The 67,394-nt window shown below is 51.1% G+C and overlaps 15 protein-coding genes across 15 annotated transcripts in view; 9 read left to right on the forward strand and 6 right to left on the reverse strand.

Moving 5' to 3' along the window:
* Positions 1 to 2,467: 2,467 nt before the first annotated feature.
* MIND_01352000 (uncharacterized protein) lies at positions 2,468 to 4,196 on the forward strand (the record flags this gene model as incomplete). Its single annotated transcript, XM_037369952.1, has 2 exons — positions 2,468 to 2,713; positions 2,766 to 4,196. The coding sequence occupies exons 1-2, from the start codon at positions 2,486 to 2,488 to the stop codon at positions 4,194 to 4,196; spliced, it is 1,659 nt and encodes a 552-aa protein (XP_037213508.1). The 5' UTR covers positions 2,468 to 2,485.
* A 7,486-nt stretch (positions 4,197 to 11,682) lies between these two features.
* On the reverse strand, positions 11,683 to 12,949 carry MIND_01352100 (uncharacterized protein; the record flags this gene model as incomplete). The annotated part of the gene is made up of 5 exons (XM_037369953.1): positions 12,667 to 12,949; positions 12,569 to 12,612; positions 11,931 to 12,520; positions 11,811 to 11,873; positions 11,683 to 11,755 (listed from the first exon to the last, which is right to left on the reverse strand). Exons 1-5 carry the CDS (start codon positions 12,911 to 12,913, stop codon positions 11,683 to 11,685), a joined length of 1,017 nt encoding a protein of 338 aa, XP_037213509.1. The 5' UTR covers positions 12,914 to 12,949.
* A 6,586-nt stretch (positions 12,950 to 19,535) lies between these two features.
* On the reverse strand, positions 19,536 to 20,499 carry MIND_01352200 (uncharacterized protein; the record flags this gene model as incomplete). Its single annotated transcript, XM_037369954.1, has 2 exons — positions 19,536 to 20,216; positions 20,278 to 20,499. The coding sequence occupies 2 exons, from the start codon at positions 20,497 to 20,499 to the stop codon at positions 19,536 to 19,538; spliced, it is 903 nt and encodes a 300-aa protein (XP_037213510.1).
* A 405-nt stretch (positions 20,500 to 20,904) lies between these two features.
* MIND_01352300 (uncharacterized protein) lies at positions 20,905 to 22,008 on the forward strand (the record flags this gene model as incomplete). Its single annotated transcript, XM_037369955.1, has 5 exons — positions 20,905 to 21,085; positions 21,142 to 21,185; positions 21,236 to 21,762; positions 21,818 to 21,880; positions 21,936 to 22,008. The coding sequence occupies 5 exons, from the start codon at positions 20,905 to 20,907 to the stop codon at positions 22,006 to 22,008; spliced, it is 888 nt and encodes a 295-aa protein (XP_037213511.1).
* A 13,166-nt stretch (positions 22,009 to 35,174) lies between these two features.
* Positions 35,175 to 36,768, forward strand: MIND_01352500 (MOSC domain-containing protein; the record flags this gene model as incomplete). Its single annotated transcript, XM_037369956.1, has 8 exons — positions 35,175 to 35,282; positions 35,339 to 35,350; positions 35,412 to 35,493; positions 35,554 to 35,567; positions 35,614 to 35,742; positions 35,793 to 36,458; positions 36,511 to 36,620; positions 36,672 to 36,768. 8 exons carry the CDS (start codon positions 35,175 to 35,177, stop codon positions 36,766 to 36,768), a joined length of 1,218 nt encoding a protein of 405 aa, XP_037213512.1.
* Positions 36,769 to 38,116: 1,348 nt separating this feature from the next.
* MIND_01352600 (F-box domain-containing protein) lies at positions 38,117 to 38,957 on the forward strand (the record flags this gene model as incomplete). Its single annotated transcript, XM_037369957.1, has 3 exons — positions 38,117 to 38,297; positions 38,353 to 38,827; positions 38,885 to 38,957. The coding sequence occupies 3 exons, from the start codon at positions 38,117 to 38,119 to the stop codon at positions 38,955 to 38,957; spliced, it is 729 nt and encodes a 242-aa protein (XP_037213513.1).
* Positions 38,958 to 52,269: 13,312 nt separating this feature from the next.
* On the reverse strand, positions 52,270 to 52,841 carry MIND_01352700 (uncharacterized protein; the record flags this gene model as incomplete). Its single annotated transcript, XM_037369958.1, has 3 exons — positions 52,270 to 52,439; positions 52,495 to 52,600; positions 52,653 to 52,841. The coding sequence occupies 3 exons, from the start codon at positions 52,839 to 52,841 to the stop codon at positions 52,270 to 52,272; spliced, it is 465 nt and encodes a 154-aa protein (XP_037213514.1).
* Positions 52,842 to 54,831: 1,990 nt separating this feature from the next.
* MIND_01352800 (uncharacterized protein) lies at positions 54,832 to 55,684 on the forward strand (the record flags this gene model as incomplete). The annotated part of the gene is made up of 3 exons (XM_037369959.1): positions 54,832 to 55,287; positions 55,340 to 55,466; positions 55,515 to 55,684. The coding sequence occupies 3 exons, from the start codon at positions 54,832 to 54,834 to the stop codon at positions 55,682 to 55,684; spliced, it is 753 nt and encodes a 250-aa protein (XP_037213515.1).
* Positions 55,685 to 56,125: 441 nt separating this feature from the next.
* Positions 56,126 to 58,049, forward strand: MIND_01352900 (uncharacterized protein). The gene is made up of 9 exons (XM_037369960.1): positions 56,126 to 56,734; positions 56,783 to 56,911; positions 56,961 to 57,139; positions 57,187 to 57,506; positions 57,549 to 57,592; positions 57,634 to 57,694; positions 57,749 to 57,795; positions 57,844 to 57,904; positions 57,948 to 58,049. Exons 1-9 carry the CDS (start codon positions 56,162 to 56,164, stop codon positions 57,980 to 57,982), a joined length of 1,449 nt encoding a protein of 482 aa, XP_037213516.1. The 5' UTR covers positions 56,126 to 56,161; the 3' UTR covers positions 57,983 to 58,049.
* Positions 58,050 to 58,685: 636 nt separating this feature from the next.
* Positions 58,686 to 60,693, forward strand: MIND_01353000 (Amidase domain-containing protein; the record flags this gene model as incomplete). Its single annotated transcript, XM_037369961.1, has 6 exons — positions 58,686 to 58,723; positions 58,778 to 59,115; positions 59,176 to 59,672; positions 59,746 to 59,912; positions 59,962 to 60,023; positions 60,077 to 60,693. The coding sequence occupies 6 exons, from the start codon at positions 58,686 to 58,688 to the stop codon at positions 60,691 to 60,693; spliced, it is 1,719 nt and encodes a 572-aa protein (XP_037213517.1).
* Positions 60,694 to 60,995: 302 nt separating this feature from the next.
* On the reverse strand, positions 60,996 to 61,531 carry MIND_01353100 (Transcription initiation factor IIA subunit 2; the record flags this gene model as incomplete). The annotated part of the gene is made up of 4 exons (XM_037369962.1): positions 60,996 to 61,082; positions 61,138 to 61,314; positions 61,351 to 61,438; positions 61,494 to 61,531. The coding sequence occupies 4 exons, from the start codon at positions 61,529 to 61,531 to the stop codon at positions 60,996 to 60,998; spliced, it is 390 nt and encodes a 129-aa protein (XP_037213518.1).
* Positions 61,532 to 62,025: 494 nt separating this feature from the next.
* MIND_01353200 (uncharacterized protein) lies at positions 62,026 to 63,733 on the forward strand (the record flags this gene model as incomplete). The annotated part of the gene is made up of 12 exons (XM_037369963.1): positions 62,026 to 62,066; positions 62,118 to 62,152; positions 62,202 to 62,394; positions 62,475 to 62,536; positions 62,586 to 62,683; positions 62,735 to 62,820; positions 62,871 to 62,904; positions 62,957 to 63,053; positions 63,099 to 63,114; positions 63,165 to 63,216; positions 63,268 to 63,305; positions 63,358 to 63,733. 12 exons carry the CDS (start codon positions 62,026 to 62,028, stop codon positions 63,731 to 63,733), a joined length of 1,128 nt encoding a protein of 375 aa, XP_037213519.1.
* Positions 63,734 to 63,783: 50 nt separating this feature from the next.
* On the reverse strand, positions 63,784 to 64,313 carry MIND_01353300 (4HBT domain-containing protein; the record flags this gene model as incomplete). Its single annotated transcript, XM_037369964.1, has 2 exons — positions 63,784 to 64,106; positions 64,154 to 64,313. The coding sequence occupies 2 exons, from the start codon at positions 64,311 to 64,313 to the stop codon at positions 63,784 to 63,786; spliced, it is 483 nt and encodes a 160-aa protein (XP_037213520.1).
* A 994-nt stretch (positions 64,314 to 65,307) lies between these two features.
* Positions 65,308 to 66,800, reverse strand: MIND_01353400 (uncharacterized protein; the record flags this gene model as incomplete). The annotated part of the gene is made up of 2 exons (XM_037369965.1): positions 65,308 to 66,738; positions 66,798 to 66,800. 2 exons carry the CDS (start codon positions 66,798 to 66,800, stop codon positions 65,308 to 65,310), a joined length of 1,434 nt encoding a protein of 477 aa, XP_037213521.1.
* Positions 66,801 to 67,168: 368 nt separating this feature from the next.
* Positions 67,169 to 67,394, forward strand: part of MIND_01353500 (uncharacterized protein) — a gene marked incomplete at both ends in the record, with an annotated part of 1,423 nt that continues 1,197 nt past the window's right edge. Inside the window, one exon of the mRNA XM_037369966.1 lies at positions 67,169 to 67,394. This exon is cut by the window's right edge and continues 597 nt beyond it. Coding sequence (XP_037213522.1) covers positions 67,169 to 67,394 — 226 coding nt within the window.

Here is a 67,394-nt window from a genome sequence, read left to right on the forward strand (position 1 = left end):
TGACTACACTGGAAGAACTCCTCTGCAACATGCCTTAAGGCATCATAAGATCAGCGCAGCACATATACTATTAAAGGCAGGTGCAGATCCTAATATCATAGATAAACGTGGCAGTAGTGCTCTTTGTGAAGCTGTTCGCGAGAGGCTTACAGAGATGATCAGACTATTGCTTGATGCAGGTGCACATCCAGACTGTGGTGCTCCACTAGTAATTGCTTCAAACATGGGTTATGTCAAAGCTGTAGAAATACTATTAGCTGCTGGTGCAAACCCAAACATCACAGGTGTTACAAACACCAGTTCCCTTTATGAAGCTTCATCAAGAGGACGTACAGATGTGATTGAAGTATTGCTTAATGCTGGAGCAAACTATAATGCTGTTACTAGAAAGGGTTGTTCTGCTCTCTGGGCTGCATCAATGAATGGTCACCTTAATGCTGTAAAAATGTTGCTAGGTGCTGGTGCAGACCCAAACATCATAAACAATAACATGGAAAGTCCTCTTTATGAAGCTTTAGTGAAAGACCATATAGATATTATTTGGGCATTGCTTAATGCAGGTGCTATTAATGAGTTTGAACCTAAAGTTCTTCCCCCTTAAAATATCTTTACCAAACAATCAAATCCAAGTTGTGCCAATATTTCACACAGATTGAAATATTTTGTTTCTTATATAAAGATGAATGTATTTGACTCGCTTTAATATATGATTTTACATAAAAGAAACAGTATATTTTATTGAAACAGATTAAATTCTTTTTTGTCCTTATTCCAAAGACAGAAAAGGTTCACCTCTCTTATAAGAGCAAATCTAAAGGCCTGAGATCAGGTCTTAGCAGGGGAGGATTTAAAGCATGAACATTGGTAAGCAAATACAAATGGAGCTGACCTAGCGGGAGAAGGTCCAAAGAGAGAGAAAAAACTCTAAGGGTCTGTATACTAGGTAGCTGACTATATACTGCTTGTCTATAGCTGCCGCTGTGAGGGTATAGAAGGCCCGGGCAGCATTGTAAGCAAGATCCTAGGGCTACCATTAGGAGGGCGTTGACGGATCTGTGATGGCATGGGCAAGAAAAGGGGGGGGTTGTACGCTAAACAGAGACAGACTAAAAACATCTCCAGGGGCTGAAGGAGAGGTTCCCCTGACATCTCTCTGAAAATAAAAGATGGGTGATCTTTCTGGACACACAACCATCATTGATTCTGATGAGATCAATGATGGCAATGATAATGGTGATATGTGAGATATGTCCTTCTTGCTTGGGACACCCCTGCAGAAGTGCACAGGTAGGACCATGAATTACGTATGGCTACCATTCCTAAAGGCCATCATTGCACTCTTCAGGCTCTCCAGCAAAGCGGTGCAAGACAACAGCAACTTCTAAGCCAGAGAAGAAGGATAGCTGGATCTGGGAAAGTATTGCATATCACATCATTCAAGGCTGAAAGTAAGTAGTAGTTTAATCTATATATTGTTCCACCTCTGATGTACCTAAAGGCATCTGTGTTCAATGGTTCTTAGCCAAGTCTGAGGCATTTCATTCAATGGATTGAGCAGTATGAGTGTAAGCACATAATCACATTGAGCTATGGCACACAATTTACGGTTTTTGCTATGATGCTTAAATGTGGAAAAGATGGGCAGAGTATTCATCTGCTCAACCAGGTGCTGCTATTTTTGCAAGCACCCAAGCAGCAATGTTTAAGCGGCTGGGTAATCACGTGGAGACTATATTCTGAAACCCAACCTCTAGAGCAACCAAACTCCAGAGCAAACATCTACTGGACTGATGTCATATCAATTGAAGATCCTTATCTCTCAGATTGAACATAGTTGAGACTTGGAGAGATTATTTATATGGATGGATAAACTGGTATGCTTGCTCAACTTAGGCTTCTGATGATCTAATTATATCTTCAGGGCATCTAGCAGACATACTGGTCTTGGTAAATCATGATTGTCCTCTTGAGGTTGAAACCTAGGGTAGCAAATCTTAAGATGTCATATATTGACTCTTAAATCACAAAATTATATATTATATAATATTATTTGTTTATTATTCATTTTAAACAAAAAAGCTTAAGTTTAGACCTTAAGATCATGGCAGCTTAAGATAGGAGAGTGGCTAGGCCAAGCATATCTTAAGATAAGCTAAGCCAGTTTATGCCTAAAGGAGCAATGGGTGAGTGGCCGCAGTGTTGCTTTGGGGGGAGGTGCCCAAAGAAGATTAACCAGAGGATACTTATACATAAAACATGTTATTCCGAGCATTTGCTAAGGTTATCTCCGCCACACGTTGGAAAAAGCATGTTGGAATCCAAGTTTTGCTTGGACAATTGCTGCCTTCTCTCTTCATCGGCACATACTTATAAGCGTGCCAAGTCCAGGGTCGAACGAGTCCGGAGCCGGCCAGATCGCTATCTCGCCATCTACGCGAGCGCCGACAGACACCGCCTCGCAGCTTACGTCTTGCTTCCTGCACCCATGGCTCCGTCCGCGGCCGCGAGCCCGCCCCCGCGCTGGTTCACCACGCGCGGGACCGCGAAGCTCCCGCCCTTCCCCGACACGTGGCCCGCGGCTCTGTTGCGCCTCGCGCGGCTCGGGGCTGCGGCCGGAACCGGGCCCGGGGAGGCCGGAACTGACGAGGGGCGGGGAACGGATGGCAGCAGAGAAGCCTTTGTTGGTATAGTGGAAGTTTTGGAGGCTGTCGAAGTGCGCCGCACTCCCTCCCCATTCCGCCGTCCGCTGATCCGGCATTCTGCAGACGATTGCCAATGGAGACGCGCGCACTGCGTTTAAACCGCTGGGCGAAGCGCTCCTCCGCGCCGCACAGGCCCTGCAGGACTCGCTCTCAGCCGGCCCGGAGGTCGCCGAGTTCGTGGAGCTGCTCGACGCAGTGCTGCTCACCGTGCGCGCCGCACAGACCGCCCCGCGCCCGCCACGTGAGCTCCGGAGGGCGTTTCGTCGGCGGTCGGCGGCTGAGGGGCTGGCACCAGTGTGCAGGGACTATAAGATGAGGGTGGACGAGTTCGAGCGGCGGTGGGTGGAGGCCGGAAACAGGCCGACGGATCAGGAGGAGGGGAAGACAGCCGGCCTAGGGGATGAGGCCGAATACGGAGACGAAGAGCTCGACCCACTCGCGGCACAAACCGCCGCCGCACGTGCCCTCGAAGCCTCCAGCGACCCCGCTGGCGCTCTTCCACTATACACCGCCGTCCTCGCTGCCCACCGCGCCACACACGGCCCGGACAACCCGGCCACGCTCCTCGCGGCGGAGGACGCCGCCCGGGCGCACCGCGCGCTGGGCGAGCACGCCGCGGCGAGCACACTCGAGCAGGATGTGCTGGACCGGCGGGCGGCGGCACTCGGGCCGGATCACATGGACACGCTCAGGGCGGCGGAGGCGCTCGCCCGGACACGCGCTGCACAGGGGGATTTCCACGAGACCGAGCGGCTTGAGGCAGACGTTCTAGAAAGGCGGACAAGGTTACTCGGTGCTGAACACGCGGATACCCTGAGGGCGGCGGGCAACCGCGCGTCCACGCTGCACGCACTGGGCCGGTTCGCGGAGGCGCTGGTGGTCGAGGAGGACGTCTTATCTCAGCAGACGCGGCGCATCGGGCCGGACGCGACCGACACGCTGGTTGCGGCGGCCAACCTCGCGAGCACGTTGCGCGCGCTCGGCCGGCTCGTTGAGGCGCGCTACCTCGAGGAGGACGTCCTCCGGCGGCAGCGGCGCCGGCTCGGCCCGGACGCCGACGAGGTGCTCCGCGCAATGGGCAACCTGGGCAGCACGTGTTCCGTCCTGGGCGACTATGCGCGGGCGAAAGAACTGGAAGAGGCGGTGCTACAACGGCGGACAGAGACGCTCGGGCCGGACCACCCCGACACGCTGCTCGCGGCGGGCAACCTGGCCGCCACCCTCCACAATCTGCGGCGCTTCGCCGAGGCGCAGCGGCTCGAGGCAGAGGTCCTGCAGAAGCGCACGAAGCTGCTCGGCGACGAGCACCCGCTCAGTGTGCTCGCCGCGGCCAACCTGTCCGCGACCCTCGTGCAGCTCGGCCGCTGCGACGAAGCGCAGGCGCTTGCGGAGGGGGTGTTGGAGAAGCGAGCGAGGTTGTTAGGTGCAAACCACCCCCAGACGGAGGCGGCGCGGGTGGCGCTCAGGAAGACGATCAGGGAGGTGCTGTGGTAGCATATTTCTTTTTTTATTGACTATGGACTGTAATCTACATGTTGTAAAGTGCCAATTTGGAATCTTAATAACTCTTGCCGCACCACTGGCAAGGAAGGGGTCGTAAAATGATTAATCCTATATCACTGGTGACTGGATACACCACCAAAGCAATCTTGCTCTGTAGACTGACACCGTCATCCTTCTTATGGTTCAATCCAAAGGGTGCGCATATGTGTTGATCTATCCGGACAGAAAATATTTTGCATCATGTTTAAGTAGTTTGATTTTTTCAAGAATACCGGCATGAGTGGACCTACTATACACCCACAAAGCCCTGTCCCATCCTCACACTTTTGGGAAATTGGTGGTATGATCTGGTATCATAATATTGTATGTAATGCCACCAAGTGGAATAGTAAAGATATTGATAGTTTTGGTTTAGTCAATTTATAAACTATCAGCACCTGACATATGCATATGTATACTCAGGAGCATTACAAGAGCAATATTTAATACCAAGGGTGATTATGTACTGTTTTGATCAATTCAGGATGTCATGGTCATATCCAATTTTTGTAAACACTGGCAATATTTCTTTCTTAATTTTTTAAGATTTTTAGGTGACTTTTGATTTCATCAATAGTAGTGATCCAGCCAAAATAAATAAAATAGTATGTTATGGTTGTCTAATATTGAGAAAGATCTGTTGAGCCTATGGCTTAGTAGACCCACTGTGTAGTAGTAATGTCCCACCTATGTTCCTAGAAAAGCATCTAGACACAGAATTGATAGTGTCATCCCTCTTCTGATATTGACGCATTTTCAATCAATTTAGCAGGACTATGACCCGTGACCATTTGGCTGAAATGTTCAACTTGGCCTGTAGCTAAATTCTGTGTGACATATTACCTGATTAGGGAATTCCAGTGTGCCACAGAAAATTTAAGAATCTGCACACTTTGAGACCGAAAAAATCAGGTCACAGCCAAAATAATTCAGCCAAAAAATCCAATATGACCATGACCAGCAGAATTGAATGAAATGGGCCAGTACTTGTGAAGTGCAGCCACTGCAATAAGGTGCAGATAGTGCTAGCCATTATTCTATTATGATTTATTATTATGCCCTACTATATTATTATCATTATATAGTGCTTGGTGGCCAAAACCAATATTATAATATTCCATATTATGTTATTGTTATTATGATGGCTTTAGTATAATATAGAATTCTGGTAACTTGGATTACAGCCCCCAAAAGCTTGATACAAAACCAGCTTGTATACTAACTAGTACTAATAAGTACTATTTCTTTTTGTAACCTAGTATTTATGTACTGTTGGCAATAATACTAACAGTTGAGGAAGACTTATATATCCAATCAATAACTAGGGCATACTTAGCTTGAACAAACAACACACTTTTCACACACCCTGAATATTGTAATGTGGTCACATTTCCAAAACAAAGGCAATTCACTGCAGATATGTCACGGATAAGACCCGGCCTGTCCACTCTGGTGCTGGTGTCGGGCCACCGCGGGCCCGTAACATGCAGCATGTGATGACAGGGAACATGCGCCCCAGTAGGAGGAACACACATATGGGAAGCACGTGACTGAGAACGACACGTCGAGCTGTTGCTGAGCCCAACTCGACACCAGGGGACTGGGGAGGAGTGCTAGGAGGTTAGGAGTAGCGCCTGGCCCGCAAGGGATGTACGATCGTCCCCTCTGCGGCCAGGAATGGGGGCGAGGAGGAGCAGGAGAGGCCAGGGCGTCCGATCACCCCCTTTGCGGGCCCGCGTATATAATGCGCGACACTGTACCATGTACTCTATCGCTTAGATCGTCTGAAGGACTACCTTTCTCCATGCAAGGAGGTGCCAACAACTCATCAGGCCTGACACGATGTTGAGCAGCCAACGCGGCTGAGCACGGAGATCGCGTCAAGTCAGCAATATGACATCAGCACGCCGCAGCATCACGCGCATCAAACGCGTTCACGCGCTCGACGGCGACGCGTCGCCGGCCCACTGACTCATCGGGCGCGGCCCTGGAACTCGATCTGACTTGCCCTCGGAGTCATTTCATTTCATTTCTAGTATATAAAGCCCTGTATTTTATAGTTCAACAAGTTTTTAGCACCCTCGCTTTATGATCTAAGTGTCCGCCGTCCTCGTATATGTCTTCCCGCGCCCTCATCATTGCACTCGTGTCCCTTGCCGCCCTCGCCTCTACTGCACACTCATACAACACATCCATCCCTGCCCCTTCCCTTTGTCCTGGGTATGGTCTGACCCTCGCACATACTTACAGTTGTTGGACACTGGGAGTTGTGATGCTGATCCTTTTGGGGTTAGCTCGCGCTCTAGAGCTCGTTTGCAGCGCATCAACGACCCGATTCAAACCTTCGACCACCAACATTGATGAGGGACTGAGTTAACGGGCCCTTTCAGTTTCAATCTACCCCGCTCGCTCTGCTTGCAGGCCCGACAATCCGTCTGTTCCGGGCACGTGTTCTTAGGAGAAGTCCTTGCATGGCCCGACCTGCAGTCTGACAAGATATGTGTTTGAACACAACTAACAGGGGGATTTTAATAAGCTACTATTCTAGACCATTACACAATGTTGCTGCTGAACCATAGGCTGAAAACCAAGGATGAAAATAAAGTTTATTGAGACAGAATCATACATCATAATATATTATATGAAAATTATAATATAATATTTCACATTATTATTATTATATTATATTATGCCGCTGATATGATTATATTATCATTACATATCTGGCATGGTAATGTCATAATAGGCCAGCACTAGGTGCAGGAGCTCACAGTGGGCATATTCAAGCTGCTTAGTGTAGGCCACCTGCAGACAAAAGCAGTACGTGTACATAGCATTAAGGAAAATAATGATACTTATAGGATGGCAAAATGAACATGCTTTTAAAACCATTATTTCTGCATTATTCCTCACTAATACCATTGTAACTAAATGGCAAAACCATGTTAACATCTCAGAAGACTGAACAAATAAACACCAAGCACTCATAATCCTAAATACACCAATGCCTGGGGTAGAGCACGGGTCAGGGGCAACCCGCATAGTTTCAGGATAGGGTCTGTCAGGGTCAGAGTATACCAATTTCTCGGCCAATTCCGGACTCTTTCAGGGTCAACCTGCAGGCTCCAATAAGCTGTTGTGATTTCAACATTTCCTATCCAAACATGATTTTTGTGAGGTTTTAAGAGACAAAAAATCATATGTGACATATGTGACATATGTGACATATGACATATGAGTAAACTGTATTAAGTATGTCTAAACTCTTGAGGAATAGGCTATGTATGCTATGTCTGAGCCAATGTCACATAGCAAAATGTATGCTATATCGAAATTATTGTTCCAAATATACCTTCTGCTTCCATGTCTGCAACCCGTGGGTAAACCCAGACCCGGTTGGACCTATACCCGGAAGGGTTAGGGTAAGTCAGGGTCCAGGTCAGCCTTGTTAGTAGGAGAATAATTTACCATCACAATAACCGATGACATAGCAATACTATGTGTTTACTAGGCAAGAGCTATTGCACTAAACATAACTTTCCCAGCCTTAAAACACACTGATTATCACATGGTTTTATATTCCAAATTAAACCAATTGTCAGTCAATATAACTACTATCTCCATAAATTTAGATAGCAAGGTCCTCAAGTAATGTCTCCCTATACCAATAGTTAAATCCTGCCATACTTGCTCTGATTACCACTTCCATCATTATCCAGATCAGGAACAGTGCCCATCTCAATATCCCCATCCTTTGCCCCAGTTCCTGTGCTACCCTTCAGCCCCACTTGGAATTTATTGCTATTGTACCCTGTCATTGAGCTCCCCAGAGTGCTAAGATGATGACTAGCACGTAGGGTAGAGATATGGGAGCCCATGCTAGAGACACCTGCATGGTCAGTGATAATTGTTGTGCGCTTGGAATGGGCAAGGACAATAACAATAGTTGGATATATGCCCACAATAATGCTTGAGCAGTAGTCAAACATGAGCATCAGGATAGAGAGTGCTCTGTGTGATTCAACTAGATTCTCAACACTGGGTGTATCCCCAATGGTTTGGATGAACTATTGGAGTTGGTCAAGAGCCACAGTAGGAATGGAGAATACATACAAAGAACAAGAAGTAAAAGAAGCCAGTTTCAACCAAGACAAGAAAGATCTGTTCAACTCTGGTTTTTCTTGCTGATTTTCCATCACCATGCAAAGGTGCCATCCTTTGGTGGTGGCGCCTGTAAATGTTCAGATACTAAACATAGATAGATAGATAGAGCATTAAGCCAGACTCACCATGCGGTGATTCCAATAAGAATAGTTGCAGCAGCAGTAGTGAAAGCCGGGAGAATATATGTAATCAAATGGGCCTTCCTGCAGAGTGGTGGGTTTGTAAAACTGCCAAAGACAATGTCTGAGCCAGTGGCATTTGCCGTACAATAGGTGAGCATAATTGTAGCAACTGGGCATGGTAAGTTAAACATTTTGTAGCAGATTATCTTACTAAGAGTGCCAAAGAGACATATTCCTGGAATCACAATCATCCAAGGCTTCATATAAGCCTTCAACATCCAGACACGGTGAACAATGATGGCATCACCAATCAAAGCCTGTCATAAGATGTAAATAAATAAGACCTAGAAGAAATGTAATAGATTTTGCTCACCATCCAACCATAAATTGCTGCCTGCCATGTTGCCACTTTACTCTGAAAGTCATATACAGCATCAAGTTTGTCCTCCAAAGCTGCTTCAGGTTGCTTGATCAACACAAATTTTGCCTCCCAGATAAAGCTGGTCAGATCCATAGCCCAAAGAATGATTGCCAGCATGAACAAGATAGTAAGGACAGCCATGGTGTAGACATAGGTCCGAACATGTCTTGCGTGATGGCCTCTGTCATTTTGGGAAATATTCAGAATTGAAAAGTGGATTTGAAACAGATTCACACACAAGAGAATAGTAGCTGCCTTGTAAACCACGGCAGAATATATTGCTGCCATAAGAGAAAATAGATCAGATTTATTACTAATCATAAAGCTTGGTTGATTATGCTACTCACCCAGCATGAATGTCTCATTTGTGATTGCAATAAATTCTTGGTACCAGTCCCTGCCAACACCCTGAAGGGTCTCTGCCTCGTCTGGTGTCATTTGAATTTGCTGAGTAGGGGGAAGATTAGATGCAGTGAAACTGACACAAATCGTCACCCGTGCATCCCCATTCGCATGTCTTTATATTGTAGCACAGTCTGCTTTTATTAAACCTCTGCTATTACAATCGATATCATGATCATGATTATTGTCAATGTTGGGATACAAGTAGCCGTTGGACATGTACATAAAGACAGAGAAGAGGTACTATTTCTGAGAGTCTGGGAAACTCTTGGCCTCTTAAACCGTATGGCAATTATTATAGTTCAAGTTGGAACATGGAGAGTTGTCAATCAAGAGCATTGGATTATTATGGTGCATATCCCTGGCAGTCCTAGACTAATGTTGAGGTAAATTTCAACAAACAAAAAACAGCATTCTGGTTGGTGGTGGTCGTACCGGTATATCTTTTGTGTTATCTCTGTTGCGGAGAAACAATCCTGAACAGCAGCCATCCCATGTTGAAGAACCATGGAGGACTTCAACAGCAGGTCGTCGATGACAAGCATGGTTTCCGAGCCGCACTAGGATGCACTTTTGCGAGTTGGGAACGGAGAACGCGTGCCGGGCCGGGCGGCGGCGCTCCGCCGGACTGTACGATGGTCGGAGGTGAGGTGCTATTGTGGGTTGATCACACGGAGAATTGGCACGGTGTCGCATTGGAAGACGGCGTTGCGATGTCTTTCGATAAGATGAGTGTTGGGAGTTCTTCCAGATCCCGCGATGACGCTGCATCGGAACCGAGCTGCCAGTGATCACTCGCAAAGACTGATGCAAATGCAAGTAAACAGAAAGCGGAATGCTCTGTATCGGGATTCAACGAGAGCTTGACACCAGAAATCGACCGAGAACGTGAGCCCGGGCCGCCCAGATGTCGAATATAACAGCCAATGAGCGCCAAACAAGAAGTCGAGCCAACTTCGCTGAGGCTTGACGCGCCACTGGGCAGTTGTTGCCAACGTCGCTGGCAGGGGAACCTTCGCGTCGGGATCGTTTCGAGTTGAGATCGTTATCCACAGCCAATAAGTAGCCTGTGAGCGTGCAAAGCGAAGTCGGGTTTTGCAGGGTTTGGCGCCACAGACGTGAGTGTGGATAAGAAACGAGATATCTTTGGAATCGAGGGAAAACCACGTCCCGGTACCGGTTCCCATGATAACTTGAACGAGACGCGATATTGATGATCCTGGTCCTCCGAGTCCCTCAGGCTTCCGAACAGCCTCCAACAGTTCACGGACCATAACCAGATTATCTCCGCCTTCCAATAGTTCCACCTCCTTAACTAAAGAGCCCCACCTCGAATCCCTTTCCGGGAGCCGTTGAGCGGCAACAGTAGTGAAGACCTGTTTGACCGACTCGGAGTCGGCGAGACCAGCCGTTCACGGCAACTTCACGTAGAAACGCTCCGACCTAGCTGGTGCTTGGTATCGTCTTCCAGTACCAGTCTCGCAGAGCTTTATGACTCGGAGTTGCCACATAGCTTCCAGATCCTCTTGCGAGTGAGAATGAACGACATGTCCGCGCGGGCAAGGGTATCGGAGTCCGTCCGAACTAGCTGGCGAGACGTACCAGTCTCATTTAAAATTTTCACCTGCTAGTACATAGTAGTACTAATGAGCGCGTGAGCAGAACATGCAAGAAGACGCACATCGGCATAGTCAAGTCCGAGTCAGGTTTGGAAACGCGAGGCACCCGGCGCATCGATGTCTGTCTGTCAGAACTCAGCCTCAGGCTGTGACCAGGGCGGGCTGCGGCCGAGGATGCGTGTTCAAGTTGGATGCGAAATGTTCCGTGTCGTGCGCTTGACCGTTGGCGTACAAAGGGCAGGTAGCGACTGTGACGTGTCTGTCGAATGCGTCGGAGTCGTCGCTGACTCGTCGGCCGGCAGTCTGCCGAGCACTCTGGTTGCGGGCAAGAGTTGAATCTAAGCACTGGCAGGCGCGTCGCGAGGAGCAGACGGAGGACAGACGTCTTTCCACGACACGCTGCGCGCTGTCCTCCGCGAGGGTGAGCCAGTAGCAGTGTCGCCGCCGCACCGGGCCGGGGGCCGGGGGCCGGGGGCCGGGGGCCGGGGGCCGGGGGCCGGGGGCCGGGGGCCGCGTGGGCGGAGATGCCGAGGAGGGCGCTGGCGAGGAGGAATGAGTTGCAAACCAGGAATACTTACTGACTTGCTTCCTCAGTTCAATCCCTGTTCGTTTCCAATGACCAATTGCACGTCTCTAGGACAAGTCTAGCTCCAACTGCAGCGCGGTCCCAAGCAGACCTTTTCTCTCTAAATCCCCCGTCTCCGCTCCGCTCACGACCCGAACACAACATACGCCTTGAGATGGCGGCCCTTGCGCTCCACCTGCGTGAGCCCCTCGTAAACCCTGCTCACACCTGAAATCAGCGACCAATCCACCCAATAAACACAGGCACACGCACCCACCATGCACCGCGTCGTGCAAAGGCATCGAGCCCTCCACCGTCTGCACCTCCCGCGTCGCGCTAAGTAATAAAATCTGCGGTCAGCCTACGCATCACAAAGGCACGGGGAGCACCTACGCCCGCTCGAGCGCGTCAAATATGTCGCGGACAGTAATGCCCTTCGGGTTCTCCACCTTGACATCCACTTCCGCTTCGTCTTCCGTCTCCGCGATCAGTGTGGCGGTGTAGACTGTGGGTATCGTCGCGAGCTCGTCCGCCGCCGCGTACGCCGCCAGCTCCTCCTTCTCGTCTTTGTCATTCTCGTCCTCGTCGCCGTGGAAGGCGTCCATGAACGACGCCAGCTGCAGCCCCTCTCCGTCCTTGTTGCTCTTGGCATCGTCGTCGGCGTCGTCATCATCGCCATCATCGTCGAGGTCCCCCGCGCCCCGGACCCGGGCCGCGTTGTAGGCAAGGAGCCGCTGGAATGCCTCGTCATCAACCAGTGCGTCATCATCATCCTCGTCCTCGTCCTCGTCGAAGCCGCCCACGACGTACGTCACGCCCTGCACCATTGCCTCCACGGGCGTCGGATGGGCGGCGAGCACACGCCCGCCCGAGCCGGGCACGGCGGCGAACAGCTGTAGGGGCTTCACGTGCAGGTACACACACGGCCGCGGCGCGCCGGCCCCGCCCAGGCTGTACGACACGAGCAGGACAAGCGGGTGGAACTGGGGGGCGTCAATTGGCCAAGGACTGGAAAATAAATAAAAACTGACCACAACAGGCTCGCTCCCCGCAACGATCTCCGCCGCGTCCACGCCTTCAAAACGCCATAAGCGTCAAAAGCATACCAGCCGGCTCAAGCTCAACGCACCGACATCAAGATACACCCCACTCGCCCGCCTGAACATCCTTGTCTGCAGCCCCGGGTCGCTCTCCACCATCCGCTTCCAACCTTTACACACGCGCTGCGCGCCGAGCAGCACGTCCTCGTATGGCAACTGCGCCAGGATCCGCGCGAGCAGCTCCGGCGGGAAGTCGCCCGGGAACGTGAATGTAGACGCCGGCGCGTCGCCCGCGTCGGCGGGCGCTTCATCGCCTTTTGAGGCTGCACGGGGCATCGAGCGTTTTTGGGAGGTGGCCGTTTGGAAGCAAGGGATCGCGTCACGCACTCGCGTCACAGTGATATGAAGAAAACGTGAATCGTCACATCACATGCACCGTCACACCTGACAAAAACAGCACACTCAGAGAAAAAAAGCACCATCATGTTCACTCAGATTGTCAATGCTACCCACTGGCATGCAATTCCCAGTCATGGAATAAAAGTTCATTAAACCCCTGAGTCCTTGATATGACTTGTGAGGCCTTCCTTCCTGCTGAGCCTGGAGCCTGGTCCAGTAGGCCATGGACAGCCCACAGCACCCTGCCAGCTTACTGCTACATAATGGCCCATGAAAGCAATAAACTCATTGACTTGCAATCTTGATCTATATACAGATTTGACAGTGTCACTCTCCTCTGGTTTAACACCAAGGGTGGCTATTTGTATGTGAGGGTAATGCACAAAATAAGTCTTGTTATTTTGTCAAAAGTACATGATACTATGAGTTATCAGCTACCAGTGCAGATACATAACTTGGTCTGTCAACAATGACACATGCAGCATCACACTTCATCATATTGTCTCCATATCACCATTTAGAAGAAAACCGGAGAATTTTCGATTAAAATTTTAATAAGGGTAACCATTAGCCAATAAAGGGACACCTGATTTGTTAGGGGAAAAGATTCAGAAAGCCCCAATGGATAAAATAGCAATTTTGACAGAAAAAAAAAAAGCAATCAATATTATAAATTTATAATACAAAACAGCTCTGTCAGGGGAGCCTCCCTTTTGGCCCCCCACAGATGACTCCAATTCTGGTCCAATTCCAATTCCGATTCCAGTCCGACCCCACACTCAGCCCACGCCATCATGAATCTGTCAACGTACTCCGACAGTTGCCCTGGGACCTGGCCTGCGATGCTGCCCAAGCCTTCTGTGCCTGACAGCGGCAGCTATGGGCAAGCAGTATATAGTCAGCTACCTGGCAGGCAGACCCTTGGAGTTTCTTCTCTTTAGATCCTCTCCTGCTGGGACCTTAGGCTAGCTGGAGATATGGGCTTATCTTTTAGAGGTGATGGAGATCAAAGGCCAATATGTCAAGAAGTGTCGCAACAAATTGATGTCACGCTTCAGGTTAGCAACGGGTTACCACACACCATCAGCCTCTCTTAAACACTGTTCCACTTGAGACCAAACCAATTTTGAGAAGAAAAAAACACATATAAGCTATCACTACTATATTACACGTAAATTCCAAATTTTTCACAAAATAACATGACGGTGGTGGAGATCATCCACGCGTCTGATCAATTGACATTTGTTTGGCTATGGGAGAAAAGTGTTACTCAGTTGTGACCCGAGTGCTGGCGATAATAAGCCGAGCTCCCAGACTGGGTACGGGATTGAACCCGGTGACACCGAGCAGGCCCTCAGTAAACCTGACAGTTCATAGTGGGTACCAGGCTACACAGGTGTTATTGTTACTAATATGAGATTACAATCAATAGTATCATGCCAGTCACAAATGTCACAAAATGTCACACTGACCTTATGCAATAACACACGAAATGACTTAGAGCCTGGGGTCCCAGAGATATTGCAGTTTTATAGCCCCCTTTATTGCAGTATAGGTGTCACACACAACACCAATTCAGAGGATGCCAGTTGGCCAGTGAAGGCAAGCAAGAAGCACCGTGAAAAGATATCGTAAAGATGATAGGGGTCAAGTGGCAGGGGCAGTGACGAGGGGGGGTATGGACTCGTACTCCGAGCCTGAGTCAGCACCAAACCCGGCAATCTTAACCGGTTAATCGGATGGTCTGAAGGAGGCTGAGGCGGGGTTCCCCTGACAGTGAGCAAAATCTATCATATTTTTTCTAGGTCTTATTTGTATATATCTTATGACAGGCTTTGATTGGAGATGCCATCATTGTTCACCGTGTTTGGATGTTGAAGGCTTATCTGAAGCCTTGGATGATTGTAATTCTAGGAATATGTCTCTTTGGCACTCTTAGTAAGATATCTGCTGCAAAATGTTTAACTTACCATGCCCAGTTGCTACAATTATGCTCAACTATTGCACGGCAAATGCCACTGGCTCAGACATTGTCTTTGGCAGTTTCACAAACCCACCCCTCTGCAGGAAGGCCCATTTTATCACATATATCCTCCCAGCTTTCACTACAGCTGCTGCAACTATTCTTATTGGAATCACAGCATAGTAAGACTTCTGTACTTATGCTCTACTATATATGTTTAGTACTCACATCACCCTAGGAAGGATTTAGCTACTGGTATCAGGAGACACTAGTTAAGGACCTTGCTATGTACATTTTTGGAGGCAGTAACAGCTAGCTTGACTGACTTGGTATTTCAAATATGATAATACTGTCATGATTGATTCAATTTGTATAAAAACTAAAGTTATGGTTTTGACATTGTCCTGTATATTCTATGCATCCATATACTTTCCCTGACTGTAGTAGGTCAAAGCTAAGTTTGATTTTGCAGTCATTGTATCTGGATGGTCTGCACCAAGAATTTGGAGATGTTTTGCAATTAATTGCTCCTGTATAGCCTGTGCATCTGTATACATTCCTTGGCTGTAGTAGGTCAAAGCTAGGTTTGAATGTGTAGTAAGTGTATGTGGGTGCTCTTCACCAAGTAGTTGAAGAGATTTGGCAGCTACCTGCTCCTGTATAGCCTGGGCATCTGTATACTTTCCTTGGCTATGGTAGGTCATAGCTATTTTGGATTGTGTAGTGATTGTATCTGGATGGTCCTCACCAAGAATTTCAAGACATTTTGTAACTACCTTCTCCTGTATAGCCTGGGCATCTATATACTTTCCTTGGCTGTGGTAGATGTCAGCTAGGATTGATTGTGCAGTGATTGTATCTGGATGCTCTTCACCAAGAATTTCAAGACGTTTTGCAACTACCTGCTCTTGTACTGCTTGTGCATCTGTATCCTTTCCTTGGCTATGGTAGGTCAAAGCTAGGTTTGATTGTGCAGTGATTGTATAGGGGTGGTCTGCACCAAGAATTTGAATACGTTTTGCAACTACCTGCTCTTGTATAGCTTGAGCATCTATATATCTTCCTTGGTCATGGTAGCTTAAAGCTAGGTTTGATTGTGCAGTGATTGTACCTGGATGGTCTGCACCAAGAATTTGAAGACGTTTTGTAACTACCTGCTCTTGTAGAGCTAGTGCATCTCTATATGTTCCTTGGCTACGGTAGGTCATAGCTAGGTTTGATTGTGCAGTGATTGTACGTGGATGCTCTGCACCAAGACTTTGAAGACGTTTTGTAACTACCTGCTCTTGTAAAGCCTGTGCAACTGTATACTTTCCTTGGCTGTGGTAGGTCTCAGCTAGGATTGATTGTGCAGTAATTGTATCTGGATGCTCGGTACCAAGAATTCGAAGATGCTTTGCAACTACCTGCTCTTGTAGAGCCTGCGCAACTGTATACTTCCCTTGACTGTGGTAGGTCTCACCTAAGATTGATTGTGCAGTGATTGTATCTGGATGCTCTTCACCAAGAATTTTGAGACGTTTTACAACTACCTGCTCTTGTATAGCTTGTGCATTGGTATACTTTCCTCGGCTGTGGTAGGTCAAAGCTAGGTTTGATTGTGCAGTAATTGTAGCTGGATGCTCTGCACCAAGAATCTGGAGAAATTTTGCAACTACCTGCTCTTGTAGAGCTTGTGCATCTGTATATCTTCCTTGGTCATGGTATGTTAAAGCTAGGTTTGATTGTGCAGCAATTGTATGTAGATGGTTTATACCAAACATTTTAGCACATTGTTCAACACTCTCCTCCTGCAAAGTCTGTGCATCTGTGTACTTTCCCTGGTGCCAGTAGCTTACTGTCAATGCCAGTTTTGATTGTATTGTCTGGAGACCCCCCCTGCCTACTGTTCTTTCACATGCCTGAATCATGTGCAAACCTAATCTAGCAGCATCCGCATAGTTTCCTGCTATCTCCTGTATATCTCTGAATACCTCTTTGAACTCCCAGGGAATATTATTGAGGTCCATCTTGATCCTTCCTATATGAACCTGCAAAGTGATGTACTCCTCTATAGTTTGACTGCCAGTGCCAGCCATTCCCAGCAGAGTCATCACCATCATCTCTGTCCTTCTCATATGCCTGATCCGGAAGCCAATCCATTCATGGACTAAAGGATGCATAAAGTACTCAGCATTCCTTTTTCCAATTAGTGAATATTGCTGTATCTCATTGAGCAATGATGCAAAGGCAATGTCATCCCATTTCCCCTCCTCAGTCTGAAAAGAAGACAAGAACCCTATAGTAGCATCCAATTTCCATATGGCTGGTGGAGGCATCACACTATAATAAAGCAGCCTAGTTTTCCCAGACAAGAAGCCCCATAGATGAAAATTTCTTTGTGGCAAGATGCTCTTAGGCTTATATCCTGCAGCTCTTTCAAATATATTTGCTGTGATTCTGTTATAGTGCATAAGAGAACAAATCTCTAAAAACTCCTGTGCAAGCGGAGAAAGCTGATCAAAGCTGATCCTCCATGTTGTCCCTACTGTGTGTCTGTAGACTGTTTCTTTTTCATCTGGCTGTTCATTCCACAAAGTCAACTTCTTTCTTTGATAGATGTGCAAATATCCTGAAGGATTATCTTTTAATGCATCATTCTTCCTGATGTATGCAGCAGCATGTGCAATAGCCAGAGGAAAGAATTTGAGCTCCTAGATTTCAAGTTTATCACTCATTTGAACAATTAGCATTCATCTATACTTTACCTTCACAATTTCCTGTGCAGCTGATGCATCATTGCTCTGGGATAGACTCAGCAGTAATCTCACAGCATTATCAGGTGACATGTCAACAATTTCAAGTGCCATGCCTGTAGGACCTGTATGAGTGCGAAGCTTTGGGTTGCGTGAGGTGATGAGGATATTCCCATGAGCACACTGTGGAAGTGCACTCCTGATATCCACCAAGGTATCAGCATTATCAAGCAGAATAATCCACTCTTCCTGTGAATGTGTCCTCAGCCATAGCTTGGCTGCATCTACAGTTCTGTCAACTGTTTTGACTCTGGCAATCTCCAGATAGCCTGCACGAATAGTGTCTTCACTAGTTGCATCTATGTAAAACTTGTCTCTGAATCTAGAATACTGGTTAAATAAAAGCCTATTATCATTTTTGAAAGCAGATTCATACTGTGTTCCTGAATTTGAGATGTATTGCAGGGCACATTCTGTTTTTCCAATGCCACCTAGACCATATAGTAGACCAATTGTCTGCTTCTTGGGAGTATGGTCTGTTGAATCTGGGTGTCCAAAATAGTCTTGAAGTTTATCAAGAATGTCCTGGTGTCCCACAAAGAATTGTGAGGGTGGTGGGCATCCAGAAAAGGGTTCATCTAGTTCAATGTCATCAAATATCATCAATGTTCATTGTCCTCACTCATTTGCTGTCTAGAAGAATGTCAATAGTGGTTAGTCCATATAAACCCATCAATCTTACAGTTCACTGGGAGATATTGCTGTATTGACAGTAGCATTCCCGATATTGAATATAGGTCCTGCTCCAGTGCCTCCTGAGCCTCCAGTTGCACCCCTGCCGCCGTCTCCACCAATTCCACCTAACGTCCGGGTCAGCTGCTACTGCACTGGTAGTATGACCGCCAGTTGGCCACTGGCATCATACCGGAAACATGGTTGATTGTCAAGTACTCTATACTCATTGGTGCTGCTGAAGTTGTTTGTGGTGCACTCTCGGAAGAAGGGATGGTTGCAATGTGGCGGGCCTGGGGGGTCGTTTATATATCACACAGTTTCGACAGCCTGCAGACAGACTCAGATGCAGGTCGTTCCCAACGTGTCTTGACGGCCCGGGAGAAGTTGCTCCACAGGTTGTATGATCGAATCAGATCGATCCGTGCCGCGCCGACAGCGCGTGGCAAGGCAAGGCATCGTTTGCTCCTGGATTCCTCGAAGCTAAGAGCTAATATGAGCTACGACTACTAGTAAGTACTACATAGCGCTACAGATGTGTTAAATTAACCGCGGTAGTAGAATTTCCTGGGATTTTCCTACCGGAGCACCTCCCTAATCGTCTTACGCAGCGCCACCCGCGCCGCCTTCGTCTGCGGGTGCGCCGGTCCGAGCAACCTCGTCCTTTTCTCTAACACGCCCTCCGCAAGCGCCTGCGCCTCATCGCACAGCCCCAGCTGCACGAGGGTTGCAGAGAGGTTCGCCGCGGCGAGCACACTGAGCGGATGTTCGTCACCAAGCAGCTTCGCGCGTTTCTGCAGGACGTCCGCCTCCAGCCGCTGCGCCTCGGCGAAGCGCCGGAGCGCGTGGAGGGTGGCGGCCAGGTTGCCCGCCGCAAGCAGCGTGTCGGGGTGGTCCGGGCCGAGCGTCTCCGTGCGCCGTTGTAGCACCGCCTCTTCCAGCTCTTTCGCCCGCGTGTAGTAGCCCAGGACGGAACACGTGCTCGCGCGATTGCCCATCGCGCGGAGCACCTCGTCGGCCTCCGGGCTGATGCGCCGCGTCTACTGAGATGAGACGTCCTCCTCAACTACGACCGCCTCGGCGAACCGGCCCAATGCGTGCAGCGTAGACGCGCGGTTGCTCGCTGCCCTCAGTGTGTCCGCGTGCCCCGGCCCGAGTGTCTGCGTCCGCCGTTGGAGGACATCTCTGCCTCGAGCCGCTCGGTCCCGACGAAGTCTCCTTGGGCAGCGCGGGTCCGGGCGAGCGCCTCCGCCGCCCGGAGCGTGTCCCCGTGGTCCGGCCCGAATGCTGCCGTGCGCCGCATCCTGCTCGAGTGCGGTCGCCGCGGCGTGCTCTCGCAGCGCGCGGTGTGCCCGGGCGGCGTCCTCCGCTGCGAGGAGCGTCCCCGCCGCACCGGGTCCTCCGGGCCGTGTTCGGCGCGGTGGGCAGCCAGGAACTTGAAGGCGGTGTACAGCAGCACTTCTTCGTCGTCGTCATCCCTTCCAGCAAGCTCCCCATCCTCCTGATCCGTCGGGCTGCTGCTGGCCTCCACCCACCGCCTTTCAAACTCGCCCGCCCTCATCTCATAGTCCTTACACACCGGCACCAGCCCCTCCGCAGCCGACCGCCTACGAAATGCCCTCCGGAGCTCGCGCGGCGGGCGCGGGGCGGTCTGCGCGGCGCGCACGGTGAGCAGGACCGCGTCGAGCAGCTCCACGAACTCGGCGACCTCCGGGCCGGGTGAGAGCGAGTCCTGCAGGGCCTGTGCGGCGCGGAGGAGTGCCTCGCAGAGCGGTTTGAACGCGGTGCGCACGTCTCGATTGGTAATCGTCTGCAGAATGCCGGATCAGCGGACGGCGGGGAAAAGGAAAGGGAAAGGGAGTGCGGCGCACCTCCACGGCCTCCAAAACATGCACTATACCGACAAACACCTCTCTGCTACCATTCGTTCCCCGCCCTTGGTCAGATCCGGCCTCCCCGGTCCCGGCGGCAGCCCCGAGCCGCGCAAGGCGCAGCAGAGCAGCGGGCCACGCGTCGGAGAAGGGCGGGGGCTTGGCCGTCGCGCGCTTGGTATACCAGCACGGGGGCGGGCGAGCGGCCGTGGACGGAGCCATGGGTGCAGGAGGCAAGACGCGTGAGGCGGTGTATGTCTACGCGAGCGCCGCTCGCGTAGATGAGTAATGATCTGGCCCTGTACTTAATCTGGATTGAATGGATTCCCCACAGGCTTCTGTGCCGCGAGTTTTGGACTCGGCCCTCTGCACGCTGCTGCCAGAAGCCGTGGAGCAAAATGTCTACTTACAGCAACTTACTTACTTACTGTGTTTTTATGTCTGATTGACTTTTGTTTGGCCTTGGTTTGGCCCGCACGTCATGTGGCCTGCACGTGGCGAGCGGTCCTTTAGGCGACGTGACGCGTGTGACGCGCTCTCTCTCTCTTCGACGCGTTCCGGCGAAAACCCACTCGGATGGCGAAGCAAGCCAAAACGACGCAAGTTGACTCTGTGGCATTGCCGACTATGGCGTTCCCGGTGGACTTCCCGCCGGAGCTCCTCGCGCACATCCTCGCGCAGCTGTCATATGACGACGTGCTGTTCGGCGCGCAGCGCGTGTGCAAAGGGTGGAAGCGGATGGTGGAGAGCGACCCCGTGCTGCAGACGCGGATGTTTAGGAGGGCGAGCAAGGTGTATGTCGATGTCGGTGCGTTAAGAGACTGGTGTTTTTTGTGTTTTGAAGCTTACAATGTTTTTCTGAAGGATTGGACGAAGCGGAGATGGTGGCTGGGAGCGAGCCCGTCGTGGTGCGTTTGCGGTTCACTGTTATTTCTATGTTTGACCAAATCCCTTCCAGTTCCACCCGCTTGTGAACGTTGTCTCGTACAGACTGGGCGGGGTGGGTGCGCCGCGGCCGTGCGTGTACCTGCACGTGAAGTCCCTCCGGCTGTTCGCTGCCGCCCCTGGCTCGGGTGATGACGATGACGAGAAGAATGACAGCCACTGGCATAGCAAATTCTTCCTTCCGCCCGACGCCTCCGCGGAAGACATCGCCGCCAACGCGGCCCTCATGGAAGAGCTCGATAATTATGACGATGACGGCTTCAATATTAATCCCACCGACCAGGACAACGACGAACTTGAAGCCGCGTACATCATGGGCGGCCTCGACGGCAACGGCAACGTCAACGACGACGATGACAAGAACACAGACAAGTGGGGGGAGCTGGCGGCGTACGCGGCGGCGGACGAGCTGGCGACAATACCCGCGGTCTACACAGCCACGCTGATCGCGGAGACGGAAGAGGATGCAGAGGTGCCTATCGAGGTGGAGAACGCGAATGGGATCACCGTGCGCGACATATTTGATGCGCTCGAGCGGGCGTAGGTGCTCCCCGTGACTCTGTATGCATGGCTCACCAGCGGTTTTGTTCGTTAGCGCGACGCAGGAGGTGCAGACGGGGGAGGGTCCGATGCCATTGCACGACGCGGTGCACGGCGGGTGCGTGGTTTGAAATACTTGTGTTTATTCGGTGGGGCTGATTCGGGCTGCACAGGTTTTACGAGGGGCTCACGCGGGTGGAGCGCAAGGGCCGCCATCTCAAGGCGTACATTTACTTCGGGTCGTAGGCTGACCTCAGCGAGGAGAAAATGAGGAACGGGGGGAAGAGAAAGGGTCTACTTGGGACCGCGATGCAGTTGCCGCTAGAGTGTTGTTTAATTTGTCCAAGAGACGACAATTGGTCAAAGGATTGGAGATGGTTTGGTGTGACAATACAAATTTAATGAATGGAAAACGATATGTTTTTGAGGTTAGTGGCTTAGCATTTACTTGTATAAGTTGTATTGTAGAGGTTACTCTGTAGAGGAGGGACAGGTTGCTTGCAATTAGGTACTAGGTCCAGTAGCTCTCCGATGGAGGCATTTACTAGCCTGAGTACTGTAATACAAACAAACAAACGAATGCGGCACCGGGATGTCCCATTGAACTAAGCAAGTATGCATCCCTGGCTTGCGATGGCCCTAGCTTTAACTGCGGATTTCCAGGGACTTCCCTTCATGAGCGTGGCTATAAATCCCATACATACAAGTCCCTTTTCTCCGAGTCCCCCGAGTCGCAGATGCACCTTCCTTACCTCCTCGCCACTGCCACCGCCCTCCTCGCAGCCTCCGCCCCCAGCGTCCATGCCCTCCCCGGGCCGCAGCCCGGCCCGCCACCGCAGTGGGTGCAGTGGCACCACGGCGCGAACTGCACCGGCGAGGTGCTCCACACGCGGCCCGCCCCGGCGGAGAACCACTGCTACTGGCTCGCGCGGCCCGCGCCGAAGAGCAACACCGCACGCAGCATCGCGTGGGTCGGCGCCCCGGCCCGCGGCATCGAGCTCTTCGTCGCCGGCGGCACGCAGGGACCGCTGCGCCGGCGGCCCCGGCGTGGTGTATGCGGCGCAGTCGGGGTGCGCGACCGCCCCGGACGGGTAAGCGCCGGCGGGGGGTTTAATAAGCCGGAGTTTGGCTGACGTATGCACAGGTTTGATTGGGCGAGCTTCTTCTGGCCAAACTAGACTCCGAGGCCGGGCCGGCCGGGCCAACTTCGTGGTACCTACTGAGAACAGAGTTTGAATTGTAGTTAGGGCAATCATGATGACCTGATTACTTTGCATCAATACATTTAGGAAGTATGCAGAAGATAATCTTAGTCTATCATCATGAATCAATCTATGCACCAGTGGGTTTAATGCTACACATGATCATATATGTTATTTCCAAGGAGTTGTTTTACCATTTTTTTTCTCCAAAGTGCTGCATTTTTTTTTTTTACATGCTTATCCCTGAGAAGACTTTTAGCAATTTTTTCCACACAGTTTCTTCAGCTGTATAATGTGTAATGCCTAACCACTGGTGGCCTGGCCCAAAGAACACCATGTGCAGCGGCGGCAGCACGTTGTGGCTCGGCGCCGCTGCTGGCCCCACACAGCATCGAGCTCAATTTGTGTCCGGCAGCTCTGTCTGCTACGAAAAAGCCGTGCGGTAAACCTTGAACGAGTAGGTTCACCTATGCCCTTCTGCAGCAGTACTTTCTTAACAATTGAAAAAAAAATATGATGTAAAACTTGTTGCTCATGGCAGATACAGATATGATCCTGTTTGGATTTGAACCCAGAGAAGACTAACACTGTCGGCAGACAGACTAAGTTTGCTTTTGTCTCTAAGTATCTATGTATCTGCACTGTAGCTGTTCACTTCTGATATAAAGTAGGGGATGTGGGAATGGGAAACCTGCACCCTTATGAATGACATCAATTGATGACATTCACAACAAGATTTTGGGTTTAACCTTTGAAAAAGAATATATTTTATGTATTTTGTCAGGGGAACCCCACTTTGGCCTCCTTCAGGCTGTCCAAGCACATCCCAGGCATGTCTGACTGGCGTAGAGATGGTGAGGTTTGGTTTGGTTCAGGTTCGGGGTATGTTTTTGTGAACACTGAACCTGAACTTTGGTTCAGGTTCAGGCTTTTGCTGAACTCTGAACTGAACTTGGTGTTCAGGTTCAGGGCGGTTCGGTTCGAGTTCAGAACATGTTCGAACTCTGAACCTATGGTACCAACTTAAAAAATTGCATTTGGTTGACTTTTGTGCCTATTTTTGCTCATCTTTGTGCTCAACTTTTTCAGAGTAGTCCCTCTTGAGTCCCTCTCCTCCTTCTCTCCACTAGTGGCACTGACTAGTCAGGAATACAAGGCTATTTGTCAATCTGGGCCGTCCACTTATCATCACTCCGGCCCCACGTTGACACTCCCCGATATTACCCGAGGCTGATTGACAGTCCGGCAGTTACTTCCGGCTCGCCAACTACATCCCCATTTGCCAAATTGGTGATTCATTGGCCTAGAGCCGGGTGTTCCGGTGCCTCCAGCGTTCAGCGTTCAAAGACGTTTGGACCAGGTTCAAGTAAAACCACCACTGGCCGAACACCGAACTGAACTTCAGATTCAGGTTCAGCATTGCGCTGAACTTCGAACCTGAACACGCGTGGGGTTCAGTCCAGTTCAGGTTTGAACCGGAAGGCCGAACCGGACCCCGCCATCACTAGATTGTCACTGGCGCCCCCCTCAGACGCTCTGACCTACCCTGACCATCATCCATATAATCACTGATCCATCAACACCATCCCAACTAGGGCTCAGCACCGTATCCATAGCCATACAGCATACGTACACGTACGTACGTTCGTATGTACATACATACAGACAAAGGGTCTGTACTGTGGAGCTCCAAGAATTGACCACATGGTCCGTATTGTATCCGTACCTGCAGGCTGATACAGTGATGGGATCACCGGGCGGCTGTCCCAGCTCCCTGGGCCATGGATTTGCAATTGGTGGCTGGTGTCCACCTGCCAGCGGAAACAGTCAATCTGCTCGAAAATGCATGCTTAGCATCACCAAGGCCATGATACACAGCCGGTCTGCCTGACGTAGATGGCCGCATCCCGTACTGCACCATAAGGCCGGCCACTGTGGCAGCCAGTGCCTCATCCGTAGTGCCGTAAGCTCTGCATTTGGTCTGTATAGCCCGTAAAAGGCCCCCTCCTATATACGTACGGTGCCGAGCCCTAATCCCAATGATCACCTGGGGACAAGACCTGCAACACCGCTCAGGCCTTCTGTGCTCTACAACGGCTGTTACGAATGACTGGGTGGACCTTTAGAGTTTCTTCTCTTTGGATCCTCGCCTGCTAGGTCAGCCCTCCTGCACTGTCTACTTGATTCAAAAAGGTGTATGGTAAGTTTACAGCATAAGGTCAGCCCATGTGTAGTAGATTATTGTCTGTACGCGTACCTACAAAAGGGCCATCTGAAAATTTCCTTTTCAGGCAATCAAGTGCTTAAACCCTATGGCTTATGTAAGGGCTTAAAGCTTAATGAATTTTGGAGCCCTAAGTTGAGCATCACTGCATTGTGCTCTAAGCAGAAATATAAGACTGCAATGGTTTATGTTACACATCACACTGCCAACATTATATAATTTTTTGTTATATGTCACACAGATTTCAGGAAGACTATGTCCACAATTGTCATAACATGGGATGAATTTGGATCACATGCTGTAAGTAATGGTTAGTACTAGGAACATTGTTTGCTTGAGTGTGAAAATAGTACAGAAGTGGTTCAAGTTCAATGTTATTTGTCAAATTTCATAATGATGATCAGAATAACTGGCCGATATACACCAGAGTACTTATCGGTTGAGGAAGCGGCGAATCCATCGTTTCGCGACGGCCAACAGGCCGGCCGGCGGGGCTTCGCTGGTCCTGTCCGCCTCCAGCAGACCAGCGGCGGAGGCACGCGAACGTCCAGCCAGGAGCGCGGCTGTGACACTGAGATGAGCGAGGGCACTAGCAACAGGAATACATACCTGTTTTGGCGGCGTACACCGCGTCGGCGGCCTCCGCAGCCTTCCGCCGGCGTTCAACGGACTCGGCGGCGATTCTAGAAGACGCGTCAAATGTCGAAATTCAGGACAGGCAACTTCTTCAAACAAACCGTTCGATCTGCTCCTGCTCCTCGAAGAACAGCCGCGGGTTGCGCAGCTCCGGGCCGACGCGGGTCAGGTCATGCGTGACGTGGACGGTGAGCATGTCGCGTGGCGGCTCGGCGGCGTACAGCAGGTCGAGCAGGAACAACGTCTCTTCCGCGTCTTCAAGCTCAGCCTGTTGATCGGCTGACAGCGAGCTGCGATCCGCTGTGTCGGCCTCGAAGGAGAATCGACCGGAGCCGCACGAACGAGCATCGGCGTCAGGGCCCTCGTCCAAGTCCAGTACGGCCGGAGCCTCCGGGTCGGTCTCGGTCCCGGCGCCGGCGTCTACGCGATCACGTGCGGCGATCTGGGCGCAGCAGTCCGCGTCGAGCATGTCGTTATGCCGGTGCAGCTCCGCGTCGGCGAGCGCGTGCTGCACGGGATCGTCAGCCGCGAACTTGATGGCGCATCGCACTGGAACGCGGAGGAACGCGGAGAGGTGGCAATCGGTCCACGGCAGCCCGGCGTCTGGCCGGCCCGCGAGCCGCAGTGGCTCCCGGCCGGCCGAGTGGGCGTGAGAGGCGGGCGGAAGCGGGATGGACATCGCTGAGGCGATACCCAGCGCGGGAACGTCGGGCGGCACGCCCTGCATCACGAACTCGATGATTTCTTCGCGGAAGACGAGCCCGGCGTGGAGGTGCTTGCGAGACTGTCCGACCGCCGTCAGTAGCCGGAAAAAAGAACAGAATATAGAAAACCACATACCCCTGGCACCAAGACCACATATTCGTGGAACTCCACTTCCGCCGCAGCGGCAATTGCCTCTGGATCGTCCAGGTACTCCAGCGACGCGACTGGGTCGATTTTAACGACAGCAAAGGCGCCGTCTTGGGGGACGATCAATTTCGGGGTGGCAGCCATGAAGGAAAAAAGAAACAGATTGCTGGGGGTGGGTGGAGTGTGTTAACGACTGCCCGGTTGCGCGCCGTTATATCCCTGTGGCCGTCAAGACAAAGAGCAATCAACAAAGCGTCAATGTCTTTGTCCTCCGCGCATCACTCCCTTGTCTGATCTGTGCCACCTGGCGCTTTGATCATCAACGCGCCCATATAGCCCAGCGACCGGTCCTGCTGGCTTCCCTTCCCTCCCTCTGCTTAGACTTCAAGTTCAGCCCCCTCCATGGCTTCCGATCTCTGCCTCAGCTCCGTTTGTTGGCCGGACATCAGCGCCGGCAATAGCAATACGCAAGTCAAACCTCCGCCAATCAATCAATCTCCCATAATTGCTGCCGCCGACCTTCAAATTGGCGACATCATCGTCCTCCGCCGCGAGATCCCGCTGCTCGCCGGCTCGGTGAACAGCTTTCTCACGGTCACGGCCGACAACGCGAGCCTCGCGCCGTCAACACGATCCTTCCTAGCGTCCGTCTGCGTAGCTTGGCAAGCACCGGGGTGCACAGAAGGCAAAGCCTTTCGTCCCTGCGCCGTCAGCCGCATTGTTGTGCAGCCCGATGGCTCCCGCGTCTGCTACCTCCTCCCGCTCGCGACATTCGGCGGGAATCCCCTCGCAACCGTCGCACTTGATATTCGCCGCAGTGTCGTCGAGGTGCACCAGCACGCACTTGGAGCCGCGCCGGAGGTTGCGCACGTGCACACCGCGCCGGAGTACACGCACGCCGCAGCAACTCCCCGCCGCCAGTTCCTGCTCACGGCGGAACACGGGCCGCTCCGGCTCGGCCCGGAGGACGCCGTGGCGCGGTACGCGTCCCGAGCGCTTCCTCACGGGACGTGCTTCCCTGCGCCGACGATGGCCGGTCTCGCGCGGCACGGGGCGGCGAATCGCGCGGCGTGGGAGCACGAGATGGCCGCGGACCCCGCGCTTGTGGCACGCACCGCCCGTGCGCTCACGTGTGTGTGCCAGTGCCTGATCTTGTGCCAGTTGTCACTGATGTACAATTTATGTGCAGAAGGGAATCACGGCGTCGCGCGCAGCCGCAAGCCACAAGCTCTCTGCACACTCCTCCAAAACCGGCTACTCGGCAGGAAGCAGACATCCGCCGCGGCCATCGCCGCTCCGTGATGTCTCCAATGGGCCGTCGATGGCCTCCCTGGCAAAGGGCTTCGCAAAGAATTTGTCAATGCTGGTGCGAGCCACATTTCCATCCATGTTTTTCGACTGCTTCATTTTCTGCAGGACAAGGAGAAGGAGTCGAAGTAAATTTGTATATATTATGCTTAGTTTCTTATTCAACTATAAGTCCTCAATGTACATTCAGGCACACTATCAGAGGAATCTGACTCTACATATTGACAGTGTTGCTTCCCTTCTGGTTCAATCCCAAGGGTGAATCATTGTGTGTATTATACCAATGCTATCATACATTTTATTATTATACTGTGTTATCATTATTATTACAAATAATGCTATAGTCTGGATGAGCCTCCAATATTATATTATACTGCTATCTTATTATATATTATTCACCTGTCCACATGACTATCTAGCAAAGTTGATCCCAAGCTGCAGGGAATGTGACTCTATCTAGAAAAATCTCAATTTATATGAAATCCCTCTCTAGACATTTTAGTGCCAGTGTCAGGGGAACCCCCGCTTCGGCCTCCTTCGGACCTTCCAAGCGCATCCGAGGCGCATCTGACCGGCGCCCCTTCAGACGCTCCGACCCACCCCGACCATCGTCCACGGCCTCCTTCGCCTGCACAATCACCGATCCGTCAAGACCTTCCCAACAATCACCTTGGGACAGAGCCTGCGACGTAAGTATATTCTAAATCATTTACTAGCTATAATATCAAATTTCTAAATTCTTCTCTTATTTCTGCTTCAAGGGCTTACCAAGACCTCAGCAGAGATCAATGCTGTTAACCCACCAGTGTGGATGCATATACAGTTAGGAAGGATGCAATAGGCAATCTTTGTCTACACACTCATATTACTTGTCTTCTTTGAGTTCAATACCAGGCAGGAATATGATTTGCAAGACAAAGAAGTGGTACATTTTTTTTTTGTTTTTTTCATTGCAGGAAAGTAATGCTGTGGAATAGTGGAAATGAACCTTGAGTGAACCACTATTTCAGGGCCAGAGGCCGCAAATATTCCCTATTTTGATCAAGTGCCCGGCACTTTTTTTTTTCGAAAATTGTGGACTTTTTTTGTCAATGTAATACATTGATCAAGAAATAGGGCAGTATTGAGGGTTTTGCCAGTGGTGGATTCCTAAAATATTAGTGTAAAATGAACACTACAGAAGTGATCTTGCTCTGCACACTGAATGACACTGTTGCTCTTCTTCTGGTTCAATACCAAGTGTGGTCATTTTCTGGTTGTGAAATAGCATACAGGAGGAGAAAAGGTCAATGTTTTTCTTGTTGGTCAGGAAGTGCTTTGCGGCAATGGTGTAAGTAAAACCTTCAATTTTGAAGGATGTGTAACTACAGAGGTGCTCTATAGTATGGGTACTGTAGCAATTTATTCAATTCGGCGTGCCACAAGGGTGTGACATCGGCGCCGAAATTAAATTTTCGGCGCCTCCTGTCAATGTGTGTGACCGCCGAAAATTTCACCTGTACACGGGGTTTTTTTTAAAAAGGTCTTCTTATTACCAGTGTTAATGTTTTTAAAAAATGCCTCTAATTTATGCCCCTGCCAAAAGGCAGGTTTTATATAGGGAAATGAGAGATCAAAAAAAGGTTTAAAAAGTGGAAAAGCCATGTCAGGGTGGGCAGTGTGGTAGCTATAAGGCCCAGGACCTGACGTGTGGAAAATTCCTTAAGTATGGGGAAAATACTGTGTGGGGGAAAGGCCAAAAAAGACGAAAAAAAATGTTGATGCCAAGGTGCCAAGAAAGATACAGAGTTTGACAGCGTGGATTCTATTAAAATGAGGGGGAAACTTGTAAATCACTGATGTTTTTTAAAAATGTTAATACTCTAATTACAAGGGATCTTTTTAAAAAAAACCCCGTATACGCCTGAAAATTTTCGGCGTACTTAGCGGCCCGGGGGCTGCCAAAATTTTTTTTGATGGTCTGATGGTTGTTTGACATTCAGCATCCAGCTGTGGGCCCGTGACATGCCAAAATATTTCGGCGTCGGAGGGCCGGTGTGACGCGTGACCGCCGAATTGAATCAATTACTACAGTATAGGTACAGGTACACCTAGTTTTCGATTCAATGTAGTGGCATTGTCTTGATTTCTCCTTAGTCAGTCCAATACATAAATATTCAAGCAGTTCAAATTGTCATCTCTCCAGAGTATATCATGCAGATATTGTACCTTAAGTATCACCACAGCTGACAAACCAACAACATGTCACAGGTATCATCAATTTCTCCTTCTTCTTCCTTTACGCCCACCAGCGATGCCCCGCTCGGCGCCGCCCCCGCCGCCCATCTTCTATCCGCCGCCCCCGACCCGCGGCCGAACTCCCGCCTCGGATACCCTGCCCCGGATCCCGGGCGAATTCCCGCCGCCGGGCCGCCGGAGCTGCTCGCGCGCGTGCTCGCGCAGCTGGCGTACGACGACCTGCTCCTGCGCGCGCAGCGGGTGTGCAGGGCGTGGCGGGCGATGGTGGAGGGCGAGCCGGGGCTGCGGGTGAGGATGTTTAGGAGGGCGGGTGGGGTGTGGGTCGACGTCGGTGAGCAGCGTTTTTTTCCTGCAAAAGGTATGGCGTGCGATGATGGCGGGTGGGCGTAGGGCTGCCGAGTGTGGAGATGGTGAAGGGGAGCGAGGGGGTCGTGGTGCGTCCCTTCAAGTTTTCTCTTCTTGCCAGCATCGAGATGCTTATGACCGGGTTGGCAGCCGCACCCGCTGCTGCGCATCGTCTCGTACGCGATGGGCAACGGCGACACCGCGTATGTGCGCCGAAGGAACGCCGAGCCCGACGACGACCGTGACGGCGAGGAGCTGGCCGCGTACGCCGCGGCGGGCGACCTCGCGACGGTCCCGGCGGTGCACCGCGCGACGCTCCTCGCGGCGGTCGGCGACGGCGCGCAGCACGTGCCGATTGCGGTGGAGAATGAGGAGGGGGTGAGGGTGTGCGATGTTTTTGACGCGTTCAAGAAGGCGTAGGTTGCGGGGATCAAGGTGGGATGGGATGGGGCTGACGAGGTCGCAGGTCGAGTGAGGAGGTGGGGACGGCGAGTGGCGGGAGGCGGCTGTGGGAGGCGCCCGCGGACGGGGGGTGAGTACATGCTACTTCGTTAGGGCGGGTGTTAATGGTGGGTAGGTTCTACGAGGGCCTCGCGAGGCTGGAGAGGAGGGGCGGGCATCTGACGGCGTATGTTGAGTTTGGGTCATAGCCAGGCTGGGTGACTTCAATGTTTATATGGACGCGGCGCAAGGGGGACGTGCTGTGCGTCCGATGTGGTATTCTAAGTAATCTTTTGAGTTGCCGCGGCGAGCGGGATTGCGTGCTGTCAATGTAATCGATGACATCTTGATCAGCCGACCTTCTTTCCTTCCTTCCACCACGACCACACCCTCGCGCGATGTCTGTGCTGCGCCAGTTCGTCGCGACGGACCTCTTCCGCTTCAACAACGTGTGCGTCCCGCCGTTCCTCCCTTCCTCGCCGCCGCTGACATGTGCCAGGAACCTGGACTTCTTCACCCAGACGGTGCGCGCCGTCTACGATGTAGGCAACGGTTAACGAAAGACCAGTACTCGAACTCGTTCTACCTCGACTACCTCTCGCGCTGGCCGGAGCTGTGCTGCCTCGAGGCCGCGCCGGGCGGGCGCATGATGGGCTACAGTTGCGTCTTCCCCTCCCTCTCCCCTTTCACTCCCTCACTCACCCCGCCCAGTCTTCGGCAAAGCAGAAGGCCAACACGCCGAGTGGCACGGACACATCACGATCCTGACGGTCGCGCCCGAGTTCCGGCTGCTCGGGCGCGCGCGCGCGCTCGTCGGGCGCCTCGAGCGCGTGTGCGACGCGCCCCTCCGCGCGCTCTTCGTCGACTTGTACGTAAGGTGCACGAACGACGCCGCGGTCGGGATGTACGAGGGCATGGGGTACAGCGTGTACAGACGGGTGAGGGAGTATTACCATAGCTTGGTCGAGGGCGGCGGGGAGGGAAGGGGCAGGGACGAGGTGGATGCGTTTGGTGAGTGTGTTCTGTTTGGGTTTTGGGTGGGGGATGATAAAGGACAGATATGCGCAAGCCGCTGTCGAGGGACCATGGACGCCGGAGTGTGAGGCCGAATGGAAGGGAGATGCTGGTTAGTCGGTATGAGGTGTCGTGAGTGGGTCGGGAGGCGTTTCGTGTATGTCTTGCCTTTGTTTCTCTTTTTTGTACCATCGCATTCAAGTTGCGAGTTCGCTGCCATAGGCCGATATCAGACGTGATAAGGCCACTTCCACCATTGGCCACAATGACTTAACCAGATCTTGTTCCGTGATCTACAGCGGAGCACGTCCTCGCCAGTGGAACAGAATCTCTGGCGGAACGAAAATTGAAATCGTGGTGTGACCTCCACCTGACTCTCGACTGGACTCGGGGAAGGTGATCCCTACAGCAAGAGACTTCCGTTCAAGGTGCTCGACTTGAAGATGCGGGAGTCAATCAAGGCAGTGCAAGGATGCATAACGAGACATTGAGGAACCGAACAAGCCTGCGGCCATCCAGAATGCAATACCGCACAGTGGTGCCCAACCAATGGTTGTTTTTATCCCCGTCCCGAGAATCATGCAACGCCACAGTATGAATCATTCATTCGAGATGATGTGATATCTTTAGGTTGGATTATTTCTGGCCGGCGAGATATATAGCCCCAAGTGCCGGGCCCCGCTCACCAGTCAAGATGCTATTCAAAATCCCGCCATTCTGGAACAATGCCCGTGTTAGAGTGTACACTCTGCGCAGCCTCCTGTTCACCTTGATAGTGAACATCCTGTTAATAATTGTCCAATATAGGAACATCCGATTTTATATGGACAATTCTATTGGGCCCAGGGCACAGACTACCCTTACCGTTGGTCTAGGAACATATCTGCTGACATTTTTTCATCATATTCTCAGGTTTGTTTTACCATCCATACAGCTTATACACCCTTGCCTCAACTAATGAATGCTCTCTTAGACTCACAATCTTTGGTCAAAGATGGTGGCAGGCCACCAAAGTTAACCTTTTCCTTTGGCTAGTTGAGCTTACTGGTATGTGATGTTATCTGAATTATAGAATTCTAAAATAGAAATAGGAGTTGCATTAACCTATCATGGGATGAATTCAATTATACTGCCTCAACACGATGATAATTTGGTCCAATGGCGGCTTGGTTCAATAAGCCTGAACACACAGCTGTTATTAACAATATTTACTGCAGCAACACTTGGCCTCCTCATTCTGCTTTGTATTTTCTGGGCTATCACTCTGTGGAAAGGAAACAACTCCAGTTTTCTGGGCAATTGTCTACCTGTCAATCCACCATACAACCTGGGCACCATATTGATCAATAGATCATTATCAAGACCCCTTATTCGGTATGAGACATTGAATCATTGTGATAATATACTAACTGGTTGAACAGGGGGGAATCTATCATTATCATTGTCCTACGGTCACTTATAATCAGTTGCTGTGTAATTTTTGTGCCTGGATTTGCCATATACTTGATTCTTGTCAAGCCCCATGAATCAAAGGTCCATCTCAGCATACCACTGTTCATGCCAGATCGTTTGGGCAATGTTATGCACAATAATGTCACATTTGTAGGTTATTATTGAGATATTATTGTCTTTTCCTAAAAATTATATATCACAGGATCTAGAAGTCTTCAATGACTCAGGAAATCAAATAGTTGAACCCAAAGTTGAAATAAATGCAGACATAATGGATACAAATACAACCACGTCATGTTCTGTTAATTATTTGCAAGCCATCTGTGAGTCTCAACTATGGATTTGTATATATTTTTCATTATCCTAGGTCCCTTTTGGTGGTCAATGGTTAACCGTTTAACAATAACTGTCTTTGGTCTACCAGATGGTAGTGGTTTTTATATCATCTTTCCCCCACCAACCCCATCACCATTCAAGATACCAAACTATATGCAGCCTCCTTCTACCCCTGTCATGTCAAATGAACATCTGTCATGTAATCTAGGTTGGAATATACAACGACTGTACAATGATCCCTTGGTGAGAATAATTTCAGCTTGTGGGTCTAACTAATAATAATTTTCCCAGAACTACCTTTATATTGTCAAAATCATCCAAATTAGGCAAGATACCACATCTCCCCAACCATTCAACACCAGCTCAATGACAATCATGAATGTTGGTTCGATGCTATCAGACAATGTTCAATACTTTGAGCAAATTGCTGATGCTTCAATGCTATTAGGCATCTCCAGTGTTGGTGGCTTTTGGACATTCTTCAATGGTGCCTTCACATTGCTTTTTGGGGCAAATATATTCTACTTTGCATTAGGTGAATCAGAACTCTGCTATAATGTATCATAATTATTAACATCTTCAGGCCAGCGACCATTGTCTGCCTTGGGAGTTGTACATCTATTTCAACACGGGTCTCTTATGCAAAAGTGGCATGAAGATTTTCCTCAATTAGATACAGAGGGTGGCCATCCAGGAGACAATTCTGCTGGAATTGTGGCCTTCATTCGCAACAGACTTGTTGACATTAATTCTTCTTCTTCTGACCATGTGGAAAAAGAGACATCCCAAGTCATTCTCAACAAGGAAGGTTCAATTGTGGAAGAGAACAGTCCATTGGTACCCTGAAACAGTTGATGGAAGTGTAGTTTCTATAGTAACAATCTGGCTTAATACAGGATATGCTTGTTTTTCTTTGTTGATTCTTTCTGCCTACTTGATTTGTCACAAAATAAACAAATAATTTATGTATATGATGATGGTTCATAAGCCAAACAGGGTTGCCATTCTAGTGCAAAGTTATTTGAGTTTTGAGGTGCTTGAACATTCGGCCAGGCCCGGCCCCAGGGACCTGATAGCATCCTAATACCAACTTGAAGTATTTACAGTCATGATGAATCATGTTTTGAAAATGTGTGAATGTGTAGAGTTTCCTTGACTTTGTAAAAAAAAGGACTTTAGCAGTTTGAAATTCAGTTAAGCAATTATCATTCATTTTGGTTCAATTATTGTGTGACTTGTGCAGCAACCAGCGCGGTTGATTTTCATTTCTTTCCAAAAAAGACTGACGGTCACGCCTGTCACATCGGTTAAAGATGCGCCACGCATCACGTGGGCGGCTGATCGCGTCTTGTCTTCTTGCCGCGATGACTACGTCTACGTCTGTGTTCGGGGCTCCGCTGCTCCGCCCGCTGGTGCTGCTGGCGGTGGGCGCGGCGTCGGTGTATGTCGTATCGGAGGGGTGGGCGCGGAGGGTGAGTGTCGTGACTTGTGGTGGGGATGGTGAAGGCTGACGCGTTTTTTGTGGTAGAAAAGATGGCTGGTGCGTTATTTGCTGTCCTCAACTGCTCTGAAAAGCTAACTGTATGGACACATGTTTTCAGCGCGCGTTTTCGTCTGGCCTTCGACGCCTAGCAGCGCCGGACACGGTGCATGGCACGGACCTGCGCGTCGCGCGAATCATGAGTCAGTCGCATGTCTCGGGCTCCTCCCCGCCCGATGATGACTGCTGACGAACGCCCACAGTCTACCCCATCAAGGCAAGCGAGTCCCGCTCCAGGCAGCCCCCGTAGCTCAGCTTTCTAGAGCTGCGCGGGGATCGAGCTGGAGAGCAGCACGTACGACCGGGAAGGCTTCGAGTTCGACCGGCAGTGGATGGTCGTTGATGTCGAGAAGAATAAGCAGCTGTCTGCAAGGGATAACCGGGGCATCAAGGTGCACTACCAGTTTAAATGTCTTCATTTTGCTTACTTGCCCTGCCCAAGCTCGTACGCGTCTTCCCCTCTATCCATCGCGACCCGTCTTCTCCCGATGGCGGCGTGCTGACGGTATCCTTCCCGGACTCGCCCGACACGCCGTCCTTCTCCGTCCCGCTGCGCCCAACGCCCGAGACGCTCTCCTCTTGGGAAATCCACGCCGGGTTCGACCTCTGGGGACATGCCGGCGCGGGCTACGTCGCCCAGAGCAGCGACAACGATGCGCTATCAACCCCGTCCGAAATCCTGTCGGCGTATATCGGCCGCCCGGTGCTCTTCGTGACGACGCACGGCTCGCTCGCGCGCCGGCCGACGGAGCAGATCGGGTGGGCGCCGGACGACCTCGGGTACGCCGGCGGGTCGACCGTGCGCTACCCGGACGCGACGCCGTTCCTGCTCGTGTCGACGGCCTCGCTCGTGGACGCGGAGGCGCACGTGCATGCGCTCGCAAGGGGCGAGTATGAGCAGAAGGTGGCCGGGTGCAAGCCGGACGAGCCGCGGCCACGTGTTGATGCGTGGGCGGCGCGTGATGCGAAGAGGCTGTTGATAGAGCGGTTCCGCCCGAATGTGGTGGTTGAGGGCGTGGAGGAGGCGTATGGCGAGGATGATTGGCAGGAGATTAGAGCGCCGGATGGCCGGAGTTTCCTCTTGCCAATGCGCTGTCCGCGATGCATGGTAAGTAATCCCTCAGGTGACTTTTACGATGTTGACTTAGGAGGCGTTTTAGTTCCCGAATGTGGACACCGACTCCGGCGAACGCGACCCGCAGATGCCGAACAACGCGATGATGCAGTATCGCCGCGTCGAGGCAGCGGTCCCGGCGAAGTACTGCTTCGGGTATGCTTCCGAATTCGCGGCCAGGGTTTGGGTGTGCTGACGAGTCCACAGGATGTACATGATCCCCGTGCAAGACAGCGGCGTGCTGAGCGTCGGGGACCCGCTTGTGGTGACGCGCAGCGCGATCAATCCCAGACTCGCGATGTGACGTGGGTTCGATGCACTGCTGCGAATGTGGCGGTCGAACTTGTGGGGTAGGATGTGAATAGTTGGACGTTTTTTGGGCGGCTCAAACTTTCACAAAGTGTGGCAATGTGTGCAGGATGTACATGATTCAGTTGCGGTGAAAGACAGCAGTGTGTTGAGCGTAGGAGACGCGCTTGTCGTGACGCGCAGCGCGGTCAATCCCAGACTCGCGATCTGACGTGGGTTCGATTCACTGCTGCGAATGTGGTAGTCGAAGTGGGGTGAACACCTTGTCAATATTTGGTTAATTTTTGCGTTGACGAAGGGCTCGAACTTTCACCAAGTGTGCGAAAGGCATCGACGTGCTCACTGCTGACCGTCGGTCATGACGTGCACCGCAGTCAATTCAATCCGGACTCCCGATATGACGTGGGTCCGGTTCACTGCGGCGAATGTGGTGGTCGAAGTGCCAGAAGAGGACGTCCACACATTTTTGTCAATTTTTTGTGTCACTGAAGTGTGTGCAAGTGTGAAAATGTGTGCATGATTGCGGTGCAAGGCAGCGGCGTGCTGACGGGAACGCACTCGTCGTGACGGGCAGCGTGGTCAATCTGAGATTTGCGGTGTGACGTGGGTTCGATTCACTGCGGCGAATGTGGTGATCAAAGTGCGCGTGAGCGTTATCGATTGGCATATAAGTAGATGGAGACCAGCTTTTTTGGGTCGAACAGTTTCGCACGGTGTGGAGAACTTTCAACTGGTTGACCCCGCTTGGACCGTCGTACTTGATGATTAGGCTAGATAGCGCACCGCATTCTCAAAAGTGTTGGGCTCGAACATATATAGTACTAAATTCATAACCAGTAAAGTGATTGGACGGGAGGGCACCCGGAGTCCGGACTGCCGGGGAGGCCCGAGACGATGCACATCCGGGCCCGCGAGCCGCTCGTCACGATCCGCCGGAGGGCCGCCGGCACCGGGAGTGGGGGACGGCCAACCGGGGCGGGTGCCGGGTTCGCGATATCACGCGGCCCGGCCGGGTTACACTTACTTACCGCCATCTTTTCTTCCGGACTTACAGTACCACAGCACCTAAAGCGTCGGGCGCCGCCGGCGGGTGGATTCGTCGTAGGCTGTGTCAGTAAGTTTCGGAATTCGCCTTCTACGCGCCGCTAGCGGTTTAGCAAAATGGTGATTGACTTTTCTTTGGCCTATACGTGACATGCACGTGGCGAGCGGTACTTTAGGCGACGTGACGCGCGTGACCGCTTCTCTCTTCGACGCGTTCCGGCGAAAAATCTACTGCACGCACCCGGATGGCGAAGAAAGCGAAAACGACGACCCAAGCTGACTCTGTGGCCCTGCCGACCATGGCGTTCCCGGTGGACTTCCCGCCGGAGCTGCTGGCGCGCATCATGCACCACATCCCGTACTTCACGCTGCTGCTCGTCGTCCCGCGCGTGTGCAGGGCGTGGAAAAGCATGGTGGACACGGACCCGGTCTTGCAGATGCGCATCTTCCGCCGGCCGAGCGCGGTGTACATGGACGTCGGTGAGTGGGAATCGCGCGCCGGAGAAGATGACTTTTGAATTTGACGGCTGTTTAGGCGTCAAGCAGTCAAGCCTCGAGAAGGACAGCGAGCCGCTCGTATTCCACCCGCTCGTCGACAAGGTGTCGTACCCGATCGGCGCTCCCGCCGCGGAGGTGTACTTCCCGCACCCCGCAGAGATCGGCGGTATCGACCTCGACGCCGACATCGTCACGCTCGACGACGGCGACGACGACGACGAAGAGTGGGCCGACGTCGAGCGGCGCCCGTTCATGTTCGCCGCCGACCCCGACGACCGTGACCCCGTGCCCCTCGCCGACTGCGCCGTCGCGCACGACCTCGCAACCATCCCAGCCGTCCACAGCATCGAGCTGATTACGATGGACCGCGACGACGAGGAGTACCCGGTGCGCATCGAGAACCCGGCGGGCATCACCATCCTCGACATATTCGTCCGTCTCCAGCAGGCCTGCAAGGAAGAGGTCCAGACCCCGGACGGCCGGGTCCCGCTCGAGGAGGCGCTGTGCGACATGTGCGTATTCTTTTCAACCATCGCAGAGCAGGTTGGGCTGACGCAGCGCCCCCCTAGATTCTACGAGGGCCTCGTCAACTCGCACCGCAAGGGCCGCCATGTCAAGACTTACATGAACTTCGGCACATAGTAGGTGCCAACAAGCATAGAACGAAGTAGAAGATATAGAAGAAGAAATACAAAAGGCGCACCTGGTGTTCCCTGTGCTGCATTTGCAGCTGTACATACGCTTGCTTAATCCACAGCTATATTCCAACAGCTTCATGACAGGATGTTCTGATTGATAATTGAACACTAGAAAAAACTTGCATACATTAAAGATAGAATTTAGCAGATATATATTATACAAGGGCCGGCGCCTGGGCCTGAGACCTTGCTTTGTGTATTTTTTCTGGCTTGTAAGCTGTCAATGTTACAGATCAGTTAGTGTTCCAACCAGGCAATGATATGTCATATTGTCCTAACAGATATATCTTTTGGAAGGAATCTATTTGGGTGAGGCTTGAAACCTGTAATGTAAAAATACTAAGTACTTAATATGTAGGCAGGCTTGCTCATGAATACATGTAGGTGATGATGATAGAGAATATAATTTTGGGGCCTGCCTTTCCCACCACACCACTCTCCAGCACTCAGGCTTAGATCTGCTCTGTTGGTCATTTGCTCGCCACCAACCTCCTGTGCTCACCCAAAAGGTCAAAGAGAGATCTATGCCTACCTGTATGAGTATTGATGGTAATCGAATACACCCGATGAGCAATGACAAGCATACTAGTCATCAGGAACAGACAACTTTGCAATCACACGCTAGGTAGACTTGATAGCCGTGGTAGCCCGGTAGACAAGTCCCGTCATCTCGGGCGCTTGGTAGCAACCTGCCAATAGATAGTAGCAGTTGGTAGCAGCTTGGTGACATGCTAGTAGCAAACAGTAGTGAACAATAGAAAGGGCATTATTGTCCACATTCTACTCAAATAGACTGGAGAAGGATGCGAAACAAGTCAATTGAGTTACTGTTACTGGATACATGGGTGCTAAAGTTTACGGTACATGTTGGGATGAAGATAAAAGGAGTGGAATGAGGAATAGGCAATGGAGAAGGGGAAGCGAGATCAAGAGGGCAGGGATTGTTCGATGACTTACCTTGCTTCCCCTTCTACCCGGAATCAATCGCTCGTTGGTGAGGAACGGCTGGTCGTAGATGGCCGATACCTTGAGGCCACAGAGGAGTAGCTGTCCCACACGGCTACACAGAGTTTGGCGTTCCACGACCGACAACAGACCTAGCCAGCGAGGTCCCAGCCCCAGGGAGCTCTCGCCGTCGTGACAGCCAATGGCTACACCGTTCGCGCTGAAAACTTGTCAGTCGGTGGCAGCATGATAAACGAGCATCCGTACCAATTTTCGTGCGATTTGGACGGATACAGGGAGGGCTACGAGCCATGCATTGGCACGACAAACAGGTGAGTCAAGCTAGGATTCAGTAAGGTGTTAGAGACAGGGAATATATTGACATACCACATCTCGGGGAGAGGGCGGTGGGCCTTGTTGTGGGACGCAAGGAACAGGTGGTGGAAGAGGAAGGGAAAGGAAGGAAGAATGTGTCGAGTGGCGCCATTTGATTTAATGCTCGGATCTTTTCCGCAGCCATCAATCATGTCACGGTTGTCATGCCTGCCTGTGATCGTGGACTTAGCAGAATTTTACAGAGTTAGGGAAGGCCTTGGTGAGCTGAATATAAGTTCTTAGCTATTTGAAGTGTTCAAGTACTTACCACAAGTTTGTACTGATTGACAATGAGAGATTTATTGAGGTATTTGCCTATCATGTTTTTGCACATCCCTACTCCGATCTATCAAGTGATTGGCGGTCGCTATCCATAACTACCAGCTACCCACAGAGATCTACAGAAGGTTACCGTGCGCTACTAGAGCAACCGGTGCTACCAGCTCTACTGGGCTTTGACAGGTGGTGGGGTAGCAAAAACACCTTTCCTGATGGTAGCATTCTTTGTTCAGTGATTGTTAAGGGCTGCTGGCATACACACCAAGATACACACTGGGGATTTGTGCAAAAACGGGGACTTAAAGCAGGACTTTTTGATAGGAAAACCGGTGCCAAATGTGGTCAGCTGATTGGGTTTAACATCAATGCTGCGGATTTCGACCCACATGAGGGAAATTACAAATAAGGTAATTTTCAAGTCATGTGTGTCGAAAAAAATAAGGTAATTTCTGAGTCACGTGCATCGAAATCAAGGCCTATGATTTATGTAAGAATCGGTCCCAGCTATTTGGACCTATATCTGTCACGAAAAAGTCCAGCTTTGGGCTGCTGTTTTAAATTTTCACCAAAACCCAATGTGATAACCCAGGCTATCTTATGATTGCCAGTAGCTCCTTCTCATGAACGGGGTAGTTAAATAGTTTAGTCCTGCCCCCTTGAACGTCATCAAGTCAAATGCGACTGGGCGAGCCAATTCCCATGTTGTGCCATACAACAATATTCTACCCGAACATGTGTCACTAGCATCTGTAGTCACAAAGATCTTGTTAGCACCTATATTCTCATGGTCAATGGACACCAAGCAGTCCGCACCTAAAACCAACTTCTTTATAGTGTCAAAGGCCAGCTGGTGGTGGCCCTCCCATCCTGGCCATTCCTTATTGGCAGTTTTGGTGGTTAATGGCAAGAGGATTTCTGTGTGCCTTGCAAGGTCTGGCAGGAACTGCGCAACAAACCTAACCAATCCTAGGCAATGGCACGGGTAGGCCATACCCGCGCGGGTATGCGGGTTTTACCCGTGCGGGTACGGGTACGGCTCAGAGCCAGCCCTACCTGTGGCTTGATGATTCAGCTGGTTTGCCCGTTTCATGATAAATCTCAGTGTTCAAGAGGTCCTGGGTTTGTCCCTGGCATGATGCTGCCTTTTTATCAGGCATTATCCGCCTTGTTGCTGACTCTTCCCTCAGTGTATGTATGGCCACCCGCGGGTCAACCCATACCCACGGGTAGGTGGCTGTGCGGGTATGGGTACAAGTATGCCCTCGGATCCCCATGGGTATACCCGTGCCATTCCCTAACCAATCCAAGGAAGGCACGGACATGAGTGGCGCTTTTTTGGGACCGGCCAGCTTGTAATCTTGTCTATTTTGGCAAAATACCTGTCTGCCTCAATCGCGCACTGCAAGATGTGGTGACCTAGAAAGTCTATCTCATAGGCATACACCACCAAAGTGTCAACAGCTGTCAGCCAGCTGGACATTCCAGCTGGTTTCCACATAAGTCAACATCTGGGTCCAGGTAGTTTCCAGCTGAATTCCAGCAGTTCTGCTCAGCTGGAAATTCCAGCTGGAATCCAGATGACATATTTGTCTGTATCCCAGCACTTTATAATCTGTAGAACATTGACAAATTTTAATTTAGAGTTTGAAACTATGTCTGAATTTCTTATTACAAAATGAATTAACTACAACCACAGTATCTATAGGGGATACCAAATCAGACAATGTAAGTGCAGATGAAACATGTAACTTTAGGGCCAGTGGCATTGAGCACTTGGGGGACTTGACTTGGACTTGACGGTTGCCATCAGCGATTGAGCGCCCGATGCCACATCGTGACATGCTGTGCAGGAATTTGATCCGGATATTAAAATTTTCGTCACACCAAAGTATGAATCATTCTTCCTTTTCCCCCCTCCCCTCACCCCAGAGGACAAGCGCTCCATACCAAGCTCAGCCGCCCTGGCCGCCACATTACCAATGGGACTTCCGCCCCCACCATCCTCATCCACGAGGCATCTCAGCTGTAAGCTGCAAAACTTTCGTGAGTATATTGCCAACTCACGCTACTAGAGGTGGATCCGGGGCCAAATAACAGCACCACTCAGCGCCGCGAGCGCGAACGCGCTACACCAAAGGAGTGGACACGAGTAGACACCCGTACGTCAGTCTGCTTATCTGTGTGATGCTCTGCTAAGTTACTCGTCAGTGCCGCATGTCCCAGGGGCCCGAAAGAAGAACCTGTGGCCATCCTGGAGGATAGCTCGTCGGAAAGCAGCGATGCCGATTCGGAGGAGGGTGATGGGGAGGTGCAGAAGCAGACGAGGCCAGCCATGAGTGCACGGGATAAGGTGCGGGCTCCGCCGCCGAACACGAACGCGCTGCACTGGAGTGGATATCCGTACGTCACTATGCTCGTTGTATGATGCTGTGCTGACTTACTCGTCAGTGCCGCATGTCTGGGGGCCTTAATTCGAAGACAACCGATAGGCGATGGGGCTGCCGGCTATTGGGGGTCGCGCTCGTCTTCGGCCGGGCGGCGTCTCCGGCCGGGCGGATTGCTGCACGCGTCTACCCCAGGAGCGAATACGTAGTCCACTTTGTACATGTTCGTAGTACCATGCAATAATATCTAATGTTTTGTTCTTTTGTGTCTGGTTGAACAATCGGTAGTATAGGCCCTACCAAATATACTAGAGGGTGGTGACCTGGAGATCCAGCTGGTTTCCAGACACTCTGGAACCATCATGGTCCCATTTGCGACCAAAGAGGGAAACCATGTGGTGCAGATCTGGGAACCAGCCGGAGATCACATGTGTCCACCGGGGATTTTCCGGCTGTGACACATGTGGAAACCCGTTGGCAGTGTACAGTTGTGTTTTCTTTTCATTGCAGTAGAGCTGAGCTTTTTCCAAGCCTGAGAATATTTGACGGATGTATTCTGCGTACTCGACCTTGTTTTGCGACCCGATGATCACATCGTTGATGTAGACATGGCAGAAGTGCCCAATGTAATCCCGCAAGGCTGCTGTAACCCTACATTGTTGTACCGAAGGAGTGTTTCGCCACCCTTGTGGCATCATCAGCCACTTGTAAAGCCCCAGAGGTGTATTTACTGCTGTGAACTTTATGGAGTTGGGATGCATACACGTCTGGAAGAAAGAATCTGTAAAATCAATCTTAGACCAGATTTTCCCTTTCGCACAGTCTGCTAAGATGTCGTCCACTTGCGGAAGCGGGAAGACATCGTGGACTGTATTCGCATTAATAGCCCTGTAGTCATTAACCCATCAAGGCAGCACCTCCTTGTCAGCCTTTGGAATCAGCATTGCGGGTGAAGCGTATGGTGAGTTAGAGGGACAGATTCGGCCTGCATCTAAGTGCTTCTTAATTAATATGCTCCATGCTTCTTTGTATTTGTGCGGGCTGTTGTATGACCTACGAGTCAATGTCGTTGAAGCTTCTTTCAGTTTTATTTCACAGTTCACCTCCAAGGGGAGATCATCAACATGCGGAATTGGGTCGAAGATTGGCCTAAACTCTGACTTAATAGATGCTCCCAACTTCTGTAAGTGCTCCCACTTGGCCAATACTTGAATTCTCTCATATACTGCCGCGATGACATCCACTGGCTTGCCATATTCAAAAAGTCCAAGTTGTTCCAGACAATCACGGCAGGCCTTGCAGACTCCCCTCAATTGCTCTGCAAGCATACAACTTTGATCCCGTACTTCTCATATCCTCTTGTAATTTCTTTTTGGGGCGCTTCCAGTACATATAGCTGTATCTATGCAAAAGATATGGGCACTGTCCCAAGGCTCTAATGCAAAAGATGTTAAGACAGATATATTTCATGAATTTCTCAGTGGAATCAAGAGATATGACTAATACAAATATATATATAGTAAGAGAAATCACCATTTCTTCAGGCCGATGAGTCGCAATGTAATATTTGGGACTTATAAGCCCAGGGACCAACATATTAATAATCGATTAAGTAAGGTTGATGTAGCAAGATATAGTTATCAAAAGCTCTGATGGCAATCAAAAATCGTTCCAGATTGATAACATACCTATATGCTATTGATCCCATCACTGATACCTTGATATAGCAGTCAAAAACAGTCAAAGAATATTATTTTATTTTATTCTTGGGTAGTTGCGCCTATCTTTTGCATTACCCCCCTGGGACACTGCCTATATCTTTTGCATAGATACAGCTATATAAGCTGTCATCCCACTACTCCTGGAGCTGCTTGATTGACGGACAATGTATAAATCTTCTCCTGCTCGTACAAGCAATGATTGATAATGGCTCCCACCTTGTCCTAATCAAAGATGATCTAGTGGACCCTTTTTCTTTCAATTTGGCTGTTTCTACCGACTCGAACATTCTACCAATGATTACTGAATATGTAAATCCACGTTTATTATCCCAAGACCACTGTTACATCTCTCATACTGTACGTGCCATGATTGTTCCCAACTATACCGATACTCCAGGACACTCCCTTTCCTTTTCCGTAATAAAATTGTTATCGACCATGAATTGCGCACAGTGGTGGACAAATCGGCAGACTACAATTTGATGAACCCGCCACCTCTACCATCCGTGAAGCGCCAGCTCATATAGCTCCATCTATGCGAAAGATGATGGCCACTGCCTACCAGGCTAATGCAAAAGATGATGGTAAGGGCCTAGGATATATTATTCAAGAAGTATTACTGTGTTTTTAGCACCTAGGAGATGATATTATTGATGGGATTGATGGCAAGCAGGTATTTTGACTAATGTAGAACGATTTTTGATTGCCATCACCGCTTTTGATTGCTGAATTCTGTTAGATCAATCTTACTTAAGCCATTATTTATTTCCTTGTTTCTGTCATATCAAGTCTCCAATATTACATACCGAGTCATTGGCCTGAAGAAAAGGTGATTTATCTGACATAATATGTCAAAACATTAGTCATATGCATCAGTTCCATTGAGAAAATCAGCAAATACAAGGGGCCTGACATCTTTTGCATTAGCCTGGTAAGCAATTGCCAGCATCTTTTGCATAGAATCAGCAATAGGTAGCGGCCACTGGGGCAGAGTGACCCTGGAAAGCCGATTTAGGTCCAGCATTTGTCGACCCTCCATTTGTCTTCTCGGCCAGTTTCGCGCGCTGGTCTGCAGTGAGGCTCGCTTTCACCACCGCAACAGTCTTCTTCGTGACTTTCTTGATGTCCGCTAGAGGAAACTCACACATGTTATTATGCGCGAGTTGGAATACGGAAGGGCTTGCGGCATTTGCGGCAGCCAAAATTATCATCCAGCGGCTTGTGCTCGTCTTCTCCCAGCACCTTTGTGTGTGTCAACGGCCCATAGGGGGTTGTTTTCGTCCATCTGTGCACGCTTGTTATGACCATCGTCGTCCTGTTCGCTGGCGCGCTTGGTCCCAGTCGCGCGAGAGAAAGCACACTATTACTCTGCCAAAGCAGCTGCAATCTCTGCCTTGCAAGCAGCCTTGTCTTTACGAAAATTGAATGAAATCACCATGAAAAACCGATACCCGATACCACTCATATCGGACATCATTCACAAGTTATGTAACGCCCGGTGGTTCACCAAACTCGACGTGCGCTGGGGGTACAACAACATACGCATAAAAGAAGGCGATGAAGAAAAGGCCGCGTTCATCACCAACCGGGGCCTGTTCGAACCGCTCGTGATATTTTTCGGCCTCGCAAATTCCCCGGCCACGTTCCAATCTATGATGAACGAACTGTTTTCCAACCTGATTTCCCAGGGTCGCGTGATCGTGTACCTGAACAACATCCTCATATACTCTAGTAACCTCTCCGAACATCGCGCAACGGTGAAGGAGGTCCTACGGATTCTGAAGGACAACCAGCTATACCTGAAACCGGACAAGTGTGACTTCGAGCGAAGTGAAGTTGAGTACCTCGGCGTGATCGTTGGGAACGGGCAACTCCGCATGGACCCGATCAAGGTCGCGGGCGTGTGCGAATGGCCCCGACCTCGGAATCTGCAGGAAGTCCAAAGCTTCCTGGGGTTTCTCAATTTCTATTGACGATTCATTAAGGACTTCGGCGCCTACGCCAAGCCACTCACTCGACTGACCCGAAAGGACAGCCCATGGAAATCGGGACCGGAGGAGGAAGAAGCCTTCCAAACGTTAATAGACCGGGTCACTGATGAACCAGTTCTACACTTCCCTACGGATCACGGGGCATGGCGGGTCGAAGCGGACTCCTCCGACTTTGCCACCGGGGCCGTTCTCTTTGCAAGAGCAGGGACGGGAAGTGGGTACCGATCGCGTTTCTTCTCTCGGGCCATGAACAACACGGAGCGCAACTACGACATCCACGATAAGGAGATGCTGGCGATCATGCGGGCCCTCACCGAGTGGCGGCACTACCTCCAAAATGGGGAAGAAAAGCCTTTCGAAATCTGGACCAACCACAAGAATCTGGAGTACTTCATGACGGCTAAGAAGCTGAACCGGCGACAAGTGTGATGGTCGCTCGAACTAAGTGAATACCACTTCTCCTTGTTACATAAACCGGGGAAAACGAACGGGGCGCGCCGACGCATTATCCCGAAGAAACGGGTATGACAACGGGAAAGAGGATAACCAGGACATTGTACTACTACCGGCGGGGCTGTTCAAGGAACACGTGATCCGCGTGATGCTTACATTGGAGCATACTGAGGGCGACAGGCTGATGGATTTGATCCGACGGGCCGAATCGGCCACGGAAGAGAAGGTCCTCAAACTCTGGGAAGGAGGAGTGCCGGACGGCTGGGAACAACACGGTGGCTTCAAGACTCGAAACGGACTCGTGTATGTGCCCCCAGCTATGGGACTGAGGCATCGGGTGCTGCGACAACACCACGACATTCCTATCGTGGGGCACCCAGGCTGGCATCGAACCCTAGAGCTCACGACCCGCAACTACTGGTGGCCGTTGATTCAAACCGATTGCCAGGCCTACGTACGGGCCTGTCCGTTGTGCCAACGAACGAAGATATTCCCGAGACGGCCCGTAGGGACCCTAGTCCCGAATAGCGTGCCGACTCGAGTGTGGCAGCGCATATCAATTGATCTGATCGTCCAATTACCAGAGTCCTCCGGGTACAACGTAATTCTCGTGATCGTCGACCGGTTGGGTAAAGGGATCCGTGTACTCCCGTGCATGGGAAACATCTCCGGGGAAGGAGTCGCCCGGCTATATCACGATCACGTCTGGAAGGTTATGGATTCCCAGAGGAAGTGACTAGCGACCGGGGCCAACAATTCATCGGACATTTCATGAGCAACTTAAGCAAATTGTTGAGGATCAAGGTCCGATCCTCATCGGCTTACCACCCGCAGACGGACAGGCAAACGGAACACGCGAATATGGAGGTCGAGCAGTACCTTCGAACATTTTGCAACTTCCAGCAGAGCGACTGGTCCGATTGGCTCTCCTTAGCGGAATTTGCTTTCAACGATAAAGTTAACTCCTCAACGGGGTTCTCACCCTTCTTCCTCACATTGGGATTTCACCTGAGAAAGGGGTCCGAGGCACCGCAAGAGGTCCCAACTGAAGCCACAACGGTGTTCGCCGACCGGATGAAGGAAGCTCAGGCCGACGTGGCCGAATCTATGAGGGAGGCCCAGGAAACTATGAAGAAGTACTACGATCGGAAGCGAACCCCGGACCCAAACTACGCCGAGGGAGACAGAGTATACCTGCAAGGTACAAACCTCACCAGTGACCGACCCTCGAAAAAACTGGACGACAAAAGATTCGGGCCGTTTGAAGTCAAGCGTAAAGTCGGCAAAACTTCCTACGAACTGATACTTCCCCCAACTTGGCGCGTGAGCCCTGTGTTCCACACCGCCCTGGAACGGCCCTGGAACGCCCCAGTAGCAGATCATCAACAGGCCGCCCCGCCACCCCCGGCCGAGATGCGGGACGGGGAACCACACTATGAAGTAGAGGCGATATCCCTCGGTACGAAAACAAGGACGACACCGCCTAAAGTACTTAATTCAATGGAAAGGCTATCCTTGGGAAGAGTGGACATGGGAATTGCGGGACAAACTTGAAGGCGCGGAGGAGGCACTCAAAGATTTCTACACACTCAACCCGTTCGCACCACGCGAGGAACCTGTAAACGGGCGATGGAAGATACGGAAGGAAGACCAGGGAATGCGGACCCATAAGGCGTCGGGGCGCCGCCCCGCAACGGAGGGGGTGATGTCACGGTTCGGGTCGGGCCGTCGGGCCACGGGGCCGCACGGGGCCGACCGGGCCCGCACTAACTCCATATCCCTCGCCACTCCCCCCATTCTTCCAACCCCTTCCCTTCACCCCTGCGTCCGTATGCAGTGCCTATCCGATCCGCCCTGGGGCCTGACGCCCATCCGATCCCTCCCTAAATACCGTAGCGTATAAAAACCGTACTTACAAGATGTAGTCGCTAGGCTAATATCGTCTATTCTCCGGGCTGACACCCATCTCTCGTGCTCCTCAGACCCGCTCTAAGGCGGACCCCCCGACGCCCCGATACGGCCTGAGCCCGACGCTGACAATGAGAAAGAACCAGAATTTCCCGAAGAGGACCGATGATTGTCCTTCTTCTTCCCACCACCCTTCTGGTTAGAATTCGAACTCTGAGCAGAGCTCGAAGAGTCAGAGCGTCCGGCATTACCAGATGTCATGCCTTCGCGTTTCTTCTCGGCTACGCGTTGCCAGTAACGGTGATCAGCTTTCTTAGCTGCCGCGCTGACGCCGAGGAGAGTAGTGTTGTATTCCATATTAAGGAGTGCATCCTTAACCCGTGGAGCCAAACCTTCGTAAAACTGAGAACGAAGGGCGACAGCCAGCAAGCGAAGCAAGACGATGAAACTCGACCAAGTATTTCGAGATGTGGTCGCCGGAGGACATACGGAGATGCCGAAGGGCAGTCTCGGCGTCACCGACGGGGTCCACAGGGCCGAAGTGGTCTTGCAGCTCTTGAACAAAAGCTGGAAAGTTGTTATGCCAGGCTGGCAAGAAGTTGGGGTCGGCGTTGTAGATGGCCGGCTCGAACCAAGCAAGTGCTGATCCCTTCAAGTACGAGAGGACGTAGATGATGCAAGATTCATCATCGGGGAAGGCGTCAGGGCGTTCAGCAAAATGCAGGTAAACAATAGCCAAGAAAGGTCTTAGCTTTGAGGATTCAGAGCCGTCAAACTGGTCGGGGTTCCGAAGGTTGGATCGGGATTGCCACTGAGTAGTCGGACGTTGCTGGCCATTGCGAATGCCAGTTAAAATGTCAATCAGGGCGGCCATACCATTACGGAACCACTGGCAATCTTCATTCGTATTTGAAGACGCAGAAGACTCAGGTCTTCTACCTCCACCACCTCCACCAGGACTGCCGGGGCCTCCGGGGCCTCCCGGGCCACCAGGTCCACCAGGTCTGCCAGGGCCACCTCCCGGAAGGGGAGAGCCTCGGTTCGGAGGGGTATCGGGTCCTCCGCCTCCTCCTGGCCCTTCATTTCCACCCTCGGGTTCCCCACCTTCATCCCCACTGTCGCCGCCATCACCTCCCGGATTTCCCCCACCAACACCTTCGTTGGTCTCCACAATTTCGTGAAGACGAGGCGAAGTTTGAGCGTCGGCGTATTTACGGAGGGGCCGAGGGAGGAGCGATTCATCCAAGAAAATAGCATCGGATGAGTGACGACGAGGTTGAGGCATGAAGTACGGTGGAGCGGTATTGACAGGAATGTCTTGGTACCGGGGAACCGCTAATTGAGGGGAACAATGAATTGTGTGTTTGGACCAGGAGAGGAAGAGACGTACTGAGTAGGAGAGCGCAAAATAGGTACTTGACTGAACAAGCGGGATTGATGACAGTCGGCCATAACACGGACTTGTAGGCCTGGCTCCGTATGCGAGTGTCGATCCCGAGAAGGCATTTGAACCAAAGGAGAAACCAAAGGGGGGTTGTGAGGCGCAGCGTACAGAACCGCGCGTTGGGGAGAGGGAGTCGTTGGAGAAAAGTGTCCAGATATGGCAAGGCAAGTAGTTGAGTTTCGTTATACTGTTAAGTGCCATGCAAGAACCGAAGGGAAGTAACGGAAAGTCCGAAGCAGAACCGAGTGGCTATCACAACACTATATCGGAGTGAGCGACTACATGTCTTGCAGGCCGAAAGCAAGTCTGAACAAATACGTGAACTCCTGCAGATACGTTCGGAGAAGCCGAAGGCGATAAGGCTTAGAACGCGGGGAGGAGTCGGACGAGAGCGGAGAGCGAGGCAAGAAACGTTAATAACGACACTGAAGTACAGGAGTGTAGAGTATGAGTATTTATACTAAGTGGTAAGCATAAGGCATATGACCTTGCAGGGAGATCCGATATGGTCCGCAGGATCTCCCTGCGGGTTAAGTACAAAGGCATAGTAAGTAAGGGGAACGAGAAGACATACACAAGGCAAAGGAAACAAGGCGAACGCCTAAAGGATATAAGTAAACAAACGCAAGTCCAAATGGGTAAAGATCCGAGTTGATGGTTGGAGGGTCCGAACAGGTCCGAGAGAGTCTGCGTGCAGATTAACTGTTTGAAGGGAAACGCTCAGATACCTTCATCGCGTAAAAACCCTGTTGCGCTCCAAGGATAACCTCGGAGCGTCCGAAGATGCACAGGATATAACAGAAAGCCATATTGATCAACCATCACCTGACAACCTATAGCAATACTGTAGTATTTTACTTAGTTCATATGTTACGCATCACACAGCAGGTTCATGCTATCCTGTAACCATCCTGTTAACACAATGGCTGGAATTGCTAATAGTATGGGCATGGGTGGCCATAGATGGGTGCTGTAGAGCCATTGCCATGTGCATGGCCAGCATCCCTAGTCATACCTAATCTTAGTATATATGATCTCACATATTAATAACTATATCAGAACAAATAACTTAAGACAAGTACTCATTTAGATTGTTAGCCTTAGTAGAAAATATCTTTCTCTGCAGCTAAATTCTTCCATACTTGATGGTGCCCATATCACTACCACTATACTCCACATTGGTGAGTGTGTGCACAGCTCCCATCTCAATATCTCTCTCCCTTGCACCTGCATCTATGTTATGTTTCAGCCCAACTTTATTACTATTGTATCCTGTCATTGAGCTGCCTAGTGTGCTGAGATGTGCACTACTAGCATGCAAGGTAGATATATGAGAGCCCATGCTAGAAGTGCCTGCATGATCGGTGATAATTGTCGTCCTCTTGGAATGGGCAAGAACAATGACAATAGTTGGATAGATGCCCACAATAATGCTTGAGCAGTAGTCAAACATAAGCATTAGAATGGACAGTGTTGTGTTGGATTCAACCAAATTATCCACACTGGGTATGTCCCCAATGATCTGTAGAAGCTATCAAAATTATCAATTATTATCATGATGATATAACTAAAAAGAAAAAAGCAAACATACAAAGAACAAGAAATAAAAGAAGCCAGTCTCAACCAAGATGAGGAAGATCTGTTCAACTCTAGTTGTTCTTCTTGCTTTTCCATTCCTATGCAAAGGGGCAATTCGTTGGTGGTGGTACCTGCACAGATAGTAAAATGATTTTGATTATATTTGAGCAAATCAATCTCACCATGCTGTGATTCCAATAAGAATAGTTGCAGCAGCAGTTGTCAGGGCAGGTAGGATATATGTTATCAAATGTGCATTCTTGCAGAGTGGGGGGTGTGTGAAACTGCCAAGTGCAATATCAGCGCCACTGGCAGTTGCTGTGCAGTATGTAAGCATAAGTGTAGCAACTAAGGAAGTTGTTAGCATTCAAGTTGGATCTGAAGGTATAGAAGATAGTCTTACTGAGGGTTCCCAGGAGACATATCCCAGGGACAGCAATTATCCATGGTTTCAAGTAGGCCTTCAACATCCAAACACGGTGTACAATGATAGCATCACCAATCCAAGCCTAGAATAATAAATTAAATTTTGTATTGACATAAAGGATACTATGCACTCACCATCCAGTCATAAATTGCTGTCTGCCACAATACTACTTTATTCTGGAAGTTATATGCTGCATCAAGTTTATCCTCCAAAGCTGATTCAGGATGCTTGATCAACACAAATTTTGCCTCCCAGATGAAGCTGGTCAGATCCATAGCCCAAAGAATCATGGCCAACATGAACAAGAGGGTGAGGACAGCCATAGTGTAAATATAAGTCCGGACTTGTCTTGCTTGATGGCCTCTATAATATAATAAGAAAATTGGTGCCTATGTATCACAATCCAGATCACGCACAAAAGGATAGATGCTGCTTGGTAAATGACCACAGTGTATATCGCTACAATAACAATCCGAGGAGTCTGTTAGACTTGGAACTAAGCTGGGCTATTGTTTATTCTTACCTAGCATAAATGTTTCATTTGTGATTGCAATGAACTCTTGGTACCAGTCCCGGCCGATACCCTGGAGTGTTTCTGCCTCGTCCGGTGTCATTGAAGTGAGGTTGGTGAATTAGACGAGCAACAGCAACGAGATGGCTGCTCTTGGTGCCCTGCATGATGATGTCTTTATATTAGCCTAGCACTAGAGCAGTGCATGCTTTTATTAAACCTCTACTTACCATCTCAATCATGATCATTCATTGGGGCGCAGACGGATATGTCGACCAGTACATTCCAAAGACAGAGAAGAACCACTATTTTTAAGAGTCTGTGAGAGTCTTGACATGGGTTTTGAAAATTAGTCTTACTTACTTGCATTGGTCTGAGTGCGCAGTACAGAAATCAGTACTCTGCATACTATTAGACACTGGAGTACATATGTTTTCTCAATCAGCGGAGCTAGATGATCCCTCCATGCGCAATGCATAAGTAACATTTCCCGATCTACGGGAAGATCGGCTGGCAGGAATAGAAATAGCCACCCACTTACATATATCGCTGATTGGTGTCTGTCAAGACCTTGCAGTTGACGCGTGAGATGTTCCCCCAGACCGCGAAGAACATGTGCGGTACCGAAATGTCGTTTGGACACGGTAACGTTACTAGTAGGTGGCTGGAGCTTTTCTAAACAAGAAACAATCGGCTGTTGTGTGAGCGTTCTGCGACACGGAGAGGACCGTATCTGAGTGCCGGTCATATCGGTTCTTCCCAATTCACGAGTTCCGTAGTCACTAACAATTGAATGTCAGCGCCTGAGCGGAATGGAGGCAGCAGAAACAAGATGTGGCCAGGAATAATTCGATGGGATATGTGGCCGCCCAGTGCCCGGGCCGCGGACAGACACGAGACCAGAACGTGGTGTTCTGACGATATTTTTGCTTTGCGCTCGTTGCAGGGAAGCATCCCGGAGCAGATGAGGGCGTTGATTGGCGACCATCTGGTGTCGAGGAATCATGGAGGGCTTCAAACGGCGAGTTGTTGGGGACAGTCACCGTCTGGTGGCACACTAGAACCCACTTCACGTTGAATTTGCGGGTTGGCAACGGTTGAACGGACTCAACGGAGGGAGGCTAGGCTGGACGGCTCCGCACCGTCACCTAGAAATAGCGAGATGCGTTTCGTGAATCATGGAGAGGGCAGTTGTGTCGCATCCGTCGAGATACAGCTTCGTGACGACGTTCCCTTGATTTCGATAAGCGTTGCAAGTTTCCCGAAACGATGCATGAAGCTGGGAATGATTCAGATGCGTAGAGGATTGGTGGAGGATGTCGATGTGCAAAAGTCGGTCGTGATACACCCCACCTCAACAGAGACCGTAAGCCTCCAGAGCAATCCGAGTGTCGCATAACAACCAATGAGAGACGGCTTGGAGACGGCAGCGGAAGTAGAGCGAGGGAGCCGTAATAAGCGCTACTCAATGCTGGTAGGGAGCCTCCAGATTGTCATTCGTGGCGAATAGTGGTTAGTAAAGTTATACCGGGTTCTTCCCGGCTTCACAACACAGTTGCATGAGTGTGGATACAAGCCGAAAGAAACACGTCACCGTGACTGACGCAATCGTGTCTGTGACAATACGCGGCATTGATGATTCCACGTGATCTTGCGACTTCCTCTTCCCCCTTTCATGTCTCTACCCCGACAACCTCTAACAGTCCACAACCAAACCCCCACCAGACCATCCCCTCCGTCCGCTTTTCACTTCCACAAAAGCCCCGTCTCGAATTTACCTCCACCAAAGTGCGGCGGCACTGATGAATAGACCCAATCACTCGTCACCACTCGCCGACAGCAGTCCATTGAGCGCATACAACCACAACGCCAACCGCAGTGGAGACCTATTTGACATGGACCAAGACCAAGACCCCGGCTCATCACCCACCGTTGCTGTCCAGACGCGTCGTCGAGCTCAGTACAAATCCTCGTCTTCGCGACCTCCGCGAGTGCCACCCTTGGTTTTGGGCTTCCCTCGTCGGGCAAGTGGTGGGGCTGACCTGGGTGCAGGTGCAGCCATGGGTGACGACGGAGATGGCTCCCAAGCAGCGTTTCTTCGGACCCGTCTGAAAAAGCGGTGCTTGGAGCGGGCGACCAAAGCGCGAGAGCGGGCGGTTAATAGAAAGCGTGGAGGGCAAATGAACATGTCGAGCAGCGATGGATTTGACTTTGACGAAGAAATGGACGATGAAGAAGAGGACCCGCTACTCGACGAAGTTAGTCTCCTTCTCCTCCTCTTCTCCCCTTCTGCCGCTCATTAGTTGTTAGCTTTTCATTAGAATCATGCGAAACCAGACACGCAAGACGCGCCGCAGCTATCTCCATGCCTATGACCGCGAAATTGGCTCGTCAGATCCAGCTCTTGAAGATCCTCTCGAGTGGGAGGATGAACTCGGTGTGTGGTTTTTTTTATCTCGACTTGCGTCTTATTTACCTTGTCCAGGTAATACTTTTGACCCCTTAACTTCTATTCCATCCGCCGTCGACGAGGACGAGGCACTACAAGACTACCTCGCGGCAGAAGCACTCGCAGACTTTGCTGACATTCCACCTGAAGAATTGTTCGGAGACGCTGAGAATGACTGGGACGAAGACACGATGGATGTCAGCTAGTCAGAAATGTTGGTTAGTACGTCTTGTGTTGCTCAGTTATTGTCTATCCTATACGTTGCACATCGTTACGGTTGTTTTGTCTCCCCCCCCGAAAAAAATCACCAAGCTCCCTCGCTAACGAACGAACGGATTTAGGTTAACTCTCTGTTCCGCTGGAAGACGCCGGAACTGCTGTGGGCGTATACTATGTCCCCGCAAAAGTATCAGGTATTGATCTGCACTAGTCTTTACCATTAAATACCACCCAGCGAACAGAACCTCACTCCGTATGCTTACCACCGCGGCCCAGGAACTACTAGACAAAGAGTTCAGCCGCCAGCGCCAATCTGACTAGCTTACATGAGAAAAGCCACTCCTTCGCCGCTGTCAATGGAAAGGTCGTTCCTCGGGTCGCTCTTACAATGATGCTCTGCGCTTCTCGGTCCCAGGCTGTCCCGTCTTGTCCTGTCCGTCGAGGACTTCAGCGAGTCCATTCGGATGGTAAACAGCGGCCTTTCCAGGCGTCGAGGCGGGGTCGCCCTCGTAATTGGCCTGACCACGATGGTCACGCTGCTCATTTTCCTTCGTTGGACAACGGGAGGCGGATTAGATCTGGCGAGGCTAGCACCATATGCAACCAGGCCCAGTATGGCGTCCGATAGCACTGAAACGCTTACGGTGGTTGAGATCGACGACGAATTCATCCCTCTCGAAGAAAACCCGAGCTATTCTCCGGTCGACACACTCCGTAATGAAATATTGCTCCATCCATTTACGAGCATTCCCAACCAAGCACACGTTCACGGCTTCACCGTCATCGACAATCTTTATCTCCGCCAAGGGACCTTTTATATCCTCGCGCCAAACGCAAGCCAGGTGTTTCCTCCGCGTCGGGAACTGATATCGAGGCCTGTAGAAAGCCGCGCAGGTGTGGATTCTGACCCAACCGACCAAGAACTGCAGTTTCTCGAGCCGGAGAGCCATGCTGCCGAGAGCATATTGGGCAGTCAGCGTGCGATGCGGGTCTCGGGTGTTTCTGTGGTGGTTTATGATCCTTCCCAGTTCATGCATGTGCGTTCTTCTGCAAGGAAGTTGCTGTCACCGTCTTACCCTCTGCAGCACTTTTACCACTGGTTTGGCGAGATAATACTCGGTTTCTGGCGCGTCTATACCCACACGCTGCTTGACTCGGACGTGGCACAGGTCGATTTTGGCCGTTTACCTCCCGTCGAGCGATTCCTTTTACCCGTCAGTACCACCCCGCGTTTGTGAGTCGATACGATGTGATCGTTTCCAGTTCATATCCTCGGACTCGGAATGGCGCGACAGGGCCGGAGTCGATGGTCCCCTCATGCGAGCTGCGTTCCCTAACTCGCTTATCGAGACAGCAGCATATTGGAACGACTTGAAGAAGCTCGACACAACCGTAATATTTGAGCGCACGATTATCATCACCCGGTCAGCAGCACATAAACAGTGAGTGGGCTTCCTGTTGGGATGGCTGGGTCGCTGAGCATCAATAGTCCCTTCGGCGGTGTTTGGTATAAAATGATTGCGGGCACGATGAACGTGACTGCACCTGAAGATTTCTGGCGGCCCATTCGGGAGAATGTCTGGGAGAGCATGTGGGGAACTCGCATGGCTGGGGTTGACGGAAAGCGACCAGTGGTCACCTATATTTCGCGGCAGGGTGGTGGCCGTCGTCTCAACGGGACAGACCACGAAGCCCTAGTGGCAGCGCTGCATGAGCTAGAAAGTTCGGGTCACTGTGACGTCCAGGTGGTGCAGATGGAGAAGATGATCCTCAAGGACCAGGTGGATGTGATGCGGAATAGCACGGCAAGTGAGGCCCCACCGCTCATCGATGTTAACTAAACCATCGTAGATCCTTGTCGGGGTACATGGCAATGGACTAACGGTATGTTTATCGTCAACCCAAAGGGAACGTGGCCTGCACTGACGGCCATTAGCACCAGCTATGGATGCAACCTTCGCCGCGCTCAACGGTTATAGAAATTTTTGCTCCGGAGGGTACGCATAGCATTCCTCGCACTGCTTGTTGGTTTTTTGCTGACTTTCTCTCAGCTTACGTGTTTGATTATGAAATGCTCGCTCGCAACATGGGACACAAGGTAAGGATTGTCGTCGCAATAGCGTCTTTCTGATAGTACCATGGACAGCACTATGCCGTTTGGAACGACACGTACCTAACCTTTGAAAAAGGCACCTACCACAAGGCAAGTATAAGAAGCCCTCTTGCCGTCACACTGAATACTCCTCGCAGGGCGTAAACTATCCGAAAGACTTCCACGGCAATAACATTCCAGTGCATGCGGCAACGGTTGTGGAAATTATCAAGTATCGACTGAGTGAAGGCGGAGAATGACCCGTGTCGGAATGTCCCGTATTTACTAGTAGCTGTCTTTCGAGGTTAGACAGCCCGGTTCTCTATCGCATTAGCTTTCCTTCTCCCGCTTCCCCGCCATCACGATTGCTGAATGTTTTCCCTTCTCTTCTTGAGTTACCTAGTAGCCGTCTCCCTCTATTTGGTAGCTTTCCGACCATTTCCCTTCCCAGTCCCCTCGCTGATAAATGGCTGTTGTCGAATTCGAACCTGGAGGCTTCAAGATAATAAAACACGACGCTGGGTTCCCTTGACCATACCACAATGCCCATCGTTTTCATTTTTATCGTTCCTTCTCTTCCCTGCTTCTGCGCTTCTATATTCTAGCGCAGCTTTTTTAGCGCCACCGGCATCACGAACGAATCTCGACAAGCAAGGATCCAGTGGCGCATATGCACACAAAGAAGGGGCAATGGCAGTTCTTTGCGATAGTAACGGTGGCTTGTCATCCGGCGGGGGCCTAAACGACTAGTCAACCAAAAGGCCCGCTCCTCTGATTTCCTCCTTCTTTTTCACCATTGCATCCATCTGCTTCTTGTCTGCTCCGGTCTATTGCCTTCGAACGACGCTTAAAACCTACTGCACCCCATCCATTTCCCGATTTTCCATCCCCCTTTCATGACGGCTTCTTCGAGTTCCGCACACCGTCGAGCTTGGTGAGCGCTCCCCCGTTTTGCCGCTCCTCATCTATACCAACGCTCGATTGATAGCGCATCGAAACGACACCAGCGTCAAGCGCAACTGGACTCTTTCTCCTCATATGAGAGTTTATACCCTCAAACACTCTCGGACAAGATCCACGGACTCTCCCTTGCCCAGCTCGTCGTCGAATGCAGTACCGGCTCGGTCTCTCTCCATGATGTGCTAGGGGTATACGGGAGAAAGACCCTCCAAGCACAACGGCTGACCAACTGCATATCCGACCTCATGTTTGACGATGCATTGGACAACCCCGCCTTCGTCGAAACATTTCATTGCGGCGAAGACTCGGATACGACTTCGTCGAATGCAACGTTGCGGGACTATCCATTGTTTGGGGTCCCGATTAGTTTGAAGGGCAAGCTCGTCTCCTCGTTTCAGCACCCGCTGCTGGACTGACGACCCACAGACAGCGTTGACATTGTTGGCCATGACAGCACTCTTGGTCTCTCTTCCCGCGTCGACAGACCTGTCCCCGCTTCCTCACCCATCGTCCGTCTGCTGAAGGATGCTGGCGCAATCATTCACGCCAAAACAACGGTCCCCACTTGTCTCTTCGCCAACGAAACTGCCTCGGACACATTTGGGCTGACCACGAATCCTTACAACCCCAGACATGGTGTCGGCGCTTCGACTGGTGGTGGTGCTGCATTGCTCGCTTGCGGTGGGAGCAAGATCGAGATTGCAACTGATTTAGCAGGGAGCGCGCGGATGCCAGCCCACTTTTGTGGAATATATGGGCTGAAGGGAAGCATTGGCAGGTTTCCAAGTCTGGGAACAGGTACGAGCATGCCTGGGTTGGAAAGTGTGCAGAGCGTGGCAGCGCCAATGGCGGCCAAACTAGACGACCTAGAGGAGTTTTGGAGAAGAGTTGTTGGGATGAAACCTTGGTTATACGACATGACGGTGCGTCTTATTTTACATAGGCCAATGGCCTTTCCGGTGTGGCGTCTGATGGCCGTCTGTGTCTTCCTTCTAGTGTGTTCCGCTACCATGGCAGCACGTCGATCTTCTGCTTGACGGTCGCAAGCTCAAATGGGGTGTCATTTGGGACAATGGAATTTGTCCTCCGACGCCAGCTTGCAGGCGAGCACTTTCGAATGTGGTGCATGCCCTCAAATTGCAAGGCCACGAGGTTGTCGATTTGTCGGGTTTCTGCTCTCTCCACGGCGTGAGCTGATGAAGTTATCTCTAGTTGCCCGCCTAACGTTGAAGAGCTGCTCATAGTCGGAAATCAGCTCGTCTTTGCGGATGGAGGTCAAACCGAGCCACCTATTGGTCCGATATCCTGCTGACATATAATTTTCCAGGTGAACAAATCCGTAACGCGGGTTTCCCTGGAGAAACACTCAACCGTCCACTCCAAAACACGTTGTCCCTTCTCGCACTCCCGCGTTTCGTCAAACGCTGCCTCGCCTTCTTTACTTCTGACCCATTCACCTCGAACCTCTTCTCCGTCACGCATACGAAATCGGTCGTGGAAGAACGCGCTCTCGTGGTTCGACGCGATGCGTTGCGCGAGGAGTGGTACCAGCGATGGATGGAAGAGAATCTGGACTTTGTGTTGAGTGTACCACATCCATTGCCAGCACTTGAAAACGGAACCGGAGACAAGACAAGCTTGCTGAGTGCTGCATATACCTTCTTGTGGAACATGCTCGACTACACTGCTGGGGTATTACCGGTGACAACGGTCGACAAGGAGCTCGATTCGTTACCGCCGGGTGGGGTTTCTGGCGCCAATGGGATGACGAGTGCGGCCAAAGGCATCTGGAGCATATATGACGCAACCAAGATGCATGGACTACCGGTGGGGGTGCAGATTTCTGGTCGAAGAATGGAAGAAGAAAAGGTGTTGGAGGGCATGAAGGTCATTGAGGCAGCATTGAAAGCAGCTCGGACACCTTATGTGGCTCCTATGATATGACTGAGCAGAGCTGCGGTAGTCAGACTTGGATAGCACACCTCTTATATTGTCGGGGGCACTGAGATCGTAGCCGAACTAAGAGTCCTTTAAACTTGCGTGCTATGATGACAAATCGCGCGAAGAGATGTATTGAGTTACTCTAAAGACGCAGACGTAGTAAGTAGCATGGTGTATGTCCACGATAAGATACCGGGTTGGCCACTTAGGCCGTTCAGGTGGTTAGCACGGAAGGTATCCGACGGTCCATACAAAGCGAGCGAAGTCCACGAAGGAAAGCGAGCGGTGCTGGGGGAGGGTATGAATTACTTTTTGCCCGCTTCGATTGCCTCTCCGTTCTTGCACGCAATAATCTTGATACGCGGAGTTTGAACGACTTCGTTCGATTCCATCTTAAAAGACGCTTGCTTGACCACAAAGGTCCATACATCGTCGCAAAGCCGATACGTTTTCAAGTGACCCTGAAATGAATAAGTCAGCAAAGTGAGAGGCGAGAAAGAAGAAGAGATTGGAGGGAGTCTCGGAAGGGAATATATGGACCTTGAGCGTTGTCTTGGCTTTGACTGACTTGACCATTGTGTCCGCAAGAGATTTGTCAAACTGTAAGGCGAGAAGGAGTGAGAACTAGTGCAGAAGCTTGTTGATATTGAAAACACTGACCTGCTGGAGAACCTTCATAGCTAGCTGAGGGGTAATGGCCCCGCTCGTGATGAGCTCATCGAGTGAGTCGGTGAGCGCCATTCCGAGCCTGAGGGAAATGCTTGAGCATTCTTTAGTTCAAAAGCGTAGACTTGAGGGCGCACGAGGAGCCACGGTAGAACTCGTAGTACGCTGTAGCCATCGCAGCAGGTCTGTGGGGGCAAGGCTCGGTCGTGGATCGGAAATGAGCTAAGCCGAGGCACGTGTTATCCTCCCACAGTCATCTCACCGTCCGATTCTACTCATGGATTCTGTTCGTTGTAACTGCAGGCCAGATTTGACGCTTGCAACTACTCTGGAGACGCAAGCGATCATCATGGCACTAGCAAGTCAAAGAACTTTTGTTAACTCAGCGAATGGTTTCTTTTCCGTGTATGCGTATGATCCCATGTTTTTGGCAAGCTCGCTACTTATAATTAGAACTTCAGAAGCAGCTCCACCGCCCGAGACCGACGTGCTTCGGTCAAGGCTTCGGTCATAACGTGCGGCGAGTCGGCGACATTGGCAACGGAAACTCCCGAACCCTGGGATTATGATCTCCGAATTTTTCTGGTGTTCCGTCTTTCTTCTTAGCACCATCCAGCTCACGAACCAGTCCCACCTGCGGATGCCCTCGTCGCCTCGGTCCCAGGCTGGATGCTCGAAAGTCTGCCTGAAGAGACTATCCAAACTCAGTTGTGAGTTCATTTGCACTCTTTAGCTTCAACGCGAACCGAAAACCTGTCCAGAACGAGCTCGCGCCATCTCGTTTTTGTCCCCTTCGGTATGGGCTGTTCAGATACCTCATATCTTCCAACCGACTGCATTCCAAGTTGTGATCCTCTACGACTACCTCTTGACGCTCGATGTAGAGGTTTCGCGGTACTGGGGAACACGAGTAACATGGGGCTCTGCGCTGTTCTTTGCCAATCGATATGTCGCACTGCTTGGGACCGTGCCAATTGTTGTAGAGTTCTCCCTTACTACTAGCGACCCCGCTAAGCGACAAGTGCGCTTAATAACCCCGTTCTTCGTTCGCTACTCACCGAACACCAGATGTTTCTAACACTCTCTGCCTCCAAGGACACACGCTGAAATTTCTCTAGGTGTTTTGCATTCCACATCTACCACGAATTCTTCGCTGTCTTTTCCCAACTCTTGGTCGCCAGTACATCATCCATCTATCTTCGGCCATACAAACACTAATCACACGACAGTCCTGCTAATAACGCGCACTTACGCTCTATACGAGAGAAACAAGGCTGTCTTGGCGCTAATGGTCCTCGTTACCCTTGGTGCCCTAACAAACGGCTTGGTCAGTGTCTACTTCAGGTGTTAGTTACGTTGCTTAAGGGTTCTTGGACAGGTTCTCCTTCTGTTTGGTAGCTCACACGACACTCTCGACGACCGTCTCAAACTGCTTGGATGTCCTGGGGCAACACCACGCGACGCGTATGTGCAGGTTTCAGGCCCCTCTGATCGGTTGGCTGAACCAGCTTTAGTGCCATACGCTCCGGAATTGCGTGGACCGGCATGGTCTGCGCGTTTCACCTGTTAACGCTCAAAGATGCTAATCGTGCTTCTTCAGCTGGTCTTTGATGTGACGATATTCCTCCTCACCGTCTTCAAGGCCCTGAGGCATGGGATCCGAGGAAGGAATCTTTTTTCTATGCTCCTTCGGGATGGTGAGTGCCTTCAATTGCCTGCTAGCGATGCTGATGAGCTTATAGGTGCTATGTACTTCGCGTTAGTGCTCATCCAAGGGGGCCCCATACTAGACTCATTGTGACCCTTAGAATCATCATCGCAGCGAATGCATGGAACATCGAGACATACATCACCGGTGGCGTACGTGCACCATGTTCGTAGCTTTCCGAGCTTAATAGTCCCCCCAAATAGCCGATTATTAGTGGTGCGGTAACGACCTTAACTAATGTGTGCGTGCCCTCTATTTCCACGTTTTTGCCTGTACCTGATATAGCCATCTAGCATGTCCTCTGTGATCATCTCTCGCCTGATGCTCAACCTGCGCGACCCACGTATCTTGAGCTCTCACCATCGCCATTCACGAACGGACGGAACATCGACATTGGATGTTGACGAAACGGCGGCCCCGATGACGACCGTATTGACGATGACCACGTTGGACAATAACGATACTGCCCCCGAATTCCGTCCTGGTCGATCAAGGAGAAGCAGTTCCGGGAGGCGAATTGCCAGCGTGGATGACGAGAACAGTATTGCACTACAGACGCTACCAAGGGGCAACCGGAAAGCGACAGCAAAGCGGGATTCAGACGAGGATGGCACAGCTCGGCCTGTATATTTGACGCACGATCACGACTTCTCCCGGAGCCAGCTATGACCAGAAAAAACAGACCCTAATTGTATCGATAGTAACTTAGACATGTCTTGTTATTTAACATACTTCGTATGGCTGCCCGCTGCAACGACCGCTCGACCACCAGCCTCGTCCTCCTTCTCTATGGTCACTCTGGCAAATGCGAGGGTAGAGCCCACCCGTTCTGCGCTCCCCTCAATAAACAGAGTGTCTCCTTCCCGCGCGGTCCCGACGAAAGAGATATGCATGTCGGTAGACACGCCCGTTTTGGCGCTGCCCGCTGAGGCCACGACAAGGCCGCCCACTAGATCGATGATGGTTGCAGACAAAGAACCGTGCAGGACTGTTAGGACGGCAATGAAAGGGGGCCCAAGGATTAAACAGAGGACGGACTGGACTTGGAGTTGACGTGGACGGGCAATACGACCAGTTTCAAGGACACACGCCCGGTGGTCGCGGCAGTCAGGATGACCGAAGACAGGAGGAGTTGGTAGATCGGCGAGGAGGTGAGGTAGTTGGTGAGAACGGTTTGAACATGCGAGAGCACTTGAGCATCTGAGGAAGGTTTGGTTGCTGGTGGGTTTTCAGAGTTGGAGGATTCCATGGGCGCAAACGTCGCAGGCAAGGTCAGAACCGTCAGATTTCCAGTATGGTGCACTTGGTTGAGAGTTTGTGCAAAATACGAGCAAGAAGATGCTGTGTTCAAGCTCAGAAATGAGTGACAGATGTGATGCCGTAAACTTGTATTCCACGACTACCCCCACAAGTCCATATGCAAACAGTTCTACGTAGAGTCCTTGAGCTCAAGCGTCCATACATCGCCATCGTAGTCCTCCGCCAAAAGTCCCGCAAACTTTGTCCGTCCACCCAGTAAATCAGCTCTCGTCATTCCGCAACGATACCCTATGGCCGGCCCCGCGCTGCTACTAGTATCCGCCCTCAGACTCTGCATGTGCATCTTCCACTCATAGAACTGCCCCTCGTCGACCTGCAAACTCAAGGTGTCTCCAATAGTGCGAAAAACATCCCCAACCGTGACCCCCCCGTGAATAAGGGCATGGACGGTGAAGACCCAGGGAAGCTCTGTAACGACCAGCGTGAGGGACGGAAGTGCCGGGAACGTTGCTGGCGCGGCGAGCAGGCAGCACGGCGACACTTTGCCGGCCAGGGAGATGGGTATGCGGCTATTTGGGGCGAGGACGGGATGCAGTCTGAGAACGACGCTAGTGCTGTCAGGAAGTTGCGACGGGAGCGCAATTGGTCGTAATTGCGGCACCTTGGGGGGCTCCATCGTGGGCATCGCTCGCCGCCCTTAACCTTGGCAATGTCTTTCTGTGCCCCGCTATCCAGACCCACTACCACCCTCTAGCATCCGCTTCCAAGTCGTACCCGCGTCGCTGCCTGTTTGCAACAGTTTATCGGAATGGCATATGCCGGGAGCGACCCCACCTTGATAATGAATAGCTTGCACGCCCAGTATTGTCGTTGGAGACTGAGGGAAACTGGAAATGTGCATCCACTACTTGCAAGCGCCATTGCTTTATACGATCGACTAACGGTCTCCATCGCCGTTGCTAGAGCAATCAGAGATAATAATATTATCTTATCTCGTCCTCTTTTTCCGACTCCTCCCCTGAATCTGAATCTGAACTGGAAGCTATCAATGCTCCCCTTGCTCTGAAAATAGCCAACACGTCTTCTCTTGTGACCTCCGTTTCGCAAAGTCCTCCGTCGTCTTCCCCATCGCTTTCCCACTCCTCTCCATCACTGCTGTCCGACTCCGAATCTGACGGCTCAAAATCCCCGTCATCCAAGTCTTCTTTATCTTCAGTATCAATCGTCATCCGGAGCATCTCTGCAAGTCGCGAATCTTTCGGGGGGTCGATAATAGTCGGTAGTTGGCGCAACTCCGCATTATCCCCAACCTCTGCATCGTCTGAATCAGGTGGTGGCCAAACCAGAAACTCGGCCGCTATAAACGGGACGAGTCGAAATGACTTCAACGCAGGTAACATCCTCCTCAGTTCCCCAACATCGAGAACTTCTCCGAGATTGACCAACTCTGCATTGTGATGGTGGACAATGTCGAGGGATGTGACGGTAGTATACACTGGCTGAATCTCTTCTGCGTGGAATACGTCGTTGAATACAAAGTCTCCCGCATTGATTTGTTGAATCCGCGGACACAAAGCAAGCATTTGGTGCATCATTCTGGGGGTTGCGACACTCTCGGCCACAGAAAGTGATAGAATAGTCTTCCCGCAGGCAGAGAACAAGCCAAGTAGGGTAGCCTCAATGGTGTTTCTCAAAAAAATCAAGACGTTTTGAGCGGGTACGAGGCGGAGAGCCGTTAGCGCGGGAAACGCCCATGTATTGGGAAAGTGCGAGTCGTATGATAGGACTAGCCGAAGGTTTACCAGTTTGAGGAATAGCATTCGAGGAACCCGGAGCTGGCTGAAAACAGCGTCTGGCGGAAGAGGCAAGGTTGCGTCGACAAGTGTCTGACAAACTTGACGCAGGACGTGGAACATTGCTGGATGGTTAAGACGGAATATATGCAAACTGGTCAACTGGAAAGCGGAGAGTTGAAACGGAGGACCGCATATATCCGCCCCTATCACAGGGGTCGAATTCAACTCCCAGTCAACAAGATTGGGACAGAGGTCGAACAGCGTGTGCAGTGCTTGTTCGTGGACTATGGCGTAGCCGGAGGGCATAACGTAGCACATGCTGGCGCTCTTCACCAGTTTGGCGAGATCTGCCCGAGTCTGGAGCGTCTCGACGAGGGCAACGAGTTGGCCAATTGTCGAAAGTGATATATGCTCATAGAGGAGCTCGGCCGCGACGCGATACCACGACCTGCACACGCTGGCGAGGGATATTTTTGTCCGCCGATCCACGGAGCAGCGGGCGCGGGGGAAGGGAGGTTGTTGGTGGGCATATTGTTTCGTCCAAGAGGGTGGAAGGGCGCAGTGGAAGATTTGGAGGAGTATCTCGTCAGGGACCTCTGGCTGTCCATGGAAATGCGCCTGCAAGCGTATAATTTAATGATTGAGAGGTTCGCCTCAAGTACTCAGGCTGTACTTACCATTCTGTAGGTGGAGGAAAGGGAGAAAATCTCAGTGCTGACATTCGACTGGGCGGAGGAAGATGACAGAAAGGCGCATTATATGAGGAAGCGGTCGAAGTTACTAAGCTGAGGTGACGTCATCGTATTTCGGCCGGAATCAAGCCAAAATCACTTCTACATTCAACGTTGTCAACATTCACCACGGAAAAACGAACCCTTCTGCGGCGTTCGTAGCGAACCCGGGTCCCTCGCCTCATAATCCAGATTGACGACCAAAGTGTGTGTGTGCCTGGTGAGGCCTGGGTCTGACTCGACTCGGACGGTGATATGTTTCAGAGTTGGGACCAACATCTTGCCCAAAGACCACAACAAACTCGTCCTTGCCACTCATGCCATGGCTCCCTGCTGAGCTCATAAACCTAGTGGTCACCCATGTCGATGACGGGTACGGTAACAGAGGCACGCTCGCATCTTGCGCTCTTGCCGCGCAAGTTTTCCGCCACCCAGCCCAACAACAACTTTACCGCCATCTCTACATCGACAACTACTGGAGCGGCCCCCGCCGCTCGCCTGCCACAGTTGCCGCCCATTTCGCTGCATTTCCGCACTTGGCAC

This window comes from Mycena indigotica (genome assembly GCF_014461135.1).
Source record: "Mycena indigotica strain 171206Taipei chromosome Unknown Mind.scaff0016, whole genome shotgun sequence".
Lineage (NCBI taxonomy): Eukaryota > Fungi > Basidiomycota > Agaricomycetes > Agaricales > Mycenaceae > Mycena > Mycena indigotica.

Bases quoted from the DNA above. Each gene is read 5' to 3' on its own strand.
- MIND_01352900 (XM_037369960.1), top strand. From the start codon at position 56,162: ATGGTAAACAGCGGCCTTTCCAGGCGTCGAGGCGGGGTCGCCCTCGTA. The intron at 56,735-56,782 runs GTGCGTTCTTCT...TACCCTCTGCAG, and splicing joins ATCCTTCCCAGTTCATGCAT to CACTTTTACCACTGGTTTGG. The intron at 57,140-57,186 runs GTGAGTGGGCTT...GAGCATCAATAG, and splicing joins CGGTCAGCAGCACATAAACA to TCCCTTCGGCGGTGTTTGGT.